Source organism: Myotis yumanensis, unplaced genomic scaffold (assembly GCF_028538775.1).
Source record: "Myotis yumanensis isolate MYYU_CA2020_CCGP unplaced genomic scaffold, mMyoYum1.0.hap1 SCAF_11, whole genome shotgun sequence".
NCBI classification, from domain to species: Eukaryota; Metazoa; Chordata; class Mammalia; order Chiroptera; family Vespertilionidae; genus Myotis; species Myotis yumanensis.
The window spans coordinates 46,225,646-46,297,734 of NW_027223762.1; positions in this window are offsets into that span (position 1 = coordinate 46,225,646).

A 72,089-nucleotide genomic window follows, 5' to 3' on the forward strand; every position below is an offset into this window, starting at 1 on the left:
CATGTGTAGGAGATAGATATCGATGTTTCTCTTATATTGATGTTCTCTCTCTCCCTTCCTCTCTCTCTAAAAGTCCTCGTTGGTTTGGCTCAGTGGTTAAGCGTCAGTCTGTGCACTGAAGGGTCCCGAGTTCGATTCCGGTCAAGGGCACATGCCAGGGTAGTGGGCTTGATCCCCAGTAGGGGGTGTGCAGGAGGCAGCCCATCAATGATTCTCTCTCATCATTGATATTTCTATCTCCTTCTCCCTTCCTCTCTAAAATCAATAAAAATATATTAAAAAATAAAATAAAATAAAAGTCAATAGAAACATATCCTCAGGTAAGGATTTAAAAAAAATAGTTAAAAAATTCAAACATTAAAAGAAAAAACGAAGACTGTATGAATACAAATACCACTGTAGAAAAGTCCTCTCTAGTGTGATAAAGCAAGAAAAAGGCACAAAGGCATACAGATTGTAGAATCCATGATCACATATGTAGAACATCCTAAGGGATATCCAAAAAATTATTGCAATTAAGAAAGGAATTTAGTAAGTCTACAGCACACAAATATCAAATGTATTTTTATATACTAATACTAAACTATTAGAAATAAAACTTAAAGAAGTAATATAATTTATAATAGCATCTAAAATATGAAACACTTAGAAACGATTTCTTTAAATATCTATAAAATATTTGCATTTAATATTACAAACCATTTCTGAGATAAATTAAAGAAGACACAAAGAAGTGGAGAGATATATGATGTTTATGTATTAGAAACTTGATATTGTTAAGATGCCAATTCTTTCCAAATTAATCTATAACCATGATGTAATTTCAATCAAAGTTCCAGAAGACATTTTTCCATTGAATTTGCAAAGGTCATATCTAACGTTTTAGGAATGAGATGAATTTAGAATAGCTAAAACAGTGTTGAGAATCAAGAATAAAAATCAGGCCTGACCGGCATGGCTCAGTGGTTGAGTATTGACCTATGAACCAGGAGGTCATGGTTCTATTCAGTTCAGGCACATGCCCAGGTTGCACATGCCCAGTGGAGGGCTTGCAGGAGGCAGCCAATCAATGATTCTCTCTTATCATTGATGTTTCTATCTCTCTCTCCCTCTCCCTTCCTCTTTGAAATCAATAAAAACATATATTTTTAAAAAGAATAGAAATCAGACACTTAACGTTAAATGATTTAAAGGTGTATTACAAATAAATGGACACTAAGCAAGGCAATATGATTTTTCCTTAGAATAAACATATAGATCAAGAAAAGAGAAAAATGTCCAGAATTAATTCTACACATAAATTTGTTCCTATATTTTTTTTTCCAAATATGTCAAGACAACTCAATAGGAAATTTTAAAAAATGTGGTGAACAACTGGTTATATACATAAAAACAATTATTTAGCTCTTACTGAATACCATGCACAAAAGTTAAAAATTAATAATAGACCCAAATGTAAAAAATAATTTAAAAAATAAAACTAAAAGAATTTAGGAAAAAAATCTTTGTCACTTAACATAAGCAACCACTTCTTAGGTATGTGCAAAAACATGAACTATAAAAAATTGATAAATTAAAATTTATCAATTTTAAAACTTTAGCCCTTTGAAAAATTCATTAAAAAATGAAAATGAAGACACTGACTAGAAAAAAAATATTTTCAACACATAATTTGGCAAGGATATTACATGCAGGTTTATTTTAAAAAATATTTTAATGATTTGAAGATTGAATTTTAAAAAATGGCAAACAATTTTGAACATCCACTTCAACAAGGGAGATATATGAATGGCCAATAAGGACATAAAGATATTCAACATTGTTGATTATCAATGTAATGCAAATTAAAATATTTTGAGATATCTCTACACACTCAGTAGAATAATTAAATACTGACAATTCCAAGTGTTGGTGAGGATGGGTAGCACACAGAATTCTCATTCATTGTTGGTAGGATTGTTAAATTGTCCGGTCATTCTGGAAAGCAATTGATAGTTCTTTATAAAGATAAAATACAACCATTATAAAACCTAGCAATTCCATTACCTCATTAGTTAAAGGGAATAGACTACTAATACATGCAATAACATGAACCCCAAATATTTCACACACTCTAGAATTCCACTTATATGACATTTTAGAAGAGACATAATTAAGCAAATTGGTGATTGCTTGGAGCCAGGGGTTCCTTAGAGTACTGCCTGCAAAGGGGTACAAGGGAACATTGTAGGGTGATAGAAATATTCTTTACGTTTGGCATTACTGAATTGTGTGCTTTAATCTCCCATGTCTTTCAAAACTTGTCCATCTTTTGAAAATTTGATTTATTTGCATCTCAATCATGGACCACTCTTCAATCTTTCAGTTCAGTTCAGTTCTCACTTGTCTTTAAATGCCTTGTTTTGGGAAAGTCCAATATGGGGCCATGGCTTCCATTTAAATTGTAGGGTATTCGATTTTAATCAAAATAGAGGCTCATCCACCAAGGATACGGTTTCGAAGAATTAGTTTTAAAAGTTCAATAGCATTTATATGATGTAATTTATGGGAAGTAGCTTGACTTTTGCACTGTTTCAGACTTTTAGTGCACACCAAGACCACCTGGAGACCTGTTACAGTTAAGATGGTCTTGAGTAGGTTCTGAGATGTTGGTTTTGAATAAGCCTCCCAGGTGATTTGAATGCAAGTGATTTTCTAATCATATATTAAAAGCATAGGTTTATTGGAAAAAGTGAACTTGGCCTGTTTGGGGGTAGAATGTGTGTGTGTGTGTGTGTGTGTGTGTGTGTGTGTGTGTGTCTGTGTGGTGGTAGTGATGAGGGTTAGAGAGGATGGCACACACTGAATTCACATCCCAGTTCTGCCATTTTCAAGTTGCAATACATTGAAAATCACTTAAACTCTTCGAGTATCAGTTTCCTTCTCCCTGTGAGAAAAATGATTATGCCTAGTCCTGAGATATGCTATGCTGATTAAAGGTGTGATGTTTACTAGGCACCTGAAACTATGCCAAGCATATAGTGGACAATAGATGTTTCTTCAGTTTATTTTAAAAACAGCATACACATTCTTAACATATATATTTAGATATTTAACATGGAGATGATATCTACAAGAAAAACATGTTTTTTTTTCTACATAGTCATAAATTTCAAATTACAAAATAATTATCAGTCCTTTGCTGTCACCAGCTCCTTTTACTTGTTTTGTCATAAAAATTGTCTAATGGTTATAAATGTATAAGGTTTAGGGGTATGGTATAGCTGGAAAAGACCTTTCATTTCTTCCTTTTTTCTTTCCTTTCATTTATCTCTTCCCCTCTCTGTCTTCTTTCTTTCCTTCCTTCCTTCCTTTCATCAACTGGTCTAAATATAGATTTAAACTGTGAACTAAGCCTCCTTTTATTCAACTCTTTTTAGCACAATTACACTGAGGATTGAATGATAGTAACTCTTTTCTGGAATAACACTACCCTACTAAGTATCTCCCTCTAGGTATGGGTCAAGCCCTGAAAACAATTCATACAGATCATTTTATCCATGCTGCATCATTAGGTTCTGGTATATTGAATCCCACTAAAGTGATTCTTCACTGCCATAAAATGAGGTTACAACAGAGTAATAAATTCATCCCAAAGTCCTCAATTCAGACTTTTCTTTGGCTTTTGAACACTTTTTAGAAGTCTAGGCCAGAATATTATTGCCGTTACTAAACTCAGATTTCATTTCAGTCACCTTCAGGTGCTTGTTTATTTCCTATTTATTATCACTTGCTTTTGATTCAGGCTTATTTTTCAGTATCCGGCAATCTGCACATACTATACCAGTCAAGTTTATCTCTCATCAGTCACTCTGCACGCATCTTTTCTTCCTACCTCCCTGCTTTTGAGTCATGCCGTTTCTCCAACCCGAGACAATCCATTTACCAGCTTAAATTCTTCCCATTATTCAAGACCCTATTCAATCCCCACATTTCCTCTAGGAAACTTTCTTCAATGACTCTAACCTTCTCTGAACTCCTACTATTGTAGTAGAGGGATCACTACTATAGTAGTAGTGCTGCTCTCTAATTACACACAGAATGTCAGAGGGGGAAGAGACCTCAGAAATCACTGAACCCAATGCCTCTGTTCGCAGGGATGGAAACAGCAGAGGATGCAATCTGGGGAAAGTGGAAAGGCACGATCTTAGCGGGTAGGGACAGGATTTTGATGTAGCCCTGATGTTATATGTGATGATACTGTCTGGAGGCAGGAGGGGAGGATGGAGATGGAATTCAATGTTGGGAGGAGTAATCAAGGCAAAACTCATACAGGAGGGAGCTCTGATTGGTGGTTAACCAGAGCTGCACTGGTGTATAGGAAAGGAACACTGAGGTGTGAGTGCTGATCTGTATGTGCTGCCAGCGCAGTAACAGTCAAGATGCTGGTCCCTTACAGGCCACGTCAGAGGCCAATGAGATACAAGCTCACTCGACAGGTTTACTCCTTCTTTCTTTCTTTATTATTTTAAAATCCTCACCTGAGGATATATTTATATTGATTTTAGCGAGAGAGGACGGCAGAGAGAGAGAAAGAGAAACATTGATGTGAGAGAGAAGCATCGATCGGTTGCCTCTCCTACAGGCTCAGACCATGGATGGAACCCGCAGCCTAGGTATGTGCCCTGACTGGCAATCGAGTCTGAGACTCTTTGGTGCACCGGGATGATGCTCCAACCAACGGAGCCACATGGGCCTGGGCAGGTTTACTTTTTAAAAAATCATATTTCAGAGCCAGTTGTTTTTTTTTAAGTCAATCATTCCAATTGGTCAACCAATATTTATTGATGGCTGATTGGAATGTAACCAATGTAAAAATGAAAGAAAAGGCTGCATTCTGAGTTAGGAGCGCTGCAGAAGATAAACTCTGTTAGAAATGTTTGGGGAGGGGGCTGCTTTAGCTAAGGTAGTCATGGAGGTATCTCTGAAGAGGTGATATTTAACTTAAGATTGAGCAGGAAAACATCAGTCGTGTGAAGGCCCAGCAGGAGTGGCAGCAAGGGCAGAGACCGTGGTATGAAATAAACATTCCGTGTGGAATGGCCAGCAGTCATTCCAGGGTGGCTGAAGTACAGAGACTGTGGACTAAGACAGATGAGATTGCCATGGGAACTCCCTAACAATGGAAGCTGGCCTGGCACTCACCCCCAGGCTGTGGTGTCTTTCTGTTGAGCATCATTTTATAGAGCACCAATCTCAAGCAAGGTGATCCATAAGGGAGGAAAAACAGAAAAAAGACCACTCCGTAGTTATGTCTGATCACAGATGAAAACAAGAACACTGTCCACGCCTCAAAAATGACACATCACCATCTTTCCTGGCTAACAGGTGTGGCTAATGCTTCTCACCCATCACAACTTGAACCCTGTTTTGTTCCTCCTGCCTCCTTGATGAGAGTCCTTCAGATACCCAATTATAGAATCAGCCTGACTTACTGAACACATCTGGCCTAGAACAAAACCATGCTTTCTTAAACACTCTTCAAAATCCTGATATAAGACAAAAATCCTATAATACCTTCTTTCTAACACCTTCCTACCAAGACCCGACCCCGACCCCATGGTTCCCTATGGTTTGTTTTCTTCCGTGTTTCCATGAGTCCATAAAATAAACTGTATTCACATACAGGTGGACTTTGTCCAGATGGCGTCAACCAGATCCCATTGAGGGAATATTTCGGCTAAAATAAGAGACAGATTTGTGAGAAGTCAAGGACAGCTTGAGTCCACTGAAAATTTTTGTAATGTTAAAGATGGGGTGGAAGCAAATTGACAATAAATTGACATTAGATAAATAATTTGAAGAACATTACTTCTCCCCTTTTCTATAGAGCAATATTCTTTACATTTATCTTGCATCATCACCTGTTGAGCTAAAACAAACAAACTTGAGAGTCTGCCCTCCTCCAACTGATGCAGTTGAATGGGGAGAGCCTTGGACATTCTAGTTTGTAAAAGCGGCTCAGGTAATTCTAATATGCAGCCAATATTGAGATTCACTGTTCTAGAGGCAAATGATGGTATATTTAAATTTTAATTGGCCCCTTGCAAATCTAAATTTAAAGCTTCCACAGGTTTTTGTGTAGCTAAGGGAATAATCATTAAGGAACAACATACAGTAGTTTTCTTACTTCCAGTAGCAAGGGAGAAGAATCTAGAGTGCTGCCTGTAACAAGTAGTATAGTATTTCCTATTCTGTGAGTGAGATGGCCTTCAAAACTACTGAGTAATTAGGAAAATTATGGGTTTGGTGGGCTGATTGCATTTTTTTCTGAGAATTATTGTTTATCCTTTTGAAACTATGTGGTGATCCAATCATTAATGGCTGGACCCTTAGTGGAACACAGTTAAATATTTTATTCATATCTTCAAGAACTCAAACGTTTTCTTAACTACCCACACTTGTGAATTATGTTTCATATGTTTCCTTCAGTATCCCCTCACCATTTATGAAAGATTAGTGCATCTCTTTAACTTCGTGTGGGGTGTGATGCATTGAAAGTCTATTACATCTACTGTCACCCTCATGCTGCTTATTTCAGGCTGTCGACAATAGTAAATGAACATTTTTTTTTTTTTTAAATTCTGCACACCCATAGTCATTTTGAAGAATGTGATTCTTTTAGACTTTAGCAATGAGAAAGATTGTTGGGAGTGGTCTTGCAGCATCTGTATTTTATTTGCACTCATCAGTAAAGCCAGTAATTCACTGGCAATTGTATTTTTTGTGAAATCTCTTTTATGTTTTGTTTGTTTTTTAAGAGATTGGTGTTTTAAGTCCACTAACACTATCTTCTTTACAGGAATTCAAAATATATTTTTATGTTTGTCATTGCTTTTGTAACTCATATTTTTGGTGTTCTTTTGACCATTGTTTTCTTATAGTCACATAAAGTAATTTTTTTTATTGTTTTGAGCTTTTGATCAGCCCTTTACTGGATTAAAACTATGTGAATATTTACATATGTTTTATTTTTGTGATTCTATTACTCTTGAACTTGGAAAATTTTGTACCAGTTAGAATTAGATTTAGAAAACAAGAAAAAAAGTGGTCTGTAAAAATATTTATAATATAAATAAAAGGAAATAGGCTAAAATATATAAAAAATATATTTTATTTCAAAAATAAAAAAGAAAATAAATATCCCAATAGCGAAGATTGAGCCTAGGGTATAAATAAGGAATTAGAAAAAAAAAGAAATTTTAAAATTTAATCCATGAATTCAATAAACGTTTGTTAACTTTTTCACTATGTGCTTTGTACTGTGTTAGACCTTGAATAGTAGTATACACTGGATAGTAGTATACACTGGATAGTAATATACACTCAGGTTCCCTGACCTCCTGAAGTTTACTGAAAGTCATTAACCACCTGGATAAATGTTTTCAGCCATGCTTTAATTTCATTGTCTAAATTACATGATTAATTTTATGCCCTCTTTCCCAAATTAAATTTATAAAAAAGAAGATAAATGGAATAGATCATAACATACAAAATTGGTTACTCAGTGTGAAGTTATTTTAGTAAAATCTTTCTGGCCTGAGATTTAGTAAAATTCAAAATAATATAAAATCATTTGATTTTGGAAGTGCATCCCAAGAAAGAAAAAAAAAACCCATAAAATTAATTATGTAAAAATAGATTGGATTCTGCCGAAACCGGTTTGGCTCAGTGGATAGAGCGTCGGCCTGCGGACTGAAGAGTCCCGGGTTCGATTCCGGTCAAGGGCATGTACCTGGGTTGCAGGCACATCCCCGGTGGGAGATGTGCAGGAGGCAGCTGATCGATGTCTCTCTCATCGATGTTTCTAACTCTCTACCTCTCTCCCTTCCTCTCTGTAAAAAATCAATAAAATATATTAAAAAAAAATAGATTGGATTCTTGTGTCATAATATGCAGACATCTCTCAAAAAAACTGTACAATAAATAAGTTTTAGAAATATGTAATATATTTATTCATATATAGAGGATAAACAGCTTACAAGAGATAGATATGACAATGTGTGTACATACAACCACACATGCACACACACACTCACAAAGATCCAGAACAAGATAATAGTTCTGGGAGAATCACAATATTAGGATTGTGTCCAAGTACAATCTGTGATTACCTATCACTAGTGGGATTATGAATTGTTTTTTCCATTGACCTTACAGTCTATATTTTTCTTAAATAAAAAGTGTGTAATGAATGAGGAACATTAAAAAACCTACTTTCTTCATTTTTTAAATTTCTTATTTGATTTTTAAATATATATTTCTTTATTGACTTCAGAGAGGAAGGGAGAAGGAGAGAGAGAGAAAAACATCAATGATGAGAGAGAACCATTGATTGGCTGCCTCCTGCACGCCCCCCCACCGGGGATCAAGCCCGCAACCCAGGCATGTGCCCTTGGCTGGAATTGAACCCAGGACCCTTCAATCTGCAGGCCAATGCTCTATCCACTGAGCCAAGTCGGCCAGGGCTCTTATTTGATTTTTAATTAATTTTTAGAGAGAGAGGAAGGGAGAAGGATAGAGAGATAGAAACATCATCTCTCCACTGCCTCCTGCATGCCCCCAACTGGGTATCAAGCCTGCAACCTAGGCATGTGCCCTGACTGAGAATTAAACTAGTGACCTCTTGGTTCATGGGTCAATGCTCAACCACTGATCCACACCAGCCAGGCTCTTATTTGTGTCTTATAAAGATAGTAATACCTACTCAGGTAGGCAAGGCCACTGTTCATTAGTAATCTAGAATTATCTAAGCAGTGAATTTATTCAACATAAAATCCTTGATTTTTTTCTGATATTTTATGGAAGAGTGATGATGACAAGGCAAAATTAGTGAGTCATTCAATAGTGTAATTTTGAATTATTAAACTAATGTATTAGTTACTCTCAATGGTTTTAAGTAGAGTAGGTCTTTCAATGTCAAAATATATTGGATTCTTGTGTCATAATATCCAGACATCTCTCAAATTACTTAATGGTTTGTCTAACCTTTAATTCCACAATGATAAACATAACTCCATGTAAGACTACATTTTTGGAGTCTGGGTAATATCAGGATCTAAGGGTAGAAGATGTCCAGCAATAGACAAAGGCAATAGTAAATTGTTTTATTATTTTAAAAACAAGATAGATTAATTGATTCTGTCATAACATTAGCCCTTAAGGTTATAAACTGTGAAATGATTTAAAATTATAGCTGTTATCTAATGTCCAGTAGCTCAATTTGTCTGTGCTGAATGAAAAATGAATGATATATGTGCCAGAGCAAAAAGGAATTATCAAGTTTGATAAAAGCCAGACAGAAATCACGTGATACCTTGCTGTACTCTGCTTTATTTCCTGTTTTTTTTGTTTTTTTTGTTTGTTTGTTTCATTTTCATGGAAACTTTTGATCTCCTCTGCATGGTTTATCACTTCAGACATATTCATGTGACTGAATACAAAAGGGTTTGTATTCCTTATCTTTAGGGAATGTTAGTAGGTTTGATGCTGCTTGGGTATCTATATATATAAAACCCTAATATGCAAATAGACTGAACGGTGGAACAACCGAACAACTAGTCGCTATGATGTGTGCTGACCACCAGGGGTGTTGGCAGTAGGAGGCAGAGCGTGGACCATGGCAGGTGTCGGCCGCGGCAGAATGGTGGAACAGGTGAGCAGGGGCGTCAGATGAAGGCAGGATGCTGGTTGCTGTCATTGGAAAGAACCTCTGGTGATTATTGAAAATTCTTTGCTCCCACGTGCCTTGGTCTCATCCAGTGCTTGCACCTGCTGCTGGTGCCAGAGCCACCACTCACACCCACTGCTGGTGCCAGCACCGGCCTCAATCGCTCAGTGCCATCAGCGGGTGCGAGCAGCGGCTGCCAGCCCTGATCACCCCTCAGGACTTCTCCACCTCACCCTGCTTCTGAGGGGTGATTGGGCAGCAGCTGCCACTCACACCCACTGATAGCACCGGCCCCAATCACTCCGTGCTGTCAGTGGTTATGAGCAGGGCCGGCACCATCAGCATGTGGGAACCATGGCGGCAGGAGCGGGGTTGCAAGCAGAGAGGTGACCAGGGGCCATGGTGGGAGGGGCCGGGCGGGTGCACGGAAGATGGGCCCGAGACCTGCCCCTGTGCCACAACAGCCCCATGGCCCACAGTTCCTTTTGAGGTGCACGAATTCATGCACTGGTCCCCTAGTCTATATATATAAAAGGCTAAGTGTCCATCTGTCCAACTGGTAGATATGACACTCACTGATCACCAGGGAGCAGACACTCAATGCAGGAGCTGCCATGATGTGCACTGGCCATTTAAAAATAAACAGCACCATGGACCTGGTGCCAACAAACCAACACTAGGCTTCCCCCAAGTGGGACACAGGGCCCGCCACCATCCTGGAGTGACACCCTACCAAATTGCAGCTAATGCTGCCAAGACCCCATGGTGCAAAATGAGGCCCACAGCCCAGCCCAATCCTGAAATGGTCGCTGTGGGCACCGGGTAATGACGTCATGAGCAAGGCCCGGCTTCCTCTCCCTAGCAACTAGCCTCCTTGGAGCTTCTTCAGCTCAGGATCTCAACTTGCTTTATAGCCAGGTGCAAACGTTTCATACTTTAACTGAATGTTTTTGAAGCGTTTTTCTGTGCCTAATCTCATTTGATCCTCACGAAAGTCCTGGAGTAGGTAGATAGGAGACTTGGTAGAATCCTATTTTCTTTTCATTAGCAAGATGTGAATAGTGATATTAAAATATTTCTTCGAATTAATTTCCTTTCCATGGGCATGAATTCATGCACTGGGACACTAGTATATTAATAAAAGAGCTGAAAATCCATTAATCCACAAATAAGTACTTATAAACTCTGCTATATGTCCACATTGACTTATGAAAATCTACATTTCCACTTTGTAGAAGACAAGGTTTGTTGATTAACACAAAAGGCATGCCCATTTATCTCCCTTATCTATCTTGCACTATACAGTAGGAAAGAGTGATATATTGACTTTTTCATCTTCTTTTGTAGATAGAGGTGATGATATGATCCAGTTCTGGACAATGGCATTTTCTGGGAGATTTAATAAAATCTTTTTCTTTTTGGTTATATGCACCCTCCACATGGGCTTAGAAATAGCACGACATCTGGGAGTGTGGCTGCCATCTTGAAACCTCATGTGAAGGGGAACACATCTATATATATAAAACCCTAAGTGACTGACCATTCGATCAGTGGACTGTTTGGTCGCTATGACACTCACTGACCACCAGGGGGCAGACGGTCAATGCAGGAACTGTCCCCTGGTGGGCAGTGCACTCCCACAGGCTGCTCAGCTGATGGGTGCCAGACTCCAGGCTCATGGATGATGAGCGCCACTGCGGTGGTGAGAGCACTCTTGCCTCCATGGCAGTGCTACCAAGTGGTGGCTGCAGCAGGCGCAGTGGGGCTGGGATGAGCGGGAGTGACGTGGCGCGCTGGGCCTGGGCTCGGGCTCCTCCCTGGCCGCCTGCCACGTCATGCACTACTACATCCCTTGGGGGATGTTGGACTGCCGGTTTCCGCACGATCCCAGCAGGCCAGGGGATCGGGCTGAAACCGGCAGTCCAACATCCCCCAAGGGGTCCTGGATTGTGAGGGGGCACAGGCCAGGCTGAGGGACCCCACCAGTACACGAATCCATGCACCGGGCCTCTTGTGAGAAATAAGATCCACGAGGCTACGAATAATAAAGAGAAAAACAGTGAGAACCCAAGCTCTTGAGTGCATTGCTGAGCCACTGAACCATTGACAGTGTTCCCTACCACCAGACATTATGTGAAAACAGTAAATTCCTATCTTTTAAGCCACAATTCATTAGTTTTTATTACTTATATCTGAACACTTTTCTAATTGATTAACTTAGTTAACATTTATTTATTCAATAAATATTTGAACATCTACAAGGAGCAAGGCATCTTGCTTGCCCCTGTGTTTGTGATTATTAATAGTTCTCATTTTAAGGGTATTGAAGAGGGAACATGTTATTATGAAAATTGTTACTAAGGAAATCAGGACACAAAGAGATTCTGTTACAAAGATATACAACACATAAATTGTGAGCTGCGGAGTACCCATCTGGGTAGAGGGGAAGGGGAAACATTCCTGGCAGAGGTCAGCATATGCTTAAGCCTGGAAATTCACAACAGGAAGGAGCTTACTTAATATTCAGGAGTAGGGAAAAAAAGCAATGTTGCTAAATAGACACAGATATAACATAGTTCAGATCAGAAAACAACATTCACTAAGTAATAAGAAACAATGCAAATGAATATATTCTCAATATAAGAAACATAGAGAGTTAGAGGAGAATTTTGGTCCTAAGTGCTATCCTAGCTGAAGGTAAATACATATATTTATCTTGCTACCTTAATAAGAATCTCTTGAGAGAAAAAAGAGAAAAATTAAATGCATTCATAAAATCAGTGTTAATAGGAAACAATAGGAGATGACAACAGAATAGGTGCTATAGCCCATGTACCTAACTCCTCTGTACTTTAAAATTATAGTTTACTTTTTTTAATATCTTATTAATTTAATAAATTCTTCTTGAGTCTTAATTCCAGTAGATTGGAGATATTGGGAAGTGGGTTTAAACTGCCAGTTAATACTACCTTGAATGTAACATAAATACAGAAGAGTGCACTAATTTTAAATAACACAACTCAAAACATTATAGCAAAGTAAATATACTCCTGTAACCAAAAACCAGGTAAAAAAAAATAGAATAATTACAACACCCTAGAAATATCCTTTCCTTCTAGTAACTAAATCCAACTTTTATTTCCAGACTTCCTTGTTTTTGAATTTGAAGGAGGGCATACAATACACAATTTTTATTATTTTTTGAAACTGACATTTTTTTTTCTCCTATTGTTTTAGGGAGTAGCAACTCATTTATTTTCATTGCTATATAATATTAAAAATGTAACATTTCCTTTGTCCACCCTACCATCACTTCATTTCCACTAATAAATTTCAACTGTTTTCAGTTATCAGTTATTGCAAACAATGCTACTATAAATAATACCAGGGTGAAGGCTCAATCCCCAGTGGGGGGCATGCAGGGGGCTTGTGGATAGATGTTTCTCTTTCACATTAATCTCTCTCTCTCTCTCTCTCTCTCTCTCTCTCTCTCTCTTCTCTCTTTCTTCCTTCTTTTCTCTCTAAAAAATAAGAAATAAAAAAATTAAAAAGACTGTAATAGAGATCCAGTAATTCAACTTTTTTTTTGTATTTACCTAAAATAATTGAGAGACTTGAAAATATCTTTGTATATCCATGTTTATAGCAGCATTATTCACAACAGCCAAATATGAAAACAAACAAAATGTCCATCAATGAATGAGTGGATAATTAAAATGTGGTATCTACAGACAATGGAATATGTTTAATCTTTAAAATTAAGGAAACGCTGATACATCCTATAATACGGGTGACTGAAGACACTGCACTAAGTGAAGTAAGCCATCATAAAAGGATAAATATTATATGATTTCACATACATGATGTATCTAGAATACTAAAATGCATAGAGACAGAAAGTATAATAGTGATTGACAGGGCCTGGCAGGTGAGAGCCCATGAAGAATTATTATCTAATGGAGTATATTGTATTATAATAAATTATATATACACACATATATGTAATATAATATTTGAGAAGTGTGGAAAGGGAAGGAGCTGGTATATTAGCCAATTTCCCATTATTCATAGTATGATTTCAATAAATATCATTTATTTATAAGAAACTAAGCTATATATAAATAAACAAGCTATATATGAATAAAGGAAGAAATATGAAAGGAGGTTCAAAAGTTTATTATTATTTGCAATAATTGCTTTTGACAGTGGAAAACAACACATATGCTTAAGGTAATATTTTCAGTGAAAGAACTATTTAAAATACATTTATTCTCTTCTAATTAATTATACCTCCCAATTAACTTACAATTTTGTGTTCTAGAAAAGGTAGTGAAGTCAAAACAGAGATGTGTTAGTTATTTTCATTTCACTTTCTTCTCTTAACACAGCAAGCAACCTAGCCAAAAAACAAAACAAAACAAAAAACAAAAACCAAAACCCCACAATTTTTATAAGGCATAACAAGTAGAATTTGGCTTAATAGTTAAAGGAGAAAACCTTTTTTTGTTTAAGATTTATAAAGGTAAATTCTGTTTCTATCCAAATTTTCTGTTTTCTGAATGTTTGCATTTATTAAAATACCAGAGGCTCAGTGCATGAAATTCATGAATTGGAGGGCTGGGGGTCCCTCAGCCCGGCCTGCCCCCTCTCACAGTTCGGGAGCCCTCAGGGGCAGGAGGTGACCTGGATGGTTGGGCAGCCGCCATCTGAGGCTCGCCTGTGCCTGGGGCCAGTCCTGGGTGGCTGGGGGGCTGAGGGGACTGGGGGACTTCGGAGGCAGGTGCTCCTGCTGCTCCAGCGGGGCTTAGGGGACTGGGCGCTGCCATCTTGTGGCTGTGGGTGCCACCATCTTTGAGGGTGCAGCAGTCAATTAGCATATTCCCTCCTTATTGGCTGTGGGTGCCACCATATTTGAGGGCAGGGCAGTCAATTAGCATATCCCTTCCTTATTGGCTGTGGGTGTTGCCATCTTTGTGAGGGTGTGAGGGTCAATTAGCATATTCCCTTTTTATTAGATAGGATAGCTTATGTATTTAAAGAAGCATGCTCTTTATACAATATACTGTGATTTTTTAAAAAAGATTTTACCTTTTTTAGAGCAGTTTTAGGCTTACAATAAAACTGAGGGAAATGTGCAGAGATTTTCCATATACTTCCTGATCCCAAACATGCATAGCCTCCCCATTATTAACATCACTCACCAGAATGGCACATTTGTTACTAAGGATGGACCTGTACTGACACATCATAATCACTCAAAATCTATAGAACCTTAGAGTGCACTCTTGGTGTTACATAGTCTATGGGTGTGTACAAACGTATAATGATATATATCCATCACTATTATATACAAAGTATTTTCACTATCTTGTGCTTTGCCTATTCATCTCTCCCTTCTACCACTCACTTCTGTGACTACTGATTGTTTTGTTTTATCCATAAATTTGCCTTTTCCAGAATGCCAGATAGTTGGAATGATAGAGTATGAAGCCTTTTCAGATTGGCTTCTTTTACTTATGCATTTAAATTTCCTCCATCTCTTTTCATGTCTTAACAATTCACTTATTTTTAATACTGAATAATATTCTCTTGTCTGGATATACCCTGGTTTATTGATCCATTCACTTATTGAAGGGCATCTTCATTCTTTACGAGTCTGAGGAATGATGAAAAACACTTCTATAATCACCTATGTGGTGGCTTTTGTGTGGACAGACATTTTTAACTCCTTCAGATAAATACTAAGAAACGTGATTGCTGGGTTGTATGGAAAGAGAAGGTTTAGTTTTATAAGAAACTGCCAAACTCTCTTCCCAAGGGCTGTACCATTTTGCTTTTCCACCAGTAAGGATGAGAGTTCTCGTTGCCATCCGTTTTGGATTTTGACCATCCTAACAGTACACTGTTGTTTTAACTTGCATTTCTCTCAATAACATATGATATGGAACATTTTTTCATATGTTTATTTGCCTTCTTTATATCTTCCTTGAAACTATGGTACATCTATCTATACAGTGGAATACCATTCAGTAATAAAAATATTTAACATTGCATGGCCATTAAAAATGAAGTATATACTGTGTTTATTATACTTGTGTTCATTCAAACTTGCAAATTGTATTTTCATCTCTGATTCCTGTGACTCTGATGTGACAATCTGATCCTTGTGTTATCTCATCTTATGATTCTACTAAAATAATACAAAAGGAATAAAACATAGATGAACAAACAATAAAGTGAACAGAGATGGGCTGTCTTCAAATAAGAAATATAAACATATTTCTGAAACATAAAAAATGTAGAGACAACCAGCGATTCTTTTACTCTTAGTTAGGCTGAAGTCCCCAGTGTAGAGTGGGTTATAGTGAAGGAGAAAGTTAGTTTTACTTCCAGGACCTCAGAGAGACTTGGACATGAAAACATTGGTATTATGGAGAAAAGATAATCAAAAATTTATATGGATCAGTTGATCCCTTCACTTTACTTTTCCTCATACTATCCATACAATTCTGAGAAATCAGTAGTGATAGCAGCAAACCCTCATCAGGTGCTTACTATGTGACAGGCAATGTTCTAATGCTTTATATATGTTAAACTTAATCTTCACACATCTTGCTAAGGAAGTTATTGTTATTAGAATTCCCATTTTATTGTTCAGGAAACTGATGTATAGAAACATCACATAATGCTGACAATGGGTGGATGAACTAGAATCTGAGCCCAGTTAGTCTCACTCCCGAGTTGAGTTCATTGTTAAATATTATAATATTTATGACTCTCATCTGCCTGTCCCTTGCAGCAAAAAAGGTGGGTATCCTGTCTGGCCACTTGTGGTTGTCAGTTTTACAGGTCAACTTGGTTAGGCTGAAGTCCCCAGTTCTTCAATCATCCACTAATCCGAGTGTTGCTGTGAAGGTACTTTGTAGATGTAATTAGCATCTACAATAAATTGATTTGGAGGAAAGGAGATTATCTCTGATAACATGGCTGGGCCTGGTTCAATTTGTTTAAAGGTTTTGAGAACAGAAATAGGGTTTCCCTGAGGAGGAAGAAATGGTACCTGTGGACTGCAGCTTCAGCTTCTGACAGAAAGCTTCCAGTCTGCTCTTACTGAAGTCCTGATGACCTAGCCTACAGATTTCAGACTTGCCTGGCCAGCCCCCACAATTGTGCAAGCCAATTCCTTGCAATAAATCAGTATCTATCTATCTATCTATCTATCTATCTATCTATCTATCATCTATCAATCTATCTATCTATCTATCTATCTATCATCTATCTATCATCATCATCTATCATCTATCATCTATCATCATTATCATCATTATCTATCTGTAATATTTCAAAAATTTGAGGGATATAGTTTAATGTTTTAAAGTAGATTATTAAATGTGATGTTATAAAATCTATTTTTTTTAAACAAATTCTGAGAATGGAGCTTTTATTTAAAATATATTTTATTGATTTTTTACAGAGAAGAAGGGAGAGGGATAGAGAGCCAGAAACATCGATGAGAGAGATCGATCAGCTGCCTCCTGCACACCCCCCAGTGAGAATGTGCCCACAACCAAGGTACATGCCCTTGACCGGAATCGAACCTGGGACCCCTGAGTCCGCAGGCCTACGCTCTAGCCACTGAGCCAAACCGGTTCAGCTAAAATCTTAAATATTAATGGATATTCAATAACCACAAGGCATTTCAAAGAACTGAAAAATAAAAGTACAATTAAATAGGACAAAGTCATAAACATCAGAAGATCCAGAAACAAAATTCAGGATTGAAAAAAAAAACAAAACTTAACATAAACATTAATATTCTATTTGGTATCCTGAGAGACTCAAAAGTAGGTGAACAATAAACAATGTGATATTATGATTTGTGTGTATATATATATATATATATATATATATATTTGTTTTTCCTGGTTTCCAGCACAGAGCTCCCCAAAACCTTGGAATTTTCTATGGTAAGAGTGAGTAATAAATATGTCTTTTGCTATGTTAGAAAATTGACTTTTGGGAAATATCTAAGAATGGATGAGGGTTGGTTGCCAGTGGAGCCAACCACAGTAATTGGAATATTGGAGTTTAAAGACATCCCCCTTCCCACCTCTAGGGAGAGAAGAGAGGCTGGAGGTTGAGTTGAATCACTGAATGTTCAATGATTTAATCAATCCTGCCTGGGTAACAAAGTCTCCGTAAAACCCCCAGAAGAGGGATCAGAGAGCTGGGTTGGTTTAAAGGTAGAAATTTGAGGAGAGTGGTGCCCTCAGAGAGATCCCCCTAGTTCACCCTATGCGTCTCTTTCATCTGTCTGCTCTTGAGCCATATCTTTAAAAAAAAATTGATAATCTAGTAAGTAAAATATTTCTCTAAATTCTGTGAGCCTCTTTAGCAAATTAATCAAATCCAAGGAAGGGGCTGTGGAAACCTCTGATTTATAGCTAGTCAGTCAGAAGCAAAAGTGACAACCTGGCCTTGCAATTTGACATCTGAAGTTGGGGGATGGGCAGTATTGCAGACTGAGCCCTTAATCTGTGCAATCCGATGCTATCTCCAGGTAGATAGTGTCAGAATTGTAGGATAGTCAGATAGTGCTGGAGAATTGCTTGATGGTAGTGTGGGGAACTGCCCTTCCACCCACCCCTACATTGAAATTGGTGACAGAATTGTTAAACAATAGAACAAATAAATGCTCTTGAAAATTAAAATGTGATTGCAAAATAAATGTGGAAAAAAACAACAAAATAAATGTGGAGCAAAAGTAGGTTTACAGATGTGAGTGCTGGAAACACAGAGTTTATTCTTTTTTCTTTTTTTATTTGTTTGGCCTTTGAAATTGTCTTTATTTCTGATCATTCCTTTCCAACCATCCACCCGAGGATTAACTCCCACAGATGCACCTCAAGCCCAAATGCCCAACCCCTCCCCAAGCAAACCAGATTCATAATTCTGATAGCAGGACACTTTGCCTTTGAGGTCCCATGAACTCCCCAACCTTTGTCCCTGCAATCCTGTACCTGGGCTGGGTCCATCCCTTTCCCCATTCACACTGAGCATGAACATGAAACATGAGTGGCCCCACATACTGCACCCCAGTCCAAGGTTTCAGGTTCCAGGGGCCCAGAAGGAAGCCCTTGTTAGGTGCACCTGGTGAGCAGGGTCACTACAGGGGCACATCATGGGCTCCATGTCATGAAAATACCAGGAGATAAAACTCCCTAGAGCTAAAGTACTTGGTGTCAAGACGGATGGTCCTGGGTTTTCCTAACTCCCTCAGTGTCTCTTTGAGCTCAGCCCGGATCAGAGCAACTCTCTCCTGGTCCACAGTCTCTTGGGTCCTGTAACACTCCAGAGGGACGGAGTACAACTCAAACTCTAAACTGCACAGCCCAGCTGTGTGGCGCAGCAGCTTCTCCACGGTGGCCATGGAAAAGTTGTTCTTAGAGATGGTGAACTTCCTGAGCTGGTGACAGCGGCTCAGGACAGGCAGGATGGCCTCGACTTGGGAATCCACCATCGCACAGTTATCTAGTTGCAGGTCCTGAAGGGTGGGTGTCACTGCCTGCAGCAGAGCTCGGAGGGGCTGGGGACTAAAATCGGTGAGGTTGGCGCCATACAGATGCAGGGACTTCAGCTGCCTGAGGTTCGGGCACTGGAACAGGTGTGCCAGGTCTGAATGTGTCAGCTGCCAGCAAAGCCATATGGAGAGTTTGTCCAAGGGGGTCTGCAGGCACCTGAGCATCTGGTCAGACGGCCTCGGAGGAAGGAGGGAGACTCCATGTTGAGGTCTCGGAGGTGCCGCAGCCTGAGCATCTGAGAGAGGAATTGGGAAAAGGATAGCTGCTCCTCCTGCTGTTTGCTGTCCCAATCCTCTTCCTCCTTGGCCAACAGGTTGATGTGGGAGAGAGAGAGTCTCTGCAGGTTACTCATCTGACCCATGTAGAGAGCAAACAATCCCAGGGTGGGCAGGTCCCAGGGGTAGTCCACTTCCACCTCCTTCCAGTCCAGCTGCACTGCATCCAGGACCTTCCTGGCCCTCTCGAAGGGCACTTCTAAAAACCTCAGCATCTGGCAACACAGGTGGACCAACTCTTCTCTCTGCTGGGCCCATTGGATGATGTACATGAAAAACTTATCCCAGTCCCTTTCACTGAAGTTAATGTCTAGGAACACCTCCAAGGGAGCCAAGGGGTGCTCCATGTTGGGGCTGGAGATGTGCACAGCCACTGGTCCTGTCAGTGAGCACTTCTGGGTGCTGTCTCCACACCACATTCTCCAGAAGTTGTCACCCGTGTTCCTTAAATCCAGCACCCGCAGTTTACACCTCCTGGGCGTAACCTTCTGGGCAAGCAGAATGTCTAGCTCATCCAACATGGCTTTTAAGACCATGACCGGAGGCAGCTGCTTCAGGCCCCCCAGAGGGAGGACAGTAAAGGGCCAGGCGTGCACCATCGCCTTCAGGGGCTCCCAGATTCTGCTACAGTAGGCCTGAATGAATAGCAGTGGGAAGAGCTCAGCGGGCAAGTACTCCAGAGCTGAGATGGCTGAGGCCTGGTCCCTCAGTAGGCTCTCTCCTGCCAGCTGCAGGAGTGTGGGTGGGGTCTGGATGTCCATCTTCATGGTGCTCAGAAAGGAATCCTGCAGAAAAGTCTGCTGTGACTGGGTTGGCCAGGGCTCAGATCTCAGACCTGGTAGAGAACAACCGCACTCTGTAGAGCTGGAGGACTCTGAGCTATCTTTTTTTTTTTTAATGGTAAAAAAAGTGACTTTTTTTTTCTTTTCTTTATTGATGAAGGTATTACATATGTGTCCTTATCCTTCCATTACCCCCCTCACCCACTCATACCCTCACCTCCCTGGTGTCTGTGTCCATTGGCTAGGCTTATATGTATGCATGCAAGTCCTTTGGTTGATCTCTCCCCCTTACCCCAACCCTCCCCTACCTTCCCTCTGAGGTTTGACGGTTTTATCCTTATTATTTATTAAGTGTTGAATTCTTCTCCATACAAACAACTGTGAACCTACTTTTGCCACACAATGTTCAGAAGATAAAGCTGAAGAAAAAATTTTATGCAGTGCAGCAAAAAGAAAAGACAGGATATGTGAGGGAAAATGAAAGATAAACTTGAAATCAATATAACATAGGAGGTCCAACTTTCTACTAATAGGCTGCCTAAATAATTGAACAGTGATAACAATGAGGAGGAAAATTTTAAAAGGTATATAATACAAGCAATTTCCTAGAGCCTAAGGACATAGGATTCAAAAGAGGCCACTGAGTGTTTGTAGCCTAATGAATGAAAAAGATAAACAGCTGGACATATCACTGTCATAGAATTAAAGAAAAATATCTGAAAGAGAAAAAAAATTGAAAGAAGTGAGTGGAAAATAGAGCAGTTAGCCGCAGAGACTAGAATCAGGCAGGGGTAATTATTTTCTTACCAGCAGCACGATGTGCACTAGGAGAGCTGGAATCAAGCCTTCAAGTCTTAAGAAAAAGTTATTTCTACGTTTAATTCCATACTTGGCCCACAAATTGCAACGACATCCAGGTAGGTGAGAACTAAGAAAAAATTCCTTCCAAGTACTCTATAGGAAATTCCTCAAGCCTGCGCTCTAATAAAACAAAGGAGAAAATTAAGAAAGAAGATCACTGTGATTCAAGAAATGTGGCCCTTGCCCTGGTGAGCAATGAAGAAAGCCTACAGTGGACCTGGAGGACACTCAGCCCTTTGTGTTTAGACCCTGTCAAGCAGAAATCAAGCAGGAAGCTGGTGTGTGTGCTACTGGCAAACCACTCATGACACCAGTCATGCAGGAAAGACAATGAGTATGTCTCCTTGGTTGCTTTTTTTGCTCCAAGTTCTTTATACAATTGAGATCCCTTGTCTTGCCCATGTCCACCCACCTCACTGCCTCATATTCTGCCCTTCCCACAAACCTGAGGGGGTCTTGCTGGGAACTCTGCCCACTAATCTCCCCGAGAGACTTTTGCGTTCTTTATTTTTATAGTCTTTATGTTCCCCAACCTGGTCTCAAAGTTTCTCACTGAAAACGATCAACTTGGTGATGCCAGCATTTCCTGATGTCCAGTTGGTATGCAACGCTTCCCTGTTTCCTTAACACATTTAATGACTGAAAGGTCAGGGCCTCTGAGGGGACCTTGACTTTTCCAAACAAGTCCGATCCCCCGGGGTGTTTTGCTAGAATCTCTATGTTTAGTCTCTACCCCCTGACCTTGTAGAAGCATATACTTTCTCAAGGATACTTACCCTGCTGATTGTACCTAAAGGTTAATTTGAGTTCAAGCTGTTGTTATAATAAAAAGCCAATGAGGCAGGCAAACAGGACTGCTTTTAATACTAAAATAAAAGAGTCCCTGAGGCCCTAACCGGTTTGGCTCAGTGGATAGAGCGTCGGCCTGCAGACTGAAGGGTCCCAGGTTCATTCCAGTTAAGGGCATGTGCCTTGATTGTGGGCACATCCCCAGTTGGCAGTGTGCAGGAGGCAGCTGATCGATGTTTCTCTCTCATCAATGTTTCTAACACTCTATCCCTCACCCTTCCTCTCTGTAAAAAAATCAATAAAATATATATTTAAAAAAAGAGTCCCTTAGCCCTCTCTTTCACAGAAACCTGTGTCGGAATCCCTTGCTCAGGGTCTGCTGGTCAGCCCCAGCAGAGAGAATGTATATTTAAACAAATGAACTGAAATCATCAACTCAAACAAAGAAAATAAGCATTAGGAGACATTCAAAATGATACAGTTAACTTACATGCCTGTGCTTTGGTTGTTAGTTAACTTCCTTGAGCTCTTTTACTCATAAGGAGGTTGTCTTCACATGTCAATATATACATTTCAGAAAAATAATGTTTATTTTTCTCCATGGTGACCTCACTACTTCAGACAGAATTTGTTAATCGATAGCTTTGCACAGTGCTATTGAAAAATACTCTCGGCCCAATCTCATTCAGTGAAGCCATTGAATCCAGTGAAGCCATATTGTGTGTCACTGTTCTCTTAAAATGTGCTCTTTTTCTTAGGGCAAACTTCTTCATTCTCCTATTTCTGCTGGTTATTATTTATTTATTTATTTTTGCACAAGTCAGACAATGTTCTATACAGTTCTTATATTTAAAAGGAAAGTTCATAAAACCAGAAGGCAAGAAACAAAACTCGTTCTGAAATTAAGCACACGTTCTGGTATAATGAGCCATATAATTAATCTAAGAACAAAATGATAAAGTCTCTAATCATACATATATTCAACTGGTTCTTTGTCGATTTGGTTACTAACTCAACTGTTTCATTTAATACTCTGAGTTAATGAGGGATCTCATACTCTAACAAGATGAACATTACCTAAGTTTTGCATTAAGCCAAAGGTTTTCATCCGCCTGGATAGCAAATATAAAGAATGATTAGAAAAGTAAGTGTGTGTATGGATATGTGTGTGTGTGTACACATGTCCATATATATGATGGTTATTTGTATATTTAAGTAAAATTCTGTTACATAATAGTTATAAAAATAGTATGTAAGGGAAAAATGGCACTTTAATTCTGTTCTCAGAGTGAAAAAAAATACACATATAAATGAGTGGAATATAAAACACCTAAGATTAGTCTGGAGTATACTAAATTATTATAGAAATATTAAAATATTGCTTAAGAAGAGGGTTTTTAAAGAAGAGCTTTTATAAGTAGAAGGTATGGTTAGGCTAATCTTTACAGAAGGTAAGGTAAGAGCAAAGTTATAATGGTATCTTTAGAGAATAACAATAGCTTTAGAGAATATAACAGCTTGCCTAGATTAATGGAATTGTGAGAAATAAGGCAAGAAATTTAAACCTAAATCAGCATCATAGTTTTATTCATCTCAAATTTGAAATGACCAGGTAATCATCTGAAAGTCTCTAAATGATTTTTAGCAGAGGAAGATCACAATCAAAGAAGTGGTTGAAGTCTCAGGGTACTAGATAGAGTGGGCTAGAGTCTGGTGATAGGGAAGTCATTGGCAATATTAAAATGGTCTAGAGATCTACAAATGAGAGTTTAAATTTATAATATGTTGGCAACTAGAGATAAAGAGAAAGGATGTTTGTGGGAGATTGAAAAAAAAACAACTGACACAAATGAATGATATTTTTCTCCTGGGACATGGAGAAGAAAGGGGCCCAATGATATCAGTAGGCTTCTACACTTGGTGAAGGAGAGAGTGACAGATTGTTAAGAGAATACAGAAACCAGAAATATTAGCTGGATTTGTTCAGGATGGAAAAGGGAACAGGAAGAGAGAAATGATGGATTCAAAAACTAAATTATTATTTGTCATAATTTCAGAGAGATTTCATTCAATGTTATCATTGGCTTTTCTACACTCCTTTTTTTGAAATTATTCCACATTGTTTCTAAGCACCTAAATATCAGTTAAAATGTGTATAAGTGAGAAAGGAATCAAAGTGGAATAATATTGACAGCTGTCTCTGTGTCCTATTATTATCTGACTGTGTTCTACAACTTCATTAGTTCAGTTGAATAGATATTTTGAAATAAAGTCATTTAATGGTTCAGCTGACTATATAGCAATTTGCATAAATTATAGAAAAACATTTATGTAACAGTGTACTGGAAATAGTAGAAGAGTGTCATTGTTAATTTATCTGTAATAGTGCCAACAAAATGTATTCCTATGTTGTGAGTCATGAAGGAATCAGTTTGGTTTGAAATAGTGTGGTTTATTCTTTTCTCTTTGAGATACACTTCATTTCTAAATATCCTATCATACAACCAGAAGTTAGCAATGGGACTTCTGAATTGATTTCAAAGGATGAATGTGATCTGTAACATCATAAGTAGATTGCTTTTCCAGCTTACCGAAGGGACAGCTATGATGCATAGATGAGTGTACCACCGTCCATCTCTGTCACCTCAAATAATTCATGGAAAGTAACAGGAAATTAGTAAGCACAACAGCAAAATGCCGACAAATACTTCCTCTCTTAGATAGAAATATTATTGGAATGATGTCCTATAATTTGTGTGAATATATATATATATATATATATATATATATATAGTACATATACAGATAGATATCTATATATCACTATACTTTCGTAGCAAGTGAAATAGTTTTTATTATTTATCCTTCTCATACATTTTAAAAAAATATATTTTTATTCATTTCAGATAGGAAAGGAGAAGAAAAGAGAGAGAGAAATATCAATGGTGAGAGAGAATCATCGATTGGCTGCCTCCTGAAGATTGAGCCTGCAACCAGGGCATGTGCCCTGAGTGGGAATGAAACTGTGAGTTCCTGGTTCATAGGTCAACGCTCAACCACTGAACCATGCTGGCATACATTTTATTTTCTAAATCATCAACCCAAATCAATGAGTTTGATATTTTTAACTATGCCTAATTCATAAAATAATTGATTTTTCATATAACTTTGAATTCAGTATATTTAAATTCACATTATGGGAAGATCATCAGGTTTATGTCTGCATACTAGGTGTACCGGTTAATAATGTGGATTTTTTTTTCAATAGATGGAGTTACACATATGTTGATATATATGTGATTTGATGTGTATGCTATTTTGTTGTATTGACAACAAGCTTCAAAACTTCATATGTCACATTTGCTGAAGGTGCTAACATCATAGATATTTTTACACTTAAAAATGTCGAATTTCGTGCAAAAAAAAGAGCATTTGCGGGAAGTTTTAATTCATTACTTTATTTTGAAGAAAAAGTTATCGTATTCTTTGGGAAGCTTATGGTGAACATGCTCCACCTCAAGATACTTGTGAACACTGGTTTAAACGCTTTAAAAGTGATGATTTTGATGTGAAAGACAAAGAACGTCCAGGTCAACTGAAAAAGTTTGAAGACCAACAATTACAAGCATTATTGGATGAACATGTGTGTCAAACTCAAAAACAACTTACAGAAAGATTAAACGTTGCTCAGCAAACAATTTCCGATCATTTACAAGCAATGGGAAAGATTTTAAAGGAAGGAAAATGGATGCCACATCAACTGAACGAAAGACAAATGGAAAACCGAAAAGTCATCAGTAAAATAAATATCAGTGTAGACTAATATATCTTATTATAGAATAAAATTGGAAAATTAATGATTAGCTTTATTTGGGTTTCTTAAATCAAAGCTATATATGCACACACACAAATGATCATTTACAAATTTTTCATTAAAAATAACACTTTAAAATAGCAATTATTTTTCCTAGAGTCACCTTTATATTGCCACTATGGTGGAAAATGTTCTTATGTATTTCCTTTAAAATATTCTCTATATGTCTATTATTATTGTTAAGCATATATTTTCAATTTCTGCAACATAATTGCATTTAATCTATGGTTTTAGAAATTCCCAACAAAGTACAGAAAGAAAAGGGGAATTAAACTTTCTTGAACATATGCACTCAAACGTGCTGAGTATTTTAATTGTGTAAATCAAATTAAACCTCCAAAAAACTGTGTGGTATTATTTTTCACTATAATCTAATAGATGAGAAAAATGTAAATAACTATTAGTACCAGAGCTGAGATTCAACTGCAGATGGACTCCATTCCAATCAGAGTAGCATTTTGCTGAACACATCCTCAGCCCCTATATTTAAACGTACCCTTATCTTCTCCTACTCTTTAAATTTTTTTTATTTTCTTTATTGATTAAGATATTACATAGGTGTCCTAATCCTCCCATTGCCCCTCAGAACCCCCCGCTCATCCCTCACCCCCCTAGTATCTGTGTCCATTGGTTATATTTATATCCATTCATGCAAGTCTTTTGGTTGATCTCTCCTCCTTACCCCTACCCTCCCCTGCCTTCCCTCTGAGGTTTGATGGTCTGATTGATGCTTCTCTGTCTCTGGATCTGTTTTTGTTCATCAGTTTATGTTGTTCATTATATTCCACAAATGAGTGAGATGATGTGGTATTTATCTTTCTCCATTTGACTTATTTCGCTTAGCATAATGCTCTTCAGGTCCATCCATGCTGTTGCAAATGGTAAGAGTTCCTTTTTTTTTTTTATAGCAGTGTAGTATTTCATGGTATAGATGTACCAGAGTTTTTTAATCCACTCATCTGCTGATGGACACTTAGGCTGTTTCCAAACATTAGCTATGGTGAATTGTGCTGCTATGAACATATGGGTGCATATATTCTTTCTGATTGGTGTTTCTGGTTTCTTGGGATATATTCCTAGAAGTGGGATCACTGGGTCAAATGGGAATTCAATTTTTAGTTTTTTGAGGAAACTCCATACTGTTCTCCACAGTGGCTACACCAGTCTGCATTCCTACCAGCAGTGCAGGAGGGTTCCTTTTCTCAGCATCCTCGCCAGCACTTGCCATTAGTTGATTTGTTGATGATAGCCATTCTGACAGGTGTGAGATGGTACCTCATTGTCATTTTGATTTGCATCTCTCTGAAGATTAGTGACTTTGAGCATGTTTTCATGTGTCTCTTGGCCTTCTTATGACCATGATATGCTGGGCAAAGTTAACTCTCCAGTAGCTGCATTCAATGATACCAAAATTCCCTCACTTTGTGCTCAAATGAAAGTGTATGTCTTAATTAGATTCTTTGCAAATACTATTTTCTCCAGAACACATTTGTTAGGACATTGGATTCATTTTTCATGACCAATCTGTTTACATTGTTTTCACACTGTAGTAACAGGGTCCTGTCCACAAAATTGACCAAACAAATATTACATAGGACTCTAACTCATTTAATAAATAAAATTCTTTGGGATCTTAAAGGTTAGGGGCATGCATAGATCTTTTCTGTTTTAGTTTGTTCAATGATGTGTTTCTACTGCCCTTAAAATTAGATAAAACAATATCATTGAAGAAAAAAATTCTATTGATTTTAGTACACCAAAAAATAACATATCTCTTTATAACAAAGTATTTATTTAAAAAGATACATATGAGAAGAAGACCAACCCCACATTTCTGGGCATGTTAAGAGGGAAACCTAAGAGAAATTTGGTTTCTTCTATTATATCCCAAATACCTGTTGACTGGATGGGAAGAGATGGAAAAATCTAGTGGCTTTCCAGGTGACTACTGTTATCATTAACATGTATTCGCCATGCACTGCAGAGCTGGCACTACACTCACTCACTTGTTCTCTCTGTCTGACCGGCTTGGCTGTGGCAGTTGAGGCCAACAGTACAGGCTGAGTGATGGAAATCAGAAATCTATGAGCTCCTTTCCTGGCTTCCCCACTACTTTGAAAATGTTGGGCAGCCTTGAGGGGCACCTAAAAATCAGCACTAAGAATGAAAGCTTCAAATTTTATTTTTATCTTTTATTTTTAAAATTTATTTTTTATTTTAAATTCGTTATTGTTTAAAATATTATATATGTCTCCTTCCCCCCCCATTGACCTCTCCCAAGACACTCCCATCCCCTAGCACATGCCCTCACCCCCCTACTGTCTGTGTCCATTGGTTATGCTTATATGCATGCATACAAGTCCTTTGGTTGATCTCTTACTCCACCCCCATCCTCTCCTGCCTAGTAGGTAAAGCAAGACTACTAACTATTAAAACTTCAGGTTTCAACCAGGTTCAAAAAAAAAAAAAAAAAAAAAAAAAAAAAAAGAAAGTGGGTAGATAAAAATAATATGTTCAGTGTTATTAATATTTAATTTGTGCTTCAGTTAGAACATCACCATGAAAATTCCCAGTGATTATGGGATTCAGAAGAGAGGCCCTGACTAGACATGAACATTTGTGGGCATCCTCATGAAAGAATCAGAGAATATAAGGTAAGAAGAGAAAACCTGATGTAAAATTCCTATGATCATTTGAACTCCAGTTACATATAAAAACCAATGTTCAGACCCCTTTGCATGATATATAGGGTCTCTCATATCTGCTTGTCTTCATCCTGATTTTGTTGCTCTCCACTTCTTTATACAACTTACACTCTAGTAAGAGAATTGCTGCTTATTTTCCTGAAAAGGCATATCTTTAACCATGATGTGCCTTTACCTTTAGTAGCTATTCATTCATTTACACTTAGAAACACTTCTCTTTCAAAATGCAGATCAAGTACCATCTTCCTTAAAATTCTTACTTGACATCAGAAGTCATCTTTTCCACTTTTTATCTTAATGTTTTATTTCTCATGCAGCAGGTCCTGGACCGACTTCATTTTGTTCAATGCCATTTCTTTATAATGTTGATGAGATGCTGTAGGAGCTTAATTCTTGTTTATATCAATTAGTCTATTATGAAATTGATTTCATTATACATAATTTCTCTTAAAATGACAGAAACTATCAATGATAAGTGAGGACTTACTATACTTTTATAGAATTACACACTCTATTATAAACACAAGATTAAAACAAGAAGCTCCCCAGGGTAAATATTCCATTGTTCACAAGTATTTTATATAACTAAAATGAGAGATGTTAATTGATGGAGAATTCTGAATCAATTCAATAGAAGATTGGGTACCATTAGTTTAATTCCCTCATGTCACCTTTGAACTATGACCTAGTTTCTCAGATTTGATCAAGTCATTTCACTTGTTTTAATTGCAATTATTCCAATTTTGAAATAAAGGGGTTAGTATAAATGTTACTTAATTTTCTTTGACATTAAACATTCCATAATCACACTGATATTTTTCTCTTGGATAATTAATGCATGGATAAACAGCAATCATTTCAGAATTAGAAACAATACAAAAGGCAAAAAAATATTAGAATTCCTTCTTTTGCAAGACAACTCTTAAAAATTTTGACTCGAGTTGTTGAAAGAATAATTTTGTAATAAAAGCATAAAAACAAAAGAAACATGTTTAGGACAGCTACAGATGTCCAGCTAGGTAAAAGTGATCGGCATGTCAAATAACATAGAGTTAGTGTCTTAGTAAAAACAAAAAACAAAAAGAAATTAGGTGAATTAATAGTCTTGTAATTTGGCCCCAAACAAAGGGAATATTTGCTAAAAATGTATTGAGTCTTGTGAGTCTAGAAAAATGTTGTAACTATAACTTTTTATATTCTCTGTCAACTGAGAGCTAATATTAACTTATACTATTCTAGGTCTAAACACAGGCTTTGAAAAAGGCAAGGAACGGGTCAGAGAGTAGAGGGGAAACTTTTGACTAGGCTAGAATAAGAAATAGTCTCCAAGGAATATTGAAAAGGTTAAGTTTTCACTCTAGTTCTCTCACTAAAAAAGCATATATATATATATATATATATATGCCCAAATCATTTAAATCTTAATATGGAAAGGATAAAAACGACCTGTGTTTTCATTAATTATGGTATTAGAGGAAGCCAAAAAAGTTCTGAATATTTTTAACACACATTATGTTGAAAAAAATGTTTTCCTTTACCTTAAAAATAGTATTTTAATATAGAAACAGTTTTCTAAAAAAAATCATCAGATTGCTTTCAACATATTCTCTATAGCCCCCAAAATTATATTTCTTATTTAAAGTTTTGCACAATCAAAAACTCATATAAAGAGATATGATTTTCAAGGTAATAGGTATAATGATCAAATACAAGGCAATGAAAGGAGACTAGATTTCAGGTGGTGAACACATAATAGAGAGTATAGATGTTGTGTTATAAAGTTGTATGCCTGAAATGTATATAATGTTATTTACCAACACTACCCTAATACATTTAATTCTAAAAATGGAAAAGTGAAATGAGGAAAGATCTGGAGGAAAAGAAAAAAGTGGCTAAAATTTTTCAGAGAAGAAAGTCATGATGCTAATTAAAACTGATGGAAAAAGAACGATAGATATATTATTTAAAATCACACAGGTAAATAATAAAATATTTTAAAATAATAATATTACTATCAAACTATGAAATGATTGTATAATAAGAACAGAGAAGTATAAATGTATTATAATGCATAAATATGATTCATAAAGAAACAAAGGTCTGAAATATTGTTTTGAGTCAGGACAGCTGTCACCAGGAGAATGCAAGACAGATAAAGGAATTTCTTTCTAGGAGTGGACCAGGGTTGGTGAGAAAAGCAGGTGTTCAGTCTAAGCTCTTCTTCACTACTCAATCTATGACCATATTATATACATGTGTAAATTTGTTAAAACAATGAAAAATGTAATGACCCCCCAAAAAATGGATTTTGAAATTCTTCAAATGCCTGTTCTTTTCCCCCAAAAGATATACCAGTTAATAAATTGTATAATATTAACTTTTAAATGTTTTCTGGTTGTTTTAAAAGGTAAGATATTTCACAATTTTAATCATATTCCTATCAAAACAATACTCTACCATTATGACTAAAAAGGCACAGCGAAAGAAGCCAGTCAGAGATAGACAAATATCACATGATCTCACTTATATGTGGAATCTAATGAACAAAATAAACTGACAAACAAAACAGATCCAGAGACATGGAGGCATGCACTAGACTGAAGATTCTCAGAGGGAAGGAGAAAGGGGAGGGATTAACCAAAGAATTTATATGCAAAACCCATGGACACAGACAATAGTGCAGTGAAGGTCTGGAGAGAGAGAGGGAGTGGGGTGGAGGGGATCAATGGGGAAAAAAAGGGGACATCTGTAATACTTTCAACAATAAAGATACATTTTTTAAAAAGGTAGCGAATGTTGGATTTGGTTCAGGTGAATTGAGCACTCATTAGTGGGTATGAAAAGCATTTCTTATAAGGGCCCCTAATAAGAGTCTTTCTAATCAGTAAGAAAATAGCTGAAATTTCCATATAGATTTAGTATGGTTTATCACCACATTTGAATAAAAATATTCTGATCTGTGGAGTTTACTGCTGCATCGTTGATGACATTGGAGTCTTCAAGACCAGTTAATAATCACTACAGGCCAGCATGTGTGCTTTCTAGATGTAACACACATTCTTAGGTAGTTATGATAAGATCCGTTTATTAAGTAGTAAAAGGGAACATCTAACTTAAGTAATTTCTCTGGCAGGTAACCTATAGTTCTTTTGATGACCAGTAGACTTTGTCCACCCAACTTTTATATTTTTAATGAGTCCATTGTGAGTATTGGTATATATTGGCAAGAAACAACCTTCTTAAGAAACCTATGCATTGTTACTATTATTGGGAATAAATTTAAGAGTAGCAGAAATGAATTAATGCATGTAAAAGAACAGTGTGTAAAATATAAATGTTTATCTATAATAATAAAAGCTTAATATACTAATTAGGCCAGATGTCCTTCCGGACGTCCTTCTGGACAAACTTCTGGATGAAGCCAGGGTTGTAGCCTCGGGATCGAGGCAGCCGCCCAGCTGCAAGGGAGGGATCCAGGCAGCCACCGTGGCTGGGAAGGCCTACTCTTGCATGAATTTTGTACATTGGGCCTCTAGTATAAACATAAGATAGTAGTGATAAAAATAATAAACAACTGAATTGAGTATCTAGGATACATAGGGGAACCCCACGTTTTTTCTACCAACAGTTCAATTTTGATTTTGAAAATGTTTCTTTTCTACTCTGAATCCCTAGGATTCCCATTAAACAGACTGCATACCCAGCCTCTGAGAGGGCATGTGCCTCAGGCACTGTGTCACATTGCCTTGGCAGTAATGACTGCTTCAAATACGAGTACCTGAGCAATCAGAGGTTATGAGACTGAAGTTACAGGTAATTGTTGGTATTGTGAGGATCAGCTTTTCTCTTTTGCCTTCTTGAATGTGGAGCATAGCCACCTGACAATCATCAATGATGAATATGTCTGAGAATAAAGCAAACATATTAGGGAGGGGAACAGGAGCTGATCAAGAGATGGACAAACTCAGGTCCTGTTGGCGTTGTTTCATCTCTTACTAAATGATGCCAAACCTAAAACCAGCCCAACTTTAGATTTTTCCAAATTTACATAAACTAATAAATTCCAAAAGCCTAATTTAAAAAATTAAATTGATTTTAGAGAGGAAAGGAGAGGAGAGAGAGACAGAAACATCAATGATGAGAGAGAATTCTACTGGGGATGGAGCCCACAACACAAGACTCAACCTCAGAGCCAGGCTGAGACCAAAAGCCTAATTATTTAAAACTACAGTGTAAGTTGGAGTTTTACTCAGTAGCAACCAAAATGTCCAAATTGATTTGGAAAGGGCTCTCTCTAGGAGAGTCTTTAGGTAGCAGAACAAGAGTCAGCCTTAGCTCTTTCAAGAATCATAATAATCGTCATATTTTCCCCTGATTTCCCTGGAAATTAGAATAGCAGAAAACACATCTGGCGATGACGTGGAGGCTGCCAGAGCATTGTGGAGCAGTGGAAAGAACACTGGAACTTCAGGAGGAGACAGTGAACAAAGGGCACCTTGGTACAAGGATGCTACAGCCAGAGAATGATTTGAATCACAACTTTGGCATTTAGTAGCTGTGCAGGATCAAGCAAGTTACTCTCCACTGTTTAGCCCTAGCTTTCTTTCTTATAGAATAAAGAGGGGGTAAATTAATAGTAGCTGCATACGTCAGTTAATTAATGCAAGAATTAATGCAGATCTCTTAGCACAATGCCTTACTATTGTTATAGTAAGAACTTAGATAAATTGTAATAATTATCTAAGTTAATTAAAATTGACACAACCCAAATGTGAGTCTGATCTTTGTCATTTACTGTGTGTTAACAGTAAGTCTGTTTAGTTTTTCTAAACTCAAATATTTTGATCTGTCAAATAGGGGTGACAACTTGCCACATCTACCTCACAGAACTGTATTCATGAAATGAGAAAAAATGTAAGACTCTTAGAAGTCATTATGAAACTGAGGCAGAATTAGGGTGATGTGAGAAGCTGTAAGATGTTAGACATTCTCGAGCAGTGAGTGACACCAAAATATCTTTCTGATACTCCTAAGGATAATCTGTCCCATCCTAATGAATCGGAGTCTTGCAAGGTGAAAGACCAGGCATATTTGAAAAATCGCCACAGGTATTTCTAAAACTCATGAAAGTCAGAGGACTGATGCTTTTGTGCAGTGATTCGGAACCCTGGCTGCTTGTTAGAATCATCTGGGGAGCTTTACAAACTACGGATGCCTAGAATCTGGCCCAGAGCAATTTAATCAGAATCTTTGGCAATAGAGCTCAGAGAATCAGTAGTTATAAAAGTTCACTGAGCGATTCTAACATGCATCCATCATTGAGAACTGTTGTGTTCAGGAAAAGGGAATGTAAATACATTCCTTGATATCATCCTACGTACCAACCATGGCACTCGAAGTTTCCTATATGTTAGAGGCACCTCTCCTGACACCAGAGAGGTATTATTGGATGCCCCCCTGAGTCAGTGGGAGCGGGCTATTCCCAACTTCGATCCTTGTCTTCTCATATAAATGAATTTATACAAGAGACCTAGACATAGAAAAGCCAATTTATTAAAGCAATTAAAGTACTTAAAGCATGAACCTTTATTGAAGAAGCAAAGCAATCTGGTTTAGGAAGTGCAGACAGGCTCTCAGCTAATCTGAAGAGCCAGTTGGGTGGGGGTCCAAGGCCTTATCTACCCTCCTGTCTATAGGTTTGAAAATTCCTTTTCTGACTATTTTGGTAGAGATTAATTCTCAAGGTTCCTTTTTACTTTGTTGTGGTCTTCCCAGAATTCATGAGAGGCACCTGGCAACTTTATCTTGTCAAGCCTTGAGCCTGCTGGCTTTTCTGCTTAGGGAGTGAAACTACCCCCTTACCCCCTTTTCTCTCCTTTCCCCATCCCCTTCTGTATTCTGTCATTAGGGAGGCTTTTTTAAATTTAAAATCCTTATCTGAGGATATTTTTTCCATTGATTTTAGAAAGAGTGGAAGAGAGAGGAAAAGACAGAGAGAAATATCAATGTGAGAGAAACACATCGATTGGTTGCTTCCTGTATGCGCCAGAGCCCGGGCCAGGGAGGAACCTGCAACCAAGGTATGTGCTCTTGACTGGAATTGAACCCTGGACCATTCGGTTCGTAGGCTGACGCTCTATCCACTGAGCCAAACCATCTTGGACTAGGGAGGTTTTTTAAAAAAATATATTTTTATTAATTTCAGAGAGGAAGGGAGAGGGAGAGATTGAAACATCAATGATGAGAGAGAATCATTGATCGCTACCTTCTGCACATCCCACACTGGGGATCAAGGCCGCAACCTGGGCATATGCCCTGATGGGGGAGCAAACCTTGACCTCCTGGTTCATAGGTTGACGCTCAACCACTGAGCCATACTGGCTGGGCTAGGGGGGGGTTTATTAACCCTTTGCTTTCAGGCGTCTTTTGCTGGGGAAGATAATGGCTTTTTAGTTACAAGCTGGCTGAAAATTGCTCACACACACTATTTGGCTTTGTTTTAACTTTCCTGTCTCAGTTTCCCTAATCCTCCTGCCCTGGAATCCTGTAACATATATATTATGTTATGTAAGCTTTACTTTAAATTACCCATATAAAAACAGGTGTTACTTTTTAGGTTCTGTAGTTAAGAACTAAGTTCACGAAGGTCAGGTGGCATGCTCAAGAATTTAGAGTTAATACATGGTAGAGCAGTCATTGGTCCCTCAACTCCAAACCCCATTCTTTTTTGTGTTGCTTCTCTGCTGACTCTAAAGTACCTGCCACCTGAAGTCTGTCAGGGGCGTATAATTTAAAAATGTAAGATTACCTGTTGTCTCTTGAAATACACTCTTAATTTATGTTTTTTAATTTTCCTCCTCTATCATACGTACTATCAGATGCTTTTAAAAGCTTAAAGGATGTGGTTTGGGATTTTAAATTAATCTGTAGTCATAAAATCTCAAAACATTCCATTGACAGCTGCTCTCCTTGTATTCCAAAGAGAAACATAAGTTTTGAAAAAGTCACTGAAAGAAATCTTCAAAACTTAAACCCTTCAGGAATATTGAGAACCATACTGAGTTTAAAGTAGATTCTTGTCAGATATTTGACAATGCAAATAAAACGGTTACTTCTTGGGAACCAAAATAAGATGTTTAGAAAGTGACTGATAAACCACTGTATTACTTTAGGGGAAACAAAGAAAAAAATGTTAACTTCATGGTCCCCCAGTGGGAACTCTGTGTCTTATGATGTTTCAGGAGAAATGTTTACGTAGGTTGAACAATAGATTCCTGTAATTTTAAAAACATGAATAAAAAATTCCAGTGGGAATGGGATCAGGGTAGAGGAGGAAATCAGGTTTGAAGACCTGAGTAAAAGTTCACACTGCGTAGTTGCAGAAAGTTTCTTATACATTTTGACTTCTTTTTTCAAACCAGTGGGTTCCAACGTCATGTTAACACAGCTGCATACTAACAGCTGTGTTAGTTGCAATACTAACATCCTATCTGCTAAGACTGTCTGCTGACCTCAGAGACTGCAGTCACCAGCTTGAGCTGATACCTACAATGCAGGAAAATGGAAACATGGGATCACACATTACATTTCAAGGAAATCAGTTGGGTAAGCAAAGTGTTAAAGGTCAGATTCATCTTAACTCTCTCCCTTTGTTAACTACTTATTGTTGTAGGCCAGGAGATATTTTCTGATTCATAATCAAAACCATTTAAATATATCTCTTTCAAAAGAAAAGAGATTGAAGAGAGAATGACAGGAAAACATTCCAAACTATTGGCCTACATTTGAAATATAATTAGGTAAGAGATCAACCGAAGGACTTGTATGCATGCATATAAGCATAACCAATGGACATAAGACACTGGTGGGTAGGGGAGGCCAGGGGATTGTCAAGGGCAGGGAAAAAAAGGAGACATATGTAATACCCTTTGTAAGACTTTAAGCAATAAAACAATTAAAAAAATAAAAAAATTGTGCAGTTAAAAAAAAAGAAAAAATATAGTAGAGTAGAGCTTATTTATATAAAGCAACAACATGCCGCTTGGTCTGTGGTTCCAGCATTGACAATTAGCATATGCGTCTTTAGAATAATGCTTGTCAATCATTAGTTTATCTTGGTAAGTATTACTGACATGTCTGTTTAGTCCATACAGAAACTAAGAAGGAATGCTTTACATATATATAATAATTTTGTCATTTGTGGCTGCCATGATGATTTTTAGTTGTATTTTATTTTTTGTCCAGTAAAAAGAGTTATAAAAAATGTTAAACTAGTGCCCTGGCCAGTGTGGCTCAGTTGGTTGGAGTGTTGTCCCATACACCAAAATGTCCTGGGTTCAATTCCCAGTCAGAGCATTTGCTCAGGTTGTGGGTTTCGTTTCCCGGTTGCTCTCTGGTCGGGGTGGTAACAGGAGGTGACTGATCAATGTTTCTCTCTCTCCCTTTCCCTTCCTTTCTCTCTAAAGTCAATGAAAAAAACCATATCCTCCGATGAGAATTAAAAATAATTTTTGAAAAGTTTATACTAGCAGCGATATGATGTAAATCAGTGGATCTCAAACTTGAGCGTGCATCTTAAATCATTTCTGGGCTCCAAAAATTTCTGATCTAGTAGGTCCAGGTTGAGGCGAGAGAAGAGGCATTTCTAACAAACTCCCAGTTGATGCTAGTGCAGCTGGTCCAGGGACCACACTTTGAGTAGAACTGCTGTAAATAAAAGGTCATATGAAGGAAAACTAATAGCGATAATAAGAACACCAGCTCCCATTTGTTGGGCACTTATTCTGCATCTGGCCTTGAATTCATTTAAACCTCACAGGTGAAGAAACTGCAACCCAGAAGAAAATTTCTCAAAGTGAGATCAATAATAAGGGATCAAGACATGATTTTAACCCAGTTTGTTCAAGTCCCAAACCTTGAAATTTAACAAAAGACCTATAATAATTGTCCTATGTTCTGTATTAACTTAAAAGAATTAATATAGATTTATTTTTCCTCTCTAACAATGGATTTTCTAAACATTAAAAATATATAACATAGGTATTTAACATATTGAACACTTCCATTATGTATGTAATGTTAATCAATTCTCAACAACTGAATCAAGAAATTATAGATTACTGGCTCAAAATCACAACAGTGAACATACTTCGATGTAATTACTCAAAGTCTTCCAATAATACCAAAATAAGTCGTGGATGGAATAGAAGGTGGAGAAAACTAAAAATAAGTTTAATAGACTATGTTCTGATTGACTATTCGACAATGGTACCTGGGGGAAGTGACATGAAGAAGAAGGTAGAGCTGAATAAGAAGAATTAAGTGAAAGATTCTGGGTTCCAGATCATTCATAGTCCAAACTGATTTTAGTAAATAGAGGACTTAGAAAAAGAACATAGCAAATCCCTTTATAATTTCCCCCCGTTCTTTCCCCTGACTCATTGACACAGAGGAAAACTAACTTGAAAGCTGACAGGAACCATTCTCCATCCTCTTGGTACCATCCTGGGAAAGACACAGAGTTTTACTTTATCCTTGAAACTTCCAGGAGAATATCGAGGATACACCCTAGATGTTTTAGTTTTCCTAAAATCCATGTGTTCAAAGTATCAGAAGACCAGGAAGTTAAGATGAAAGATCCCTAAATGAAGCTTTTTAGATCCTGAAATCAGATGGGTGTTGTGCATATTCACTTGTGTTCATGTGAGGAAAGTATCCAGTCACCACAGGAAATAGAAAGTGACCCACCCCAAGGAGCCTTCACTTCCCTATCTGTTAAACGTAATTAAGTGTGTCCAGTTGTTGCCTCTTTTTAGGATGAAGAAAGACACACACACACACACACACACACACACAGTACAAAGAAAATGGAAAAGATGAGAATAACTGCCAATTCTCCACATATTTCTGTTTATATTATGGTTGGCAGTTCAAATTAGTATATAAAATGTATGTTATTTAATAAATAGTTTGTGGTTCATTTAGCTCAATATTTGACAAAAATAAATTAAGGATCCTTGCTCACATGTTTATCAAGTTAATTTACAAATTAATTAGATGTTTGAATATTATTAAATAAGTATACTATAAGAAAATAAAAGTGACTACTTATATAATTTGGGGAATAGACAGACTTTAAATCATCATAATAATGGAGATAAAATATAGAACAATTAATGAATTTTTTCTCTAGAACATAACTTTAAGATCAATATATTAAAATCAGCAAAATAAATTTGATAAAATATTAAGGGACCTAGTTCAAAAATCAATAAATGGTAATAAATACATATTTAAAAATAAATATAAAAATAAACAAACAAGCAAAACAGAGATTCATAGATACAGAGAACATTTTGATGGGAGGATGGGTGAAAAAAGGTGAAGGGATTTAGAAGCACAATAGTGTAGTTAATGAGGATGTAAAGTACAGCATGGAGAATATAGTCAATAATAATCTAATAACTATGTAAGGTGTCAGTTGGGTCTGAGATCTTTTAGGATGATCACTTAATGATTTCTATAATGTCTAATCTCCAGGGTATATACTTGAACTAATAATATTGTATGTCAACTTAAAAAAGAAAAAATAATGATAAAAATACAATTGAAAAACTAATAATGATTTTTTAAAAAAGTAATCCTTTACTCTGCTCCCAACTGCACACACTCAATGGCCCACAACCAGTTATATTTGACCCAGCAATTCCAATTCTGATAATTTATCTGAAGAAACCCAAACATGAATTCAAAAGAATATATGTACCCAATAGCCAAGATTTGGAAGTAGCCCAAGTGTCCATTAGTAGATGAATGGATAAAACAGGGTATGGTACATTTGCATGATGAAATACTATTTAGCTATTAAAAAGAAGGAAATTTTACCCTTTGTGACAATATGGAAGGCCCTGGAGAATATTATGCTAATTGAAGTAAGCCAGAAAGAGAAAGAAAAGTACCATATTATTTCTCTCATATATGGAAGCTATTGAAGAAATGAACTAACAAGCAAAATAGAGACAGATGCATAGATAAAAAGCAGGCTGACAACTGTTGGGGAGCAAGCTGGGTGAGAAGGGGTGGAGAGATGGAGCAAAAAAGAAAAATAAAAGAGAAAGAAGTCATGGACCAAGTGGGAGTGTAATTTATCACCTCCAGACCTGAGACTTATGCCACTGGGCAGACACTTGTATCCCCTACTAGAGTTTCTTGTTGATGGTTGAATTTTTTATCCTAGTCTTGATTCATATTTTATAGAATGTTTTTATGTTTTCTGCAACAAAGATGGAACCTATCACCAGAGTTCAGTAATATATAGGTTTTTCTCCTTTATGACCATCCCTGACCATTTCAATTGGACAATATAGGTGAGAATTATTAAAAAGCATGAACTCAAATCAATATATTTAACCACAGGTTTACCGTTAGTAAAGTATCTAATGTACCAAATAAAAATGTGGGCCATGCAACTAAAAATATTCTAAGACTTCAATTATGAGCTATACATGTATATTAAATTTTAAATTCTTTTAAAAATAATACATAATATTGTATTTATATCATATATTTATATATTATATATTCATGAATATAATATATGTGTGTGTTTATATATAATCTGAAGGTAGACACATAAAATTTATATTATAAAAAATCAATTGTAGGTGTTTCTTATTTTCTTTTGTATGCTATGTCCATTTTCCAAGATGTTTTTAATTAATTTGTATTTATGTGAACTGAAAAAAAAATAATTTGTACTTTATTAGCCTATCTGTGGTAATTAAGAATTGTTGTGTGTGGATCATCAATATTTATAGATTTGCTTAGCTTTCAAAGAATCTAGTTTTAACAATGGATAAAATAAAACCCAATTTGCATTAAAACAATTAGCTTAGACTAACAGATTGATTACCTTCTTTTTAAAATTTAAAACTCCTCTTAATTAAAGGCATTTCCATAAGTAATACAAAACATATTAAAAAAACTCAGAGGTGGGGGTGAAAAAGATACTTTGCAAGACCAAAGTTAAAATACTGTCAATTTTATTGGTCTTAAACTTATAAATTAGTAATATTACTTGAATTACACTTAAATTTTACTTGTACATTAATCTGAGATTCTTTCAGACACTAATAATTTGCTTTTTTTCTTACATAATTTATATTGGGAAATGTAGGCTTGTCTGTTTTAACCAAACTTAACCAACCAAGTCAAGTCACTAGACCTTGAAGAACAAATAACAAGAAGAATACACTAACTGGGAATAATGATTGACTCACACACCTTGTCATGTGGAAGGAATCAATTAAAACATTGAAATACTGTAGTGACCAGAAAATAAAAGCCAGAAGTAAACATCCCCTGTAATGAATGACACGTGAATGAAAAAGGTAAAGATGCTTAGAAAGTAAATAGGAAGCAATTTTGGAAAGATATTTTATTCAATCTATATTTATTTAGATCTTTTCCTTGTTATGCAGACTTTCTCTCTACTTTGAAGATGCTAAACTTTTGTGTTTCTTATAACAACTCCATGTGATAACATGTAAACGCTCTAGCAAAATTCCTGAATACGTATGAAGCAGGTAAGCAATATTTCTTAATGCTAAAAGTCCTATCACTTCTCTGAGCTGTCACCTGGTCCATCCCAGCACAGATGTCCGTTATGCCCACAATCTCACTTCTCTTTTTTTTTAAATTTTGTTTTATTGCTTAAAGTATTACAAAGAGTATTACATATGTCTCCCTTTTTCCCCCCTTGACCTTCCCCGGCCTCCCCTACCCGCCCCCCCAACCCCCCCCCCCCCCACCCCCGCAGTGTCTTGTGTCCATTGGTTATGCTTATATGCATGCATACAAGTCCTTTGGTTGATCTCTCACCCTCCCACACCCCAACCCTCCCCGGCCTTCCCGCTGTAATTTGGCAGTCTGTTCGATGCTGCTCTGCCTCTGTCAAAAAATCTCACTTCTCTTAACTGTTCTGTTCTGGAGTCAAATACAAAGCCAGATTAAAATATTAGCAGCTACCCTTCTCACAAAGATTTGCTTGGAAATTATCTTATTCATAATTCTTTTTTTTTTTTTTTTTTCATAATTCTTTTTGCCTGATATTTTTCTACTAACACTTGGAACATGATATAGATTTGGTGAATGTGTTATTTGTCTACCCTTTACTGACACTTCTCCCATGCAAAGCTCATAGGTGTAGCTAGCCATGCTGAACAGATGCCTAAAGGTGGATAAAAGATGAATAAGGATATGCGACTTCCTCACCTCATCTATTTCCATGTGCTCTATCTGTTGCCTAAACTCATGGATCTATGCTGAATACATGCATGGAATGGCTAAAAGCCCATCCTCAAGTATGTGTTTATTCAAAGTCTGTTCAGCTTTTACCTAGTAGTTTTGCTTCATTATTTCTAGTTTTTCTGACCCTTGATTTTACATGTCAACTCTGGAGACACAGTTCAGGCCTTCAGTGAATTGACAGCCCATTTAGACCAGAATTTTGCTTTCCACCCATAACCCTTAGGACTCTTTCTCTCTTTAAATATGACCTTGTTCTAAATAACTTTATCCATGAATTCACAGTTATAAGTAAAAGATGCTCCTACTACCGTTTATCAGACTGCCTAGCCTCCCTTCCATAAAAGGGAATATAATAATCTCCTAATTTCAGTTTCCCCCTTACTTATTAAGGACTGGCCATCCTTTAATATCAGAAATGGTGATTGCTCAGAAACCCTCACACAGAATTACAGACAGTCCCCTAACATAAATCTCCAATTAATTTGGATTTCACACTTGGCCTCAGGCTGTGACTTCCCGCCCTTCTCTTTGATGATGGCCCACCTGTGAAGACTGAGCTGCTCGCACTCGGCCTCTCATTCATGCTTTAGAAATTACTTTAAAGACAACCTCATGTGATTTTTCCATTTTAAACATTGCCACAAGGTAGTGGTAGTAATTCAAATTCAATTTTTTTTAACTTTCCTGAGATTCACAGAATAATGAGAACTTTTGTCTTTAATATACTCCTAAATCCCATCCCTCTTTATAGGTTATGCCATCTCCATATTAAATTATTCTGTATACTAGAGGCCTGGTGCATGAAATTCATGCATTGGGGCGGGGGGGGTCCCTCAGCCCAGCCTGGCCTCCCTCTGTGGGCTGATCTGGGGCTGCTGGGCTAGGCAGTGGTGGCCACTTGGGCACAACCCCCTGCCTCCACTCCAGGGATGCTAGGGCCGGGCAGTGGCGGCGACTTGGACATGCCCGCCTGCCTCCGATCTGGGACTGCTGGGGCCGGGTGGCAGCAGTGGCTTGGACACAACCCCCTGCCTCCACTCTGGGGTTGCTGGGGGCTGGGCCACCTGTGTATAGTTCTCTCAGGCTCCAGGCTGTGCTCCAGGTGTTGTCCTCTCAGGCTCAGGGCCACGCCTGGCCCCTCCTCCTGAGCTGGTCGTGAACATTACAGCATCCCGGCCTAATTTGCATAATATATATATATATATATATATATATACACACACACATTATGAGTTTTTTTTCACTTTAAGTCAAAAATCAGATTCACTTTTGCCTAAATAGGAAATAGAAAGTATAGAGTTTGAAAGGATGTGTGATGGTTTAAAAGCATGATTAAAATTATGTCCCCACCCCTTGAATCTGGGTGGGCTCTTTGGCCACTTCAAACAATAGATTATCCAGAAGCGACACTGCGACTCCCAAGGCTCATCTTGGAGCCAAGAGCTGCCATGTTAAAAGTGTGGCTGCCCTGAGGTCACCATGCTGCAGAGGCCACAGAGAGCTGCCATGGTTGACAATGTAGTTAAGTCTTTCTTTTGCCACCCAAGACCAGGCATCCGACCCATTAGTAAATAAACTTTCTTGGAAACTGCTCCTCTAGCTCACTAGTATTCTATCACTCATCCATTTGAGGAACCCTGAGCTATTCTAGTTATCTGTTATGGAGTAAATGATTGTGTTAGCCCTAAATCCACATGTTGAAATCTACTTCCCAGTGGAATAATATTTGGAAGTTGGAGGTCTCTGGAAGTCACTTAGGTCATGAGGGGGAGCTCTCATGAATGGAATTAGTACTTTTATGCTAGGAGGCTGTTACGGGTGCTTTTGCTTTCTGCCATGTGAGGGTACAGTAAGAAGTCAGCCCAAAGAAGGCCGTCAGCAGAACCTGACCATGCTGGTGGCATCCTGATCCCAGACTTCCAGTCTCCTGAACTGTGAGAAACACATTTCTGTTGTTATAAGCCACTCACTTTATAGCATGTTATAGTGGTATGTACTGATTAAGGCATCATCCCAGCTAACATTATGGAGAAGAGAAGGACCATTCCTGCTGTGCTTTTTTTTAACCCCGACCCACAAAATTCATGGACATAACAAAATATTTGTCTTGTACAACTAAATTTTGGGGTGGTTGTTATGCTGCAATAGATAAATAGTATAGGTAAATAGATAAATATTCCTGGGTAAATAGAAAGAATAGAGCATCTCTTGTTTGAACATCTCATTTTATAAAAGATAAAATTAATATTTGTCTTAAGCTGCAACAATTTCTTTACTATTTCTAATATAATATTTTATTATAAAACCATTTTTGTTAATTCTCTCTCTTCTTTTTAAATGGATGATGTCTGATGAGTGGCGAGTTCAACCATGGGCTGTCACATTCTTTGTTCTGGACTCAACTGATGCCGATTAAGACTGAGCTTCCCTTTTGGGTAGTTGTATCGCTGTTTAATTAGCTGAGGAGTCAGCTAAAAGTCCCGAGGCCTCTCAGTATACCTGCCAACTCCACATTTTATCCCATTAAATCTTTTAGTGGTTCCAGATTACTACTTCAGTCTGTTGAAATACTTTTGAATTCTGATACCTTCAAAAAATATTTTCAACCATTTAGAAGCTTAGTATTACCTTCACAGAAAAAAAAAATCATACTGTTTTCCATTTCTTAATTTTAGCAGGTCTCTGTTTGCCTTTTACAGTTACTCATGGATTTTACATCTTATTTATATAAGAAAAAATATCTTTGAACACATGCATGAGCAGCAACTGAACTGGCATGTAAGCAGATAATTGGAAATCTGTAACTGAAACTTCCTCTTACATTATTTCATTTCTTCTGTGCAGCAACATGATGATAAAGGTATTATTACAGGTGGAGAAATTGAAGCCCATGGAGATTAAGTGAATGCAGCAAGGCTAGGATTTAAACACAGACGTATCTCCCTCCAATATCTCTGCCCTCTCCTTTGTACCACGGCATTAGAAATAGGACACTCAGAAGATAACAGTCATGACCATGCACAGCAAGCACCTCAGTCACTAAATCAAGACCCACCAAAGGGAAGTGACTTGCGCATTCACTCGTATCTCCCTGGGAAACTGCTAAGAAGGTTGAGAACAAAAGTTATTTTCAGTCATGGCAACAAAGCTAAACATATTTTATATAAAGAACTCAGAAGGATTTGCTCCAGGAAAATATATTTGGCGAAGAAACCAACTCATCCTAAAAGAATAATGCGCTACCTAATTATGAAAGAATGACTTTGAAAAGAGGTAAGGATAAGAAGTTAATGCCCAAACTACTAAGTCCTGATAATCTGCTGTGGTGTGTGGTGAAATATTACTCAGGCAGAAATATTACTCAGGCCATGAGTTCTGGTATAGTCCTGGAAATAAGACATAAAGCCATTATGTGTTAAAAATAATTATTATTGTTTCCCAAACTAGCTTCTTCCTTCATTTCCCTGATACTGATTAATTACATACCCACTAATTTAGTAACCTAGAAAGAAACAGACATAAGCCTCAATTTCACTCTCTTCCCTCCTTACTTTGTTAACTGGTTAACAAACAATTTTGATTTTTACTGAAATACTCAAATATATTGCCTTCTTCCCAACCTCACTGCCACAGCCTTAACTTGGGCCAGCTCTCTGTCTTCCCTCCTTAACAGTCATAATCCCAAATGATCTTCTTTGTCCATTTCTCCTGCCTTCAATCTAGGTTCCAAGATGACATGATAATTTTCTGAAACAAAATCCCAATTACTCATGCTAACATTTATTAAAACTTCAAAATGTGGCATGTACCATACTACACGCTGATATAAAAGTAAATGAAAACCAGTTGCCACCCTCAAAACTTACAGCCTAATGGCTCTTCAGAGGAGTCTGTTATCCTATCTAATAATAGACAAACATGGTAATTAAGCATTCCTCCGACACACTTCCCATTGGCTAATCAGGGCGATATGCAATTAACTACCAACCAAGATGGCGGCTGGCAGCCAGGCAGCTGAAGCAAACAGGAGGCTTGCTTGCTCCAGTGATGGAGGAAGCCAAGGTTCTCCGCCTGCCACTGCCGGACTCTGAGCTGCACTCTAAGAAACAATGTTGCAATTATAGAAGCTAAACAAACCACAGAAACCTGCTTTCAGCCAGCCAGGCCTCAGAGCTGGAGCTGCAACAGTGTTTCAATTATAGAAGCCAAACAAACCCAGATACCTGCTTTCAGCAGCCTAGGTCTCAGAGCTGGAGCCGAGCCTCAGAGCTAAAGCTGGCTCTCAGTTCCAGTGACAGCCATAGAAGGTAAATAAATCCCAGAATAAATAAATTAAAAAAAAAAGAGGTTGGGAGCTTCAGTCACCCGCCAGCTGAAAATGGCCCTCAGCCCCTCACCCAGACTGGCCAGGCACCCCAGTGGGGACCCCTACCCTGAAGGGGGTGTGACCAGCTGAAAACAACCATCATCCCCTCATCCAGGCTGGCCAGGAACCCAAGCAGGACCCCCACCCTGATCCAGATCACCCTTCAGGGCAAACCAGCTGGCCCCCAACCCATGCACCAGGCCTCTATCCTATATAGTAAAAGGGTAATATGAAAACTGACCCTAACAGCAGAACGACTGGGAATGACTGGTCACTATGACACACACTGGCCACCAGGGGCAGACGCTCAATGCAGGAGCTGCCCTCTGGTGGTCAGGGCGCTCTCACATGGGAGGAGCTCTGCTCAGCCACAAGCCAGACTGATGGCTGCCAGTACAGCTGTGGTGGTGGGAGCCTCTCCTGCCTCCTCAGCAGCACTAAGGATGTCTGACTGCAGTTTAGACCTGCTCCCCGCTGGCAAGTGGACATCCCCCAAGGGCTGCCGGGCTTCCAGAGGGATGTCTGATTGCCATCTTAGGCCCAATCCCCCGGGGAGTAGGCCTAAGCCAGCAGGTGGTCATCCCCTGAGGTGTCCCAGACTGAGAGAGGTCACAGGCCGGGCTGAGGGACCCTCCTCCCTCCCTCCCCCCCCCCCCCCCCCCCGCCCCGCGTGCACAAATTTTTGTGCACCGGGCCTCTAGTCCTATATAATAAAAGGCTAATATGAAAATTGTTCCCTCAACAGGGAGTTTGACCAGGGGGTGGGGCCAGCTGGCCAACCACCTGCATCCCCTCCTCCTGGCTGGCTGGGCTAATTGGCCCCTATTGGGGTGGGCCAGCTGGATCCCACTTGTGCACAAATTCATGCACTGAGCCTCTAGTTACAACATACAAGTTAATAATGTAGAGAGATAAGTATTGGTTAATATGGAAAGACATAGAAGTGAAATAGAATCTGTTCTAGGAAGACTTACCCCTGTTTAAATTCTAAATGATGCCCTTACACCAACTTTCACCTACAGGATACAGCCCAGATTCCTTAATAGTTTGTATTTTTATTCATAGATAAGTTGTAGCCTGTTAGATCAATACTTAAGATGTAGTTCAAGTCAATAAAAACCAGTGCTGTATTTTTTTTTCTTTATAGTCTTCCATCAGCAATAATTTAAAGTAAAGGCATCAATTCCACTAAAAGCAACATCAAGCTATTGCATTTAATTTTTTTACTTCTCAATTTTGATTGTTGGAGGTGAAGTCTTAGGTCGGCCTCACAATTTTTGAAAGTGACAGCTTAAAGTTCACACATGGCTTGACTCATTTTCCCAAGGTGAATGATGTGAGTGCAGCTCAATTTATTGTCTGTGGCATTTATAGACAAGACCTTTAATGTCCCCAAGCAAGGAAGTGCCTCTATGTTTAAAGGTTTTCATTCTGAATTTTCACTTATGTTTTTATTCATCTATTTTCACACCGGGATTGTCTTTCTGTTCCTTTTGACAATATTGTCATCAAGTAAAGTACACTTGACCCTTGAACAACATGTGTTTAAACTGCACTCGTCCACTTATAGGCAGATTTTTTTCAGTAAATGAATGTTTTCCTCCTTATGATTTTCTTCTTAATACAGGTGGGGCAAAGTAGTTTTACAGTTGTGTATAGAAAAATAATGCCATATTAATAACAATACAATAATAAACTGCTTCATGTACTCACAACTGTAAACCTATTTTTTTTAGTTTATATATATTTTTTATTGTTGACAGTATCCAGATGTCTCCCATTTTCCTTCCCTGTGCCCTCCTCGGTCCAACCCTTACCCCCTACCACTCTATTTTCTGTGTTCATAGGCTATGCATATAAGTATATACGTTTTTTGGTTTATCTCTCCCCATCCCCTCTGAGATATGTTGTTCTATGCCTCCATGCCTTGGGACTTATTTTGTTGGTCAATTTATTTTGTGCATTAGATTCCACAAATAAGTGAGATCCTGTGATCTTTGTCTTTTTCTGACTGGCTTATTTCACTTAGCACCATAATCTCCAGATTCATCCATGCTCTCTCAAAGGGTAAGAGATCCTTCTTTTTTACAGTATTCCTTTGTGTAAATGTACCACAATTTTTTTTATCCACTCATCTACTGATGGGCACTTGGGCTGTTTCCAGATCTTAGCTATTATAAATTGTGCTTCTATGAAAAAAATGAAATGTGGAACTGCCAGTGATCCCACTTCTAGGAATATATCCTACGAAACAATCAGAAAGAATGCATGCACCCCTGTAAACCTATTTTTGCACACCATATTTTCTTTCTCTAGTTTACTTCAATGTAAGAATACACTGTATAATACATATGACAACAAAAGATAACATTAATTGACTGTTTATGTTATCAATAAGTCTTCTGATCAACAGTAGGCTATTCGTAGTTAAATTTGGGAAAATTCAAATGTTATAAATAGATTTGCAACCGCACAAGGGTGTCGGTGCCCCCAAAGTTGGTGCATTTTTTCAAGGGTTAATTGTAAATTTTTGCTGCTCTGGTAGAAATAGAAAGAAAGAGAGAGAGAGAGAGAGAGAGAGAGAGAGAGAGAGAGAAAGGAAGGAAAGAAGGAAGGAAGGAAGGAAGGAAGGAAGGAAGGAAGGAAGGAAGGAAGGAAGGAAAGAACAAAGGAAGGAAGGAAGGAAGGAAAGAAGAAAGGAAGGAAGGAAGGAAGGAAGGAAGGAACGAAGGAAGGAAGGAACGAAGGAAGGGAGGAAGGAAGGAAGGAAGGAAGGAAGGAAGGAAGGAAGGAAGGAAGGAAGGAAGGAAAGAACAAAGGAAGGAAGGAAGGAAGGAAAGAAGAAAGGAAGGAAGGAAGGAAGGAAGGAAGGAAGGAAGGAAGGAAGGAAGGAAAGAAGGAAGGGAGGAAGGAAGGAAGGAAGGGGGAAAGGACATGCCCCTGAAATGAAAGATTGTTTCGAGCCCAACTACAACTCAACTAAAGGTCACACCAACAGTGCATGAAGGACATAGACTGTGGGGATAGACAGGTTTATTGCATCCATTTTCTAGCCTTATGACCTATGTTCTCTCTACTTGTCCTAAGCTTCTGTCCCCTCATCTGGAAAATGGGACTGAAAATGTAGTTAGGCTCTGACAGTCATGGAGCTTTCTTGAGATTTAATGTTGTTAGACCACTGCAGCTTATATTCTCCAATATGAAATGGCATATAAAACATAAACATCACATAAGTACTACATTCCTATCTTAATGTTTCTATACACAAGTGACCAATATCTCATGAGATATTTTTCAAAGCCATTTTCAAACACAAATGATGTTTCCATTTGTCTCCTTCAGTGTGGGTTTGTTTTCACTTCATATGAGTTCTTTCACTTAAAGGGGAGAGAAGAGCAATGGTGAAGGGTGAGAGCCAATGCTGAGTCATCAACTGAAGAAATCATTCTATTATGGATGCTGACCTCAAAGCATACTAGAATCAGAATATGTCACAGCAAAATTAAGCATTATTGTAATTTATGAGGATTTCCTACAGGTGATTCAATTTTCTAGTGGCAGATTAGTTAATGATAAGGGATTTAATCTCTATCACATATAATGGTTATGAAAAGTAAAGAAGATACCATATATGAACCACCTAACATAGTATCTTGCCCAAGATAGACAATCAATAAAGGTTTGTTTTGGCCCACTTTGTTGGCCAGAAAAATTGTATTTGTCACTTTATCTAAAGTCCTGTGCTAATATGGACTTTTCAAACACCATTAAAATCTATTTGTAGTTCAAGCATATATTCACATGCAATAGCCACACAACTTACTTCACATCATATTTATAAAAACAAGCTTGCTCAAATAGCCCTCACTTCTGTTTGTGTGTGTGTGCGTTTGTGTGATTGTTTTGCCTCAGGCTGGCTCTGGGCTTATGTCCATCATAGATTTAATTTCCACAGAGGTATTATATACACAGCTTTAGCAGTTTGCTTAAATGTGAATAGCTGCTTTACCACAAAAGGCAGAATGTCGTATGCTAGTTTTCAATTAACGCAATTATATAGATAGCGTAGCCTTGGTTTACATAATAGGTCTGCAGGTGTTTTCTGGACAAATGCAGGAATGAATACAGTAAACAATAAATACTGAAATCCTCATTCATGTTAATATAAGTGGAAATACAGAAAGGCAACTATTGCTGTGTCTCTGCCATTTGTTTATGTGATTAACTTTTTCCGATAAAACCTTTAATAGGCCAATGACAGTATGACAGGAAGGTATATAGCTGCTTACTCTCAACTATCATGTTCAAAGTTCCTCAGGGTTTTTGTAACCTCTGGTGGCTCTGAGCCACCCCTGGTAGTGAAGAGGCAACACAGTCCTCTTAACACTTGGAGTGGGGGAAAGGAGTTAAGTCGGCTCGCGTGAATTGCGCGTACTCCGAGGGAGCCGTCTTAACTCGGTTCATATAGATTTGCGGTGGAGTGCGGGAAACGTGTAAACTCGGGCCGATTGTAACTGCGTATTACCAAATATTTGTTTGTTTGCCGTTCACAAAGATACCTACCTGCGTATGCAAACCGTTTCATACCCATTGGGGTAATAGGTATCATAAAAATCCCTGATTTTGCGCGGGAAACCTAAATAATTGCCCGCGCCATCTTATATTTTGGCGGGAAATTCACCCCACACCGGAGTGTTAAAACCTCCATTATAAGAGTTCAGTAGACTTAACTCATCCTTCTGTCTGTTCTTCCTCTAGTTTTCCTTTTGGAATACATTTAAATCTTAGTCATTAGATTGGAAGAGTGATTTCTTAGCCTATTTCTTTCCACTAATTTTTCTGCTTTATCAACCTCTGATTGCTTTTAACTTCTTTACCTCTGTTTTTTTTAATACTCTACTCAATTAAATTAGACCTGCTCCTTTTGTCTCACCACTGCAAATTAGTATGGATCTAGTGTAGGTTTATCACTCTTCCTTGTATTTGGTCTTATCAGAATTGTCTTGATCCATTTTTTCTAGGTCCCCCTTTATGACTCCAAATTTGTTCTTATCTCCCTGGTGGGAGCTCCAACTGTGCTGTGAAGGCACCATTGACCCATTTCTGACAGTTGTGGGTTAGTCTCATATCAAGGTATTGTATGTAAGTAAGTCTAAGTCAGAATGGTGAAGCAATGCAAAGATATTGGCATATTGTGCATTCAGTAATCTAGCTGGCAAGTTATGTCCAATTATGTTTGTCTTAAATACAAATATGGATGTTAATGTAATTGATCATTTGCTTGACAAGTATGCAACATCATTGCAGGAGAATTTTAAAGTTGTTCTTCAAATAATATGTTTAATATTTAACATTTAAGCATTTATTGACATTCTCCAATGTGAAAACATAGTCTTTGTACTACTCTTTGTAGCTTATGGCCCATAGGAAAAGTTCTGTGGATTTTATTTCTATTTTAGATTTATTTATTTGCTTATGAGATTGTCTCCATCACTAACTACTTAAATAAAAGGGCAATAATATTGATTATATTATTTATTGGTCCTAGAACAGTGGCATGAATATAGTAGGTGTTCACAAAATGTTTGTTCAGTGAATAAATATGTTACATAGATTGAGAATTGAGCTCAGAGAAAGGGGAAATACCCAGGTCTAAATTATTCAAACCTAAGTCTAAATTAATAAAACACCATATCGGAAAACCTTCAAATGGCTCAGTGAAATGTCTAAAAATCTCAGAAGCACTTAGGGTTTGGAAAAAAGGTTTTCCAGATCTGCCTCCAGACACCATCAGGAATTTTGTATTAAGGACACATTTCTGAGGTTCAGGAGGCATACTGGGTTTCTGTCAATTAAAGAGAATTAGAAACCATGAAAACTGAGTCTATTCCCATAGAACACAGGAAGAAAATTAAGCTCCTAATTAAAATTGCTTAGTCTAAAGAAGATACAAGTAATCCTTATAGACACACAAATAGCATATGTAGATACCACTACTGACAATAGACTCCATGAGTGAAGGTTCTATTTAGTAACTCACTTCCAATGAATAGAGCACAGAAAGTGGAAAACAGTGATATACAGTAGAGAAAAGTGGTACTCACGACCTTAGCCAAGTGGTTGCTCCCCCTTGACATCACCAGTGTTAAGTCACGTTGACCTCATGTACCGCCTGACCTCATGTATACCATCAGTGTCTGTTGTATTCTTCCCTAAACCTTAAAACCTCAGTCTAGTCATGACCAAAAATTCACATGTTTAGGGACATTTTACAAAATACTAACCAGTACTCCTCAAAACTTTGAAGATCATGAAAACCAAGGAAAATCTAAGACACTGTCAGGTTTTTTTTAAAATTTATTAATTTCGTAACTACGGACTACTAATTTAAAATATGTTCATTCTTGGGTCATTACAATTTGCCAACAGGAGCTTGAAATACATAGATTTTTCTCTGACAGTCGGGTGGAATAAAGATGGGCATAGTACTGGCCCAATGGCATATTTTCTTCTGGGAGGACTTCTAAGTTGGCAGCTCTCAAAAACTGTTGCATTGAATACAATTTTTTACACAAAATTGAGATATATCCATTTTTACTTTTGTTCCATCATGATATACATCAATGAAGACTTTTTAAAGAATATTATAGAAAATAAGGACTTTCAAACAAATATTACAGTGATCCTTATCCATTAAATATTTGAATTCATCATAAATGTTTAAAATGTCATCAAAAATTCATTTTTGTCTTAGACTATTTCAATAGGTTTTATATAATATTTTTCTTCAAACTTATGGACTTCTACATTCTTCATGCACAAAAGTAGTCTAGGGCATACTTGAGAGTGAAAAGTCTATTTTCTCTGTGCCCTAAAGAAATGAGCCTGCTGAGGGGGAAAAATAACAGCTGTATGGTGAAGTGTTAAGCAGACTTTTTCCACCTTGTTAAGAGCAGTGGAAGGTTACTGTGACCATGACTTCATTACTGAGCAAACTCACCTTGTATTATCTTTTGAGTCCCCCTGTGGATATTTTTTCACTTTATTTTCTTCCATATGACATCTGCTGTTCAATCTAAGAGATAGAACCAAAAAAAAATATGATATTTTAGCTCCTTGGGTTTATCTACCTGCAGCTCAGTGATGCACTAGTACATGTCTGGCCTAGTGCACAACTAGTTTATACTCTTAAGAGCCAAAACAAGCACAAAGAAATATTTTTCTATATTGCAACAAAAGTGATGCTAATAAAATATAAGCTAAAAATTACCTTCTATAGGATCTTCTTTTCACTTAAAAAAAAAAGGGGGGTGGTCCTCAAGATGTCCTTATAGCTTTAGAATAGTTCCAAGACAGTCTCTAAAGGAAAATTAGAACTTCTCCTCTCAGATCCTTCCTTGTCTAATATTAGACATTTTCTGTTCCTAATCAATGTTACTGGTTTAATATTACTGCTTTTGTTCCTGGGATGTAAATGTTATACTAGATGCAGGAAATCAAAACTTAAGACAAGCAGAAAAAATACTTGGATCATGGTAACTCAAAAATTAGAAATGATCCAAGATACTTTTTAACAAAGACATATAGGATCAGACTGTCTTTTACCTGCCTTTTATTTTGAATAATAATAATTTGACCTTATGTGCCATCTAAGGTTATGGTTTGCCCCATCCCCAGTGGTCCACCCTGTTCAGCAAGACATGCTGACACTGAGACTTCCTAGGGATGAGCCTTCCTAGCACCGTGGGACTCCATTATCCAACCAAAAGTTTGGTCATCAATGCATCCTTTGGATTGATTTATGATCAAAAGGGAGATGTGTGGACAAAAGGGGCCACACGCTAACCTGACAAACTCAGGGAAGGCCTGCATGGCAGCCTTGCAAACTCAAAGACCTAAAGTAACCACAAAGAATGGTCTATTCTTTTTTAAAAAATATATATTTTTATTGATTTCAGAGAGAAAGGGAGATGGAGAGAGAGATAGAAACATCAATGATGAGAGAGAATCATTGAGTGGCTGCCTCCTGCATGCCCCCTACTGGGGATCGAGCCCACAACCTGGACATGTGCCCTTGACCGGAATCGAACCCAGGACCCTTTAGTCCAGTGATGGCGAACCTTTTGAGCTCGGCGTGTCAGCATTTTGAAAAACCTTAACTTAACTCCAGTGCCGTGTCACATATAGAAATTTTTTGATATTTGCAACCATAGTAAAACAAAGATGTATATTTTTGATATTTAGTTTATGTATTTAAATGCCATTTAACAAAGAAAAATCAACCAAAAAAATGAGTTCACGTGTCACCTCTGACACGCGTGTCATAGGTTCGCCATCACTGCTTTAGTCCATACGTTGATACTCTATCCACTGAGCCAAACCAGCTAGGGCTCTATTCTTAACCCAGCTTTTGGTTTACAACTTTGGGAGTTCCCAAATTGAAACCCAAAATAGGCCCCATACACAGAGGACAAGGAGAGAGTGAAGAAAGAGACAGACTACTCTAAATTGGTTGGTGACAGGCTTAATAAGAAGGGAACGTACATAAGAGGCTTGTCTTGGGTGGCCACAAAACAAGTAGATTTCTGTACTTGCAAGTAAGAATCTTAAATATTATATAGAGGCCTTAATTGGGTTCAGTCAGTATAAACTCCAGATGGTCTCAACAACATCTAGCTCTCCCAAGGTTGATTTCTTGAAACAGTTCTGGGTATGGGAACAATGGATGAAACATACATTCCAGGGACAGCAGAGCATCAGTTAGAGCTTATCCATGCTTAAGGAAGGCCTCTGTCTTACTATTCTTCATGCTTCATTTCCTCTTCCAGGCTTACTGCCCTTCATTGGTCAAAAACTTGCTCAAAATTTCCCCTCAGAGATGTGCTATCAAAATAAGACAGCCTTACTTATCGCGGCTCCACCATCATTTTTGCCTGTTTTGCCCTTGTGTATTACCTTCACAGTTCTTAACATGATTTGAAATTACATGATAATGTTTCACCTATTTATGGTTCACCTTTTCTGTAAGAAAGTAATCTATCTCTATGAAGGTATGAAACTTCCCTTGTTTAAATTTGTATCCCCGTTATAGGACAGTGCCAAACATATGGTAAATGTTAAAAATATATCTCTTTAGTGTTTTCCTGAATAAACACAGAAGGAAAGAAGGAAAGGAGCATTAAAAATTATTAGAATATAATTTTCCTAAGATTAAAAAGACTTGCATCTTTGGCTGTAAGCAAGGTAAACCCAACTCTAGTTGCTTAAATGACTAAGAGGTTAGTTTTCTTCTGTAACATGAAGTCCAGAAGCAGATGACCACAAGTTGATGTAGTTTGTTCAAAGATAGCTGTTGCACCCCCACATACTAAGTCTGTTTTTCAAGCAAAATGAATGATAAGGCCCAAAGCGAAAAGCATGTGCAAGATGATCCTTCTCTGTTGTCTCAATTATCTATAGGAACGTATGCACAGGTGACCCAAAGCGCCTCATTTGGATATATACCAATACAGACGTCAAAGGGTACTTACTATTAATATGGCAGAGCTTAACCAAAAACTAAGAAGAGAGAGACACAGGAGATAAACAATGCAAGAAATCACACAGGTTTATTTACCAGAGAGCTGATGGGTTTCAGTCCTCGGCAGACCACCCGGAGACACTTGCTGACAGAGACACACGGAAGTCGTCAGAATACACTGTGGCAAGGAGCTCGGTCTTTTGACTAGAAGAGAGGCCTCTTAACAGTCTGGGCTCAAGGCAGAGCAGGAATGGCAGTTTGGCAGTTTCCAGGGGAGAGGAGAGTGTCTTGTCTGTGGAGGTCAGATAGACGTCTGAACTGCAGCAGATTTGCTCTCCTTAAATTCTTGAAGCTGGGCATCTTCAGTGTCTCCTATTGGGTGCCATATATGGGTGCCACCCTGTTATCTAGGTATACACTCAGGCGGGAAAGTTGTGTACATGTTCAAAGCTTATCAATCACACACACACATCTTATTTTTGGGGTTGTTTACAAGTTTTGGTCTAAGAATAAAATGGGGTCTACTTATGCTAACTTATGCTAATACAAAGTGAGTCTACTTTATGCTAACTAAACTTATTACTATAACAGGCTTCTTCAGTGTCTCATATCAGTGTGCTCCGGTGGCCTTCTGGGCTTATCAGGATGCACACGCAAGGGGTTACAAGTTACTTATCAGGAGTTAACATGCTGGGAGTTGTTGATCAGGAGTTACAAGTTATTTGTCAGAAGTTAACATGCAGGGCGTTACAAGTTACTTATCAGGAGTTAACATGCAAGGAGTTGTTGATCAGGAGTTACAAGTTATTTGTCAGAAGTTAACATGCAGGGCATTACAAATTACTTATCTGGGTCTCACACACACACACAAATTAAGTTCCTCTTCTAAGTAAAGTTTAAAATTCACTCTAATAAAAAATATGAAATTTGATTATACTATCTTATACTAACTAAACTTATTACTATAACATCTGTTTATAAGGAAGATAATAACTCTCCTGCAAATCTTAGTCCACTTCTGTAACATCACTTTTGTCATAACCATGTCACTCTGTTACAGGACCACTACTATTTTCAAAATAATTTTTTAAAACTTAGACTTATTATTGTCTCAGATAAAATCTGGATTCTATTCTATTAGTACTACAGAAGAGGGGGTTGGATATTCGATAGACAACCAGTGGGGTTGACTTAGTGGTTGAGCATAGACCTATGAACCAGGAGGTCAGCATTAGATTCCCAGTCTGGGCACATGCCTGGGTTGAGGGCTCAATCCCCAGTAGGGAGAGTGCAGGAGGCAGCCGGTCAATGATTCTCCCTCATCATTGATGTTTCTATCTCTCTCTCCCTCTCCCTTCCTCTCTGAAATCAATTTAAAAAATTAAAAAATAATCCAAATTTTAAGCGAATGAGAACTAAGGTACTGTCATAGGTTATATTAAATGGGGACATAAGTGAGTCCATTTAAAAGTCAAGGTTCAAAGGATCTGACTTCTGATCTAACTTCTCACAATCATTTGATCTAGGAACATGAGAGCGACACCTAGCATTTCTGAGGCTCAAATGTTTTATCTTCCATATGATGAACATATATTTTTTATTCCTTACTGAGTTTACAGACTTGTTGTGAGAATCAACTGATTTGCTAAATACAAAGACACTTGACAATGTATTAGGTAAATCATAACTAACATTTTTTTATTTTTGTATTATTATTTTTTGTTTATCCTCACCTGACGATATTTTTCCCATTGATTTTAGAAAGAGTGGAAGGAAGAGGGGAGTGGAGAGAGACAGACAGACAGACAGACAGACTTGAATCCGTTGCCTCCTGCACATGCCCCAGTTGGGCTGTGGGATAAACCTGCAACCCTAGTAGGTGCTCTTGACTGGGAATCAAACCCAGGACCCTGCGGTGCATGGGCCAGTGCTCTAACCACTTAGCAACGCCAGCCAAGGCATAACTATAACATTTTATTTTCCCTGCTCATTTGGAATGAACACAGTATTTCCCAGGTCTTATATTGCCTATAGGCAATTATTATGTAGGTAAAAGTTGGTTATATATATATATTTTTTTTTACTTCAATAATGACCTCTTAGTGATCAAGAGATTCTCTAGTTATATATTAAATCCTGTTCATGATAGCAGGGCATTTCAAGTTATCAGCACATGTAAAAATAAGCTGGCATCTTAAAACTCTTAGTTTATATTCTAACAGTCCTGCTGAAACGGAATTTTTGGACTGGAACCTGGATTCTTTGTCCCTCCAGAATCGAAGAATGAATCCACGGACAGAAGGTGGTATAGCAAAGGTGGAGATATATTGAAGAACAAGTACAGACTCCCACATGGGAAGAGGGAAAGAGTCCCACAGGATGGACTCCCAGGTGGGGATGGGCAAATGGTCCCACTGAGTTCCTTTTCCCTATGGCTTATAAAGGTTGCAGATCCTGGTGCCTTAATATCCCCTCTGATTGGTCACTATTCCCTTAGACTGGTTACTGTAGTAACTCTTGGGCTCAAAGGTGGAATCTCACATGGGAGGTCCCCCCCCCTTCCTTATTGTTTTCCTATTCCCTTGGGCTTTCTTCTTCTCCTTCTGATTGAAGGGCTTCCTTCTCTTTATTTTGTAAATATAGACCTTTTGCTGTTCCCAGCTCCCTCATTCTATGGAAATGTACCTGTTGCAGCTTTTCAGCTTCCCTATTCTATGGAAATATATCTTCTGCTGCTCTGAAGCCCTGTGCTTCCTCCATGGTCCCCCCAATTTCCAAAATTTCTAAAATTTCCTAAACCTGCCCTATTTTACCCCTAAAATTCCTGTTTCACTGCTTTACGTAGGTCAAAGCAAATTTCTTAATTATGTAACAGAATGTGATAAAATATCCTCACCAACTTCTATGCAGTGATAGACTATATATTGGTATTGTCAGTGGCAGGATTAATATATTTTGCCTAATTAAGATAAGGCTATTGCTTCTTTGCAGATTTCACTAGTAGAAAATTACCGATGCTGCATCAGAAATCCATGCCATCCAGCCTAGGCAGAAACTTGAAAGATTCATGAATAAAAACAGATATATGTGCTTTGACTTTGTGTCTGAACAGCAGTGCTTTGCCTTGAAAGCAGGACAGCCTCCAAGTTCTGCTTCTCTGCCACAAAATAATTGCTCCATGACTATACCTATTTGGGTTTAGGTTTCAATGATAATTCTAAAACTTATTCCAAATGCGTTATCATAATATCAAGGCTCATTTATGAAGATATCAGCTTCCATAGGATATTACTTAGCATTTAAGGTTGTACAATTTTTATTATTTCAATTTTTCTTTTGAATTAATCATTCCTCTGCTGCCATTTTATGTGTATCCTAAGAGAAGAGGCAGCCTGTCTGTAATCGATATTTATTCTCAGTAAAGTTTTGGCTTGAATTTATATATCTTTTCTCCATCATAAAGTATGCACTGCCTGTGCCTGAGTTGGCATCATAAAGTATCTGTTCGTAGAACTGTAAAAGTTGCTTAATGAAGACTATCCTTCTTAGCTTCGATATGATTTTGTCTTCCTTCAGGTAAAGCTTACAAATTAATGTAAGATATCTGTTTGCCTGGTTTAAGAGAGATCAAATAATAGTAGTTTAAAGAAGATAAAATATTTTTTAGGGTTTACATATCTGTAATTAAAAGGCCAAACTCTTTGATTTTTTTTTAAGGCTGGATTCTTCTCTGTTAGGACATCTAGGCACGCAGATTGTTTCTCTCATTTTTTAATTAAACTTATTGGGGTCATTCCTATTACTCTGCCATTTCTAAGGGTATTCTCCTTGCCCACATGGAAAAATCTGACTTGCTAGAATCCCGGTCTATGAGGAGAAAGAGTAAAACTAAAGGGCAAACTGCTTCCTTTAAAGAATGTAGCCTAGAGGTTGCACAGATCATTATAGACCTTTGGCCCAAATTTGGTGACAAGACCATACTACCAGGGAGGCTGATAAACCCTGCCTATGTCTGAGAAGCCATAGATCCAGCTAAAACTGGGCATCCCGCTACCAAAAGGAAGCATGGGGAGTATTATTAAAGGACCGCTAGGGGTCTCCACCACAGCAGGATTGCTCAAAGTCTAGAGAATCACCATGTTGACTATTAATGTTAGTTTATTGCAGCTACCTCTGTTTACAAAGGCTCATTCATTTGAAGGATTGGTAAAGGTCAGAAAGTGCTGAAGTGAAAGTAAAGCAACATTATATAATCAGCTGTACTAGTATACCACTTAGAGGAACAATTAATCCTAAGAAAAGTTTGCAGTAGTTTACAGATAACATATGGGTCTAATTATAGTGCAGACCAGATGTTAACTATCAATATCTCCACGCAAACATGTCATTGATACAGGAAAGGGTAAGAGAACTCTATCTGCCCTTGCTTCTCAAACATCATCCATGATTTGTTCGTTCAGTGTATCCCTGAGTTTCAGTGATGCAGCCACTTCCTTAACCCCATGGTGGTTTACCTGCTACTCAAATCAGACTGTCTGTTTCCTTAAATAAAGGTTGGTATATATTGAAAAGAATTTGAATCATTTGTCTTTATTACCAAAAGTCTATGTTTTGGAATATGGAAAGTTTATTAACTGCATTGTCATACTTACCATTATTTTTGTTCTAAATATCTAACAAAGATATGAATATAAATTCAAGGACTTCCAGAAGCACAGCTGTCTTCTACTTCATACTACAATGACTGCTACAAGAAGTTCTCTTCTCTCTGTACTTTTTCAGGCAAATATATTTATGACAAATTTGGAAGGATGAAACAACTTCAGGCCTGGGAGATATTTGGAAATCTTTCCTGGTTACTTTGAGGTCATTTCAATGAATATTTTTTATATCTCAGGAACAGGGTGGAAAACATTTAATTTGTGTTTAACATCCTTCTGATGATTAATTTGTGCTATAGTCTGAAAGAATTCATTGAAAAAGTGTAATGATTTAGAGGAAAATGAATCACTCTTAACATAAAGAAAGTCACACACATACACACACATTACACACCACAGCACTGCTACCATTTAAATAAAATAAGAAATGCTGGACATGAAATATTGAGAAAACTTGAGATTAAATAAAATGTATTCCCTGTTTTCTGAATTTCTGTGAAGGTTTCAGAAGAAAATTGGAAGTATTCTGAAAGTTCGTTATAATGAACTACATAATAAGATATGTAATTACTGAACTTTCCCCAAGGTATAGTCCTTGGGGAAAGTTCAGTAATTATCTTCCATTCTTTTAGACATTGAATTGGACATCTCTGAGACATTTAGATCATCACTATAAAATACAAAATCCCACAGCCTATGAACCAGGTAGCACAGTTGGTCGCATTTTCAAAAGTCAAAAGAAGCTTTAACTCTTTAATGTAGTAGAAACAATGACAAGAACACTGGTAGAAACTGTGGCAGATCCGTGGGCTGTCTGTGGAAATCTGTGTAGGGTAGCAAAGTTTGGATTAAATTCTTCACAAAGCCTCTGTGCTCCAGTGCTTAGTGACTATGAAATGCAGAAACATGTCCATTTGACACCTTATTTGAATTACAGCTCATCATGTCATTGTGTGTTATGGCCTCTCAACAGTCCACATGTTCTGGCATAACATGTTCTGGTATCTCAGAGAATAACACTCTTGCATGTCATCCATTTTCTATTTACTACAGCCATTGATCATCTTCTCTAGATCTAGAAAAACAGCTGTGATGCTTTTCTTGACAAACAAGATTAAAGTCCTCAGAGGTCTTTATCACCGCCATTGACTTCTGTGCTCTTCAACTGGCTTGTTTGTCACATCAACTGACACTCCCTGCCATTTCTTGAAACTTTGAGGACTATTTCATTGTTGCAATTATTTTTAAATGAAAATGTTCTCACTTCGTCCAGATTAAACACTTCCACGCTTCATATTTATTATGGCACATTTCTTTATAAAGTAGATAAACAATGTTGAACTCCAAATTATGCCTTGCTTGTCACAAAGCTGCAGCTGTAAGCTGCAATGTTCAAATATTAATATATGAGCTGAGCGTCATCAGAACAAACAAGGTCACCACCAAGTAACTGCTAAGATTAGCTTCGTTTTTATCACTTGCTAATTGCAATATCTGTTGGATCGAAGGGGAAATCTAATATGCCATTTTTAGAGGGCATCACAGCCAATACAGTAGTATAGCTAGTGGGGCCCTGTTGCTTTCCAAGGCAATAAAGGCAGACTTATCCATTTATTCCACCTGTATTGAGCACCTATTTTTCATTTGCCAGGCATTGTTCTGAGTATAAGAAACATAGACAAGAATAAAGCACGATCCCCGATTGCAAAGATTTTACAATACACTTAGGGAACTAGACAAGTAATAAACATGTTGTATGAATGAAAACACATTTATAAATGTTAAGCCTTTAAAAGGCTGTTCATATTTATAAATGTAATCACTTCCGGTCGCTATTGGTTATTTATCTATAATATTAAGAAATCTGCCAGGGGCAGCATCGAAGAAGGTTCCATTGTATGTGATTTGTAATTCTCAACCAGGAGCAAGGGAGTAAAAAGAATACAATGTTTGATGCAGGGAAATGTAACAAAAATGTTTATACTGGACTTTTAATTTTCATTCTTAAGATAAATTTCCTTTTCTTTTCTCATTATAGGTTATTTGATAGACTCTTTTGGGTGTGGTGACATTCACTGAGGAGCTAGAAAGAGAGGGAGCAAAATGTTTTTTCCCAGGCTCTGTACTGTACCTGAGAGCCTCACTTCTACCTCCCCAAAACAGTGTCCTTCCCCTCCATGCCCACTCTGACAAAAGCTTTGATTGAAGATCAAGCAGGGGGAATCAGATTACATGAAACCCGATACATATAATGCGTCCCACCTTATGACCTTAGTGACACTTCAGTTAAACAACATTTGATTCAACAATCTTCTTTTGGATGGTCTTCTGGCATTTGTTTAGTGGAATATTTGAACTATCCATAAGAAATGCCATTTAATTACTCTTTCACTTCAAATTTCATCTTAGGTTTTTTCTTAACATGAAAAATATACTGCTTTCTTCCCTTCAGGTATTTTTCAGAGCAAACACTTCGTAAATAACAAAGTACTTTTTGTTGGAGTTTGGGGAGGTAATATGATCTTCATTAAATGTCTAATAGGGGACATACAAGAGGCAGCAGATCCATGATTCTTTATGATCATTGATGTTTCTATCTCTCCCTCTCCCTCTCTCTAAAATCTATAGAACATATTTAAAAAATATTGTTGAGGGGAAATGCCAGCTGGGAACCAGTAAGTGTGCCACCCTCACAAGAGTAGTAACTTTCAAAAAATAAAAATTGACTTTGAGGAGAGGGGCATAGGAAATAGGGTAAACTATTCAAGACCTGCACTGAGTGGGTATTGTACACCCTGCCCATGGTGCTTTCAACATCTCCATATGGCTGGAGAAAAGTCAGATTGCTCATAACTAATGACTATGGACAATTGAGCACTGAATAAGGCAGTGTTCCTCATCTATGTGTTTGTGCCCAATATCACCAGCATCTTAGATACCTTGGCCACATTCAGGGCATACCCTACTGTACTGGATGTAGAAAATGCTATTTTTAGTGTATCCCTGGCTGCAGAGTCACAAAATCAATTTACCTTCACATGGGAGAGCAACAGTGAACCTTTAAAGTGCTTCGTCAGGACTATCCGCACAGCCTCACAACTTGTCATGGGATGTTAGTCCAAGATCTGTCTTTGTCCTCCTTACGCACATCAGAAAAATGGGCACTTTATATTGGTGATATAATGTTAACATGTTAAGTCTTGCCTCTCCTGCTGGACACTGCAGATTTTGGTAGAACTGGTGTGTGTGTGTGTGTGTGTGTGTGTGTGTGTGTGTGTGTCGCGTGCACGCGCGCAACATTTTTGAGGGGGAGGATGGGTGGGGAACCTACAGAAAATTCAACACCCAGGCATTGTCTGGAGTCAGTTGTTAAAGTAAGAAGTGCATTGTTGCAGGATTTGTGATTGTGAAGATGCAAGCCTGTTCAACGCCTAAAAATATAAAAGAGGTGCAAGCATTTGTAGGGATTTGGGAGTTTTGGGGACTTTTATTCGCACCTGGCATAGTGCCTCCATTCCTTATACCACCTGGTAAAGAAAGGGTCCATGTGGCTCTGGGCATCACAGCAACAAGCCTCCTTGAGAAGAAAAAAGTACTAGTGAAGCCGATTAAAGCTCTGGGCATTTCCCAAGCAAGGCTCCTATTAGAGTTAGATATACTTGTGACTCCAGAAGGTATGAGTCAGGCACCATGGCAGAGACAACAGAAAAAGAGCATGCCCCTAGGATTGTGATCCCAGCTCTGGAGGGACAGAAACCCCTCCACAGCCCATAGAGCAACAGCTCCTAGCTGTGTACACAGTGCTCCTTCAGGTATGGCTTATCATGGTAAGAACTCCCCTTCCTATCATGGGCTTTTTATCACACACGAGAAAGTTCCATCAACCCGTGGCAGGATAGTAAGAAGACAGGGAAACTCCTTGACAAATGGGATAAGGGAAACTGAGACAAAATAATTAAACAAGATGAAATAATTTGAGCAATTTCCAGCCAGTTAATGAATCACAGTGTTTTATTTTCCCTAACCAAGGCCATTTAGGAGCAAATGATATACACTTTCTGGACTTTCCCAGGACAGATGGGCCTTGGTCCCAGTCCCTCTTCAATGATGTTCTTGATGACATTCTTTAAAAAGAAAACTAATCATAAAATAACTCCTGACACGTCTATGTGCACATTTTGATGAATCAACATATTGAAGGACACACCTGGAAAGCTAATGAGTAGTCTGTTAAGACCCCCCTCTGAGATCTCCCTTAGGACTCCAGCTGCCCAAAGAAAGTTAAAAAGTCTCAAGAGGAGATCGGGTGCATTCAGGGTAGTATGGCCGTAGACACATATGTAATATCTTAATCAATAAAAAAATGTATAAAAAAAGGAAAAAAGTCTCAAGACAAAGGGCCCACAGCACGCTCTAGTTAGCGCATGCCCACACCTTGCATCTCCCTACTTTTTCTCCTAAACTTTAAGGGTCTCCATGAGACTTTCAACCAGGAGAACAGCAGGTGGGGGCAGCTCGCCCCAGGCTTAGCATGTGAACCTGTCTCAAGGCCCCTTTTTTCTATGACTTTTCGTTGAGCTAACAGCATCTCTGTCTGGCTCACTTCTTTGCAGTGACTTCTATTTCATGATGAGCCAACACAGCCCCGTCTAGGCTCATTGTTTTCCTATAATATTTCTAAAGAGGCAAAACAGCCCTGCCTAGGCTCTTTCCTATTGCTTCTTCTACTTTAAGCCCTTCCTTTGTTTTACTGTCCCTAGCTTTAATAAACATATCCTCAAAATCACCTGGAATCTATTGTGAAATCTTTCCTACACAAAGTCAAGAACCCACACACTACTGGTTAGCCCAAGGCAAACCTGCCCCAGGCCCAGACTCCATCAGGTAACAAACCCACTTTTGCCGTGACTCAAATCCCCACTTTGACCAAGTAGCATACCTATATGCAAAAATTAACAAGTATCTGCCAGTCTACTATCTCTAGAAATGTGGGTGCTACTAGGCTCTATAGAGTATGCCCCACCCCTATTCCAGTCTAGAGGCTCCTGTGGCCTGTGGAGGAGTGAGATAAATTTCCACTGATGCCCAGTTGGGGCAACCCATCCACATGGACTGCAGTCACCATTCAGCCCCACACTGATACCATCTGGATGAAAACAAGAATGAATTACAGCGGCCAGTGAGTGGTTTGGCTGATGACCTTTCATGAACCCTGGCCATTAACCCTGCACACCAACAGTTGGGCTATTCAAAAGGGATCACCCCTTTGGTGTAGAATGGAAGGGAAAGGAATGGATGATCACAAATTAGCCCTTGTGTGGTCAGGATATGTGGAAAGAGACTGAGTTCACTTGTAAGAGCCTGAGACAGTTCGCTTTGTTTTCCACATTCCAGTTCATAAGGTGTTGATCCCCTGGCAATCAGGAATCCCCTTTGCCCTCACTCGGGTATGAGCTCTAGCCACTGACCCTTCCTTAGATATGGCATATTAGGTGCCTAGAAAGAGTGGCCACTGTAGAGCCATGTGGGATGGCATATTGCCCAGGATGCCACATTGCCCATGAAATACAATGACTTGGTTAATTCAGTTACAGCATGTCCTGTGTGTTCTCAATAATGCCCAAGTCAATTGCCAAGGAGTCTGGGGCCATGCAACTCATAAGGGATTGGCAAATTGATTATATTGCATCCCTCCCTTTGAGTGAGGCTTCTAAATATACCTTGGTTTTAGTGGACAGTGCATCTGGGCTAATCCAAGCTTTCCCCTGTGGCCATGAAAACCAGGCTGCACCATTAAGGGATAAGAGAAGCTGAGTACCACCTATAGATACCTTTGTCAGATAGAAAGTGATCAGGGATTACAGTTCCAAGGTCATGATGTGCAAGGCTGAGCAGAAGAACATGACATTGGATGGAGGTTCTATTTCCCCTATAACCCAAAAGCAGCAGAGTTGGGAGAAAGGAAGAATGAAATATTAAATTGGTAGATTCAATTACTAACAAGTAAAACTACGTGGTGGACTAAAGTGCAATACATTTGAATGGTTAACCAGTAGGGCCTGTTGCCCCATATGCCAGACTGAGAACCCCTGCTAAGACCACAAGCAGCATAAAATATGGAAGTTGCCAGAAACAGCCTCGACTTTCACCGTGTATCAACATGTTATGCTGCAGAGACCTCTAAGCTCCATCACACCTGGGAAAGACATATACTGAAATTTGTAATGAGATGTCCTCCCTGGATGATAGAGTTACTTCTCAACCCTAAGTGGGGGAAACTACTCATTTCCTACTGGGATCCCATAGTCTTGCTGCAAGCTGGACCTGTGGAAATGCACTAAAACTGAAATGGAACACACAGCATTGTAAAGGGGGAGAAAATTCGGGTCCTCGTCTGGCATATCCCTTCATGCCTGACAGTGCTGTATCCCCTAGCCAACATGTATGGTATGCACAACCAGGTCAAATTCCTAAAGCTGCAACTACATTAACATCTGAGGGGTAGGTTGTAAGGATAGAGAGGGAAGAGTTTCCCATACAAATTCCTAGTAGATATCTGTTCTTTGATCTTAGATTTCTGCTTAGATATATGCCCAACAGAGGAATCAACCCAGCTGTTGGGTGTATGGGCAGCTGCCTCTTTTAGATCGTCAGGGTTGCTATGGTGGGTATCACCACCCCAGAGAAGGGATTGGAAAGCCCTAAAGCAGTGTGGTAAGGAAGAATAAGCTAGGACTAGTTCTCTTCATTCATTTGATATCAATACTGATTCAGAAAACTGGCCTATGGCACATACCACCAATAACACTGGGCATAGGTATTCTTTCCCTGTTCATCAAACTACACCAGAAGCTGACCAAACTGCTGACCAGAAGTATTCTAAAAATATTGCCATCAGAACATGCTCAGTTTTGGGATAGGTTAATGTGGTTCACCTTTTGTTATGGGCATCTGAGCACATGGACATCCATATCTCAGGAACAGAAAAATGACTCTAAACAGAACCTATGCAACTATACCAGGGATATGGAACAGATGTGACCAGAACTGTGTAGTCATTGTGTCACTTTAAAATATAGCTACTGGTTTGGCACTGACTAGTTGTGCCACCCAGGTATTATGTATCCCCCAATGCGACCTAGTGGTAGTATGGTATAAAATTTGGCTGTGTTTTCCACCTGGATGACTGGGCACCATGGATTTTCTCTGGGCACAGGGGAAAATCCACTTCAAGATGATAAAAATTTCCACCCTCCCTCTCCTCAAGTCCAGGTGGACATGTTCTGTTTCCCACTGGCATAATCATTTGATCACTGTCTTTGTCCCTTCCATTGGCTTGGAGGATGTTATAGCACACAGGGCAAACCTTAATGTCCAAGGATGGCTTTGGACACTATTACTGCCTCAAAAGGAGGCACCTATGCTATTATTCAAACAGAATGCTGTGTGTTCATACCCAATGAGTCTGCTAATGTATCATCTTAATTAAGTCACATGAGGACACAAGTGAAGGTCCTTAGTTATCTGATCTTCAGCCTAGCAGCCTTAAATCAGTGGTTTAGATCATGGGCTCTTGGTGGAAACAACTGTTACTCTGGGTGTCATTATCTTGATCTCTGTTTTCTCTTGCAAGTGCCTCTATTGTTGCTGTGATATCTGCCTCAAATTCAGCCAGATAGCCACCCAACAAGCCACTTCCATGCTAGTAAAACTCCTTGCTGACTGTTCAGAGAATATTGCTGAAGATGGGAGGGTGTAAGAGTGTCACGAAGGCTGGAGTGCTGGGGGAGGTCATTGAGAGGATATGACCACAAGTTGACCTGAGAACTGAACCCGGGCTATCAGAGGCTTCTTACCTGTTCTCTGTTCTTGAAATGCTCCTTTGCTCACCATTCCCACACTAGGACCTATTTCAAGGACATAGCCTCGAGAGAGTAAGAGATTGTTGAAACCATCTGGACTGTATCCGTGATTGAACCCAGTTAAGAAAAGCCTCCAGGTAAACCTTTAAGATTCCAGTAGGGAGGTGCAGAAATCTATTTTGTAGCTGCCCAAGGCAAGCTTTGTAAGTACTTGGTTATCAAACCTACCACCTACCAATCAGGAGTGCCTCTTAGTATCCACTCTTCCCTTGCCCTCTGTGTGTGTTTGGGGCTGCTTTCTGATTTCACCTGGGAAACTCCTGAGGTTTTGACTCTACAATGAGCAAGTCCTGCTTGTTCATCCAGAGCAAGAGCAATGCTGAAGAAGTAGGTTCCATAGGTTCAGACCTACTGGACGGATCCAGGGCCCTGTGTCCTGGGCTGGCAGTTCAGGAACAAGGAGGTAGGCAAGTGTCACACAACAGGACCCACTGAATTAAGGCTTGGGCACTAAAGGTCAGTATGAGAAAACAGGTCTGGGCAACAAGAAGCAGAATCAACCCAGGTTTCTGAGCAACAAGAAGCAGAATCAACCCAGGTTTCTGAGCAACATGGATAAAGTTCCAAGAGCACTTACATCTCTCTCTCTCTCTCTCTCTCTCAAAATTAATAACTTGAACAATGAGGACTACTGAGTCACCAGTTTTATACTCCATATATATATATATATATATATATATATATATATGGCCTTAATCTTTATTATCATCTTGTATCTCCATCTTTGGATTTCAGTTCCAGAGCTTTCCTGATCATATTATTTTCTATTTCCCTTTAAAGTTAAGCTTAACTCTTTGCTTTTAAGAACAAACTCCCCCCCCCCCCCCGCCCCAATTACAATTAGCATTTTAGTATCAGGGACCTCTGGGCAAAGATCCAGTCTAGTTCTCATCTGGTGGCTCAGCATGCACTTGACTGAGATGAAGGGTAACAGGTTTCTATCCAAAGGGAGGGCTGACTGCAGAGCCCCTAAACACAAGCCGCACGTGTGGAACTAACAAAGCAGCATCTTTGAGAAGCACCTGTGTCCTCTCGTCCTTGAATCATGATAAGAAGATTATTTTGTTGCTCAGAAGCCCAAAAATGTCAAACAAAGAAAAAAAAAATGTGTAGTCTGATCTTTTTCTTGTTGGAAATCGCATGTAAATCCATGTTTATTCAGCCTAATAGACCACAATGCCAATGATCACGATAGCTCAAAGCAGGCAGCTCATACCAGTAAAGACCAATGGTCACAGGCATAGAAGCAAAATACTGGGATGGACAAGAAAGAACTATGCACCTTTTGCAGTCTGTGTAGATATTTGGTATAGATTAAAGATATTGATCAATAGAATTATATTTTTCTGCTGAAGAAAGTAGATATAGCACAGTTGTACATTATTAGCAATGTAAACATTTCACCATACATAATAGTTTGTATCTATAGTTAATCTTTGTGGACAGTGATCTATTTTGTATGTAACATTCACTGATCAAAAAATCTAATAATGAAGCAGCATTAGGTAAGTAGGAGAAACAAAAACACATAATTATCACCAATACATACAGATTATACTCATTGTATTTGTAATTTTTTTTAGCAACTGGAAACCTGCTTTAAAAATCCTCAGGGGGAAGAGGGGCAAAAACTTGATATTAGTTCAGAAGCCCATCATTACAAATGTTTCTGTTTTAAGAATGCACGCATCTCTGTTGTAGTGAATGGTTCAATTAATTGAAGCTTTGCTTTCTTGTGTTAAAGATTAAAGAAAAACAAAAACCCTTCTTGTGCAGAATTTTGCTACCATCTTGTCCATGTGTCAAAGCTTAGGCAACTTTATAGGATAAACCTAATGCTTTTGAAATATAGTGATGGTGGGGGGTGCATTTCTTTGGGTGTAATGCATAGGCCACCAGTTTTCATTTGTTCAAGCATGTGGATCACCCTTGATTAGCCTTTTATTAGCATAAAATTTTCTAATGAATAAGTCCCTTTGTCCTTCATCACATAATTAAATTTTGCAATAGTTGTGGAATATATACGATATTTACTCATCAGTGGGAGAGGGAAGGCCGAGCCTTAGAGGTAATTACATGTAACCTCATTTTCCTGAGTTGTCCATGGACAAACCCGAGTACCACATGTGCTTTAACTTTCTGGAGTGAAGTCAGATACTAGAGCTAAATGTATCTGCCCAACAGATGCTAAAATATTGTGTCACAATATAGGGAAACCCGAATGCCCATATGTAAAAACTAAAACACTGTGTCAAATGCAAATGTAAGCATTCGATATTTTTAAACTACTGCTTTTTGTCTTGCATATTAGAAAAATAAGTCAATCCACTAAGGCTTTTTCAGTCTTTGTCGAGAACTACGAAGGGTCTGGGATGATACCCTATTTGCAAGTGCACAAGTTTTAACCTGTCACAGTTTCATAGATGCTGGCAAGAGTCATGGGACTCCTGGGTCAGAGATTAGGGCCTTTTATGACTCACGGCACAGAAAACACCAGGTTGCCTTGCTCTCCAGTCCTGTGGCAATGCAGAGTGGCCAGGGTAAAATTAGTCAGTGGATTTGTATCACCGTGGGGAACCTCAGTTTAGGAAGCCCTAATCTTTTTTAATGAGCTGCAAAGAAACCTGCCCAGCCATTTCCCTGAAGGAAAACATTATGTTTGATAGCCTGTTAGGGAAACACATTTGCTTTCGACCTGGAGGGAGACACTATCTCTGTCTTCCAAGGTTGTTTACTGTATGAACATCCTTGTAAAGATATTTTGGACCAAAAGTTGATACAAGATGTGCAGAAATGGAAGAGAAGCACAGGAAATTACTGCAGCCGTCTTTTCCTATGTCAAAATCTTGGTTTTAAGAACTCTGGGAGATACATATATGACCTTCCAGTGTAAAAGAAAGTGTGTAATTTCATAGTTGGAGTAACAGGAGGCTTAAGTATAAAGGTACAACTTAAAAGAAGAGATAAGGTTATCCTGTATTTTTCTTGAATGATGAGAAGCTTGGAAGCTGCCCATGAATATAACACTCTCCACCCCTCCTGCACACAGAATGACACCATATCCACATCAATATTTGTTTACAATGGAGTCATCAGTATACATAAGAGGTCTAGTTTTATAATTTTGGCAGGAGATATAAATGTTATTGTGGAGGTTAGCAAAGGGATCGAGGGAACAAGAGAAGGATGATAGGGAATGATAAACTAACTCCCATGCCCCTTGAACTATGAGCTCTGACCACAGTCACAGATGATCAGGGCTGAAATAGCGGTAGTAGAACTGAGCAGGGGAGGAGGGCATTCTCCCACTGCTCAGAGCCCATCTCTGCACTGACAGCCCATAGCATGGGATGCATGGGGGCATCTGTAGGCAGCATCTTTGAAGAAATTTCACTCTTCCAATTATTACCATTTGAGTGATGATTTTTTTAATGTTATTTCACAGTGGCAGCCAGAACAGCAGAATAGAAGAGAAAAAAGAGGAAAGATGCTTTATTTGTGTGTGTGTGTGTGTGTGTGTGTGTGTATGAGAGAGAGAGAGAGAGAGAGAGAGAGAGAGAGAGAGAGAGACTTAATAATTAAAATTGGCTGAATGCTTACTGTTCTAATCAATTTGCATGTAATATTTTATTTATTACTTGAACCCTGATGCATGAAATTTGTGCAAGTGCAAGGGCCTTGGCCCCGGCCCCCGCCCACCACCACTGAGGCTGGGGGCCTCTGCCGCCTCTGCCTC